This window comes from Vicia villosa, unplaced genomic scaffold, assembly GCF_029867415.1.
Source record: "Vicia villosa cultivar HV-30 ecotype Madison, WI unplaced genomic scaffold, Vvil1.0 ctg.004458F_1_1, whole genome shotgun sequence".
Taxonomy (NCBI): Eukaryota; Viridiplantae; Streptophyta; class Magnoliopsida; order Fabales; family Fabaceae; genus Vicia; species Vicia villosa.
Genome location: NW_026706442.1, coordinates 2319 through 74407, shown reverse-complemented (window position 1 = coordinate 74407; position 72089 = coordinate 2319). Strand labels below are relative to the sequence as shown.

General features: G+C 35.3%; 2 protein-coding genes and 1 pseudogene across 3 annotated transcripts; 1 reads left to right on the top strand and 2 right to left on the bottom strand.

Annotated features, from left to right (window-relative positions):
• Positions 1–17240: 17240 nt before the first annotated feature.
• LOC131642079 (SKP1-like protein 1A) lies at positions 17241–17688 on the top strand (annotated as a pseudogene).
• Positions 17689–33545: 15857 nt separating this feature from the next.
• LOC131642080 (uncharacterized) lies at positions 33546–34512 on the bottom strand. Its single transcript, XM_058912364.1, has 2 exons — positions 34295–34512; positions 33546–34041 (listed from the first exon to the last, which is right to left on the bottom strand). Exons 1-2 carry the CDS (start codon positions 34510–34512, stop codon positions 33546–33548), a joined length of 714 nt encoding a protein of 237 aa, XP_058768347.1.
• Positions 34513–38333: 3821 nt separating this feature from the next.
• LOC131642081 (cyprosin-like) lies at positions 38334–42546 on the bottom strand. Of its 2 annotated transcripts, none has more exons than XM_058912365.1 (14): positions 42422–42546; positions 42018–42338; positions 41739–41799; positions 41561–41655; positions 41374–41486; positions 40941–41109; positions 40821–40860; positions 40528–40592; positions 39749–39862; positions 39606–39670; positions 39352–39508; positions 39121–39240; positions 38954–39048; positions 38334–38706 (listed from the first exon to the last, which is right to left on the bottom strand). In XM_058912365.1, the coding sequence occupies exons 1-14, from the start codon at positions 42503–42505 to the stop codon at positions 38622–38624; spliced, it is 1584 nt and encodes a 527-aa protein (XP_058768348.1). In that variant the 5' UTR covers positions 42506–42546; the 3' UTR covers positions 38334–38621. The 2 variants fall into 2 exon arrangements, with proteins under 2 accessions (XP_058768348.1, XP_058768349.1); XM_058912366.1 differs by having other exon boundaries at positions 39373–39508.
• Positions 42547–72089: the final 29543 nt, after the last annotated feature.

Here is a 72089-nt window from a genome sequence, read left to right as displayed (position 1 = left end):
CTCAACATGGAAACCTATGATGATGAAGATGACAAAGGTGTCTTTCTAATTTATTATTTTTTAAATTATTATCAGTGTCGCCGTGTCAGTGTCAGGACCGTGTTTCATAGCTTTTTATCTATCTATGTTTTCAAATAATTCACATGCCTAATTATTTATGCTTGATTTTTCTTATGATGTTAGGTTTTGAGTTGTTCAGTTCAGGGACTGGCGATTTTTATTATCAGAGTAATGAATTGGATCCATATATCAAAGATAAGAAAGTGAGATGAATTCAAATACTTTAATGTTTTTTTAGGCTAATTTGATCTGTTTACTAATTTTGTATCATTTATATGTTGTTTAGGAAGAGTATGATTCTGAAGATCTTGAAGACATGATTATTAATCCAACTGATTCTGTTGTTGTTTGCGCACGTACTGAAGATGATGTCAATTTCCTTGAAGTAAGTTAGTTGTACATTATATACATTATGTGACTAGAGCTATATGTTTAGTCCATCCTACATGTACATTCTCAACCTTTACGATTGGTCTACATGAAGAAGAATATGTGTTGATGCCTTAATTTGTTACCAACATTTTCAAAGGATATAAGTGTCTTGATGAATGTAGACATAGTTTTAGAACATGTAGAAAGATTACGGGACTTAATCAGTGGACATCTTGTTTGTACATTGTGATGAACTAACAAGTTAATTCCCATCACGTAGAGTAAATAATGAACATTTCGTTTATTTTTTGTAACGAATCTGTTTAAAAGGTTAACAATGTAAACATACGTACTAAGAGAATTAACTTGTTAAAAAACACTTGTAGGACTAATTTGTTTTCACACGCTTTTAGGTCTTATTTTTACTTTTACTTTTTAGATTTATCACACGCTTGTTGGCTCTGGCAGGTTTGGATACTTGAAGATGCCAATACCCGTGATATGAACTTGTATATTCACCATGATATCATTATTCCGGAATTTCCACTCTGCACGGCTTGGCTGGATTGTCCCCTTAAAGGAGGAGAAAAAGGTGCAAACCCTATGAGTTTTTTTGCTTCATATGTGTAGATAGATGGTTTGTAATGTTTTTGGCTATTCGGTCTTTCTATTTTCTGTTTCTTTGCTAGTAAATGTATGGGTTAATGGAAATATGAATAGCACAAGGAGATTAACAAACTTCAGTTATGAATTACGATTAGTTAGAAAATAAGGAGATTAATGCTTTATCTTTTAGGTTATTGCAATTTATGTTTAAGATTCAACCTTTGCATCATCTTATTATCTTAAAGTTGTTTCGTTATGATAACAGGAAACTTCTTGGCTGTTGGTTCAATGGGACCCTCCATAGAAATTTGGGATCTTGATGTTGTAAGTGTATAAACGTTGTTGCACTATCCAAAACCTCCTAAGCTTAAATGGAGTTTTTTTTGGGTGCAGAATATGTTGTAATTTTCTTTTGTTCTCAGATTGACGAGGTAGAACCATGTGTGGCATTGGGTGGCATAGAGTCAAGCAAAACAGGGAAAAATGGGAAAAAGGTTTGTTAAACATTGTGTTAATCAATCAGCATAAAATTATTTGGTTACCTCTTTTGTTTTGGATTTGCTGGTTACTAAATTGTGACAAAATTATTAAGTCACATGTGATATTCTGTTTGTATGGTCTGCTGTGTGAAGATTTAAATTCTGTTGCCCGTCTATCTATCTATATTTTAGTGATTTATGGACTTTATAACAACTTTTAGATTGTGAATAGCATTATATGGAACTTTTAGGTTTGGATGATATTGGTAGTTATAGATTTTTATACGCTATTACAGATTATTATGAACCATTGACTGAGTTTGTAAAATCAGTGCCACAAGATGAGAGGGTAATCCTTGTAGGTCATAGCTCTGGTGGAATTGGTATATCTATGGCTATGGAACTTTTTCCAAAGAAAATAGCAGTTGCTGTATTTGTTGCATCTAGAGTGCCTTCTCCTGATTTAGGCTTCGTCACTATCAACAAGGAGGTACTAAAGTATTATGTTGTTTTGTGTTTTCTCATATTTCTTACTTTAGTTTATTTATTATATACTTAAAGTAATAAATTTAAAATGATAAATTTAAACTACTTCCGTTGGATATATTTATCTAAGATATATTTATTTTGAAAACTGCAGTATCCTCAAAGATCGGATTTCAATTTGGAAAGAAAGATTATATTTGATGATAGCTCAAATAATCAATCAAATGGATCCATACATGACCCACAATTCTTAGCATCCAATATGTATTAACTATCTCCACCCAAGGTATCTTGGCTAATCAATATGCTTATGTTGATCCCAAAAAAAACTCTTAAATTTTTTTTTTAAAATGAATAGATAGATTATTTTGAAAATAAGATTTTTATAATAATTGTTTTGATAATGTTTGATGCAGGGTGTATGGACTCAAATGTCGGTGCTTGGAATGGCAACTGCTTGTATGACTTGTAGGTTGTAAGCTGAAAGTTTCCATTAGGACCTCGGTAGCTCGAATCTGATGCAGTTGTGGAAGAGACAGTTTCAGGTTGGTTTTGGTGGGTACTTGGTTTTCATTTGGTTCAGGTACAATTTGGTTTGAATAGCCAGTAATTTTTTGATGTGAGTTTTCTTTGGGTTCTAATTACTGAACTAGGTTAGGAATTATTAGAGGGTCTGTTAGTTAAAAAAATAAGGCTGAATTGTTAGTTGGAAATTGATGAAAATCTGGTTTTTCTTCTCTTCTGAACTGTCAGCCACGAGCTTTTGCTTTTCATATTGTCCTGTTTCCGAACTGAAAGTTTCTCACTTGTTTATTTGCGTATAGTGCTTGATGTATGTATGGTATGATTGGATATTTGACAATGGACATTTATATTGAAGCTTGGTGTTGAATGAATGAATGACCTATTCTGATTGTGTTGCGCTGTAGGCAGTCTAATTGGAACCGTGCCCACGATTTTATAGGCTTTTGAGATGTCCTTTAGGGGCTAAAGAGGTTTGAACAGGTATGAATATGTTAGACTATTTTGTATGTGTTTTGAATGTGATTTGAAATAATCAGATGTTGAGTTGTATGGTGAATCATGGCTAGATGATAATGGAACTATTTTTTCTGTTTTCGGATCTGACCTGTTGCATATACACACATTATGTAGTTGCGATTGAAGATTGAACGGTTGGTTTTCTGGTGACTGTTGTGTACAAGTACGAAACAAGTGCAATGTGGATGAATTTGTTGGACAGTTTCTGAAAAAAGTTAGTCAGATATGCCAAGAATGTATGTGTATATTTTGGAAGCCTTCAATTTGCATGAAAGAGTTGTATCTGTAGGTGACCAATATATGAGTTGGATGCTTGAAATCTGTTCTAAATTGTGATATTAGTGTGTTGTGTTGTGTTTGATGATAATTATATTATAAGAATCTTATATCTTTTTCTAGACACTGATTTCTTTTGCTCTAGTTCTAGGTAAAGTCTTGATCAATATGGCTAACAATATGCATTTGAATGTCATGTTTGTAACTTTGCATAATTGTTATCAGTTTGTTAACTTTTAATTATTATGCAGATCATAGAGGATTGTACAATCCGTTTTCCAGATGGACAGATAGCTGAAATAATAGAGCTAGTAGAAAAAACATTGCCAGCACCGTGTAACAAAGAGAAATCAAAAGAAATCTCCGAGGACGAAGAAGCAGAAGAACAAAAAAGAAAAATGGTTGAAAATCAAAAGGTTGAGGAGCAAAATCTACAAGATCAAATGCAAATGGTTGAAGAGGATAAGGACATAAAAGTGTTGCCAAAACAAAAGCCAAAGGAGAAGAAAACTGATATATGAAGAAAGTGTTATGACTTAGTTAAAATATAATTTTTATGTGTATGATTTTATAGTACTTGAAATATTATGAATGCACGTGATTTTGTATACTTTTTGGTTAATATTAAAAATATTGACTTAGTTAAAATATGATTTTTATGTGTATGATTTTATAGTATTTGCAATATTATGACTGAAAATGAAATATAACTAAACGGTGTATATGAAATAGGGTGTAAATAGATTTAAATATAATAGTTCATTCATAAATGGCGTATTTACACCCGATTTTTATTAAAATAGGGTGTAATTAAGAACGTATCTACACCCGATTTTAATTAAAACAGGGTGTAATTAAAACGTAATTATGTCCAATTACACCCGATTTTTATTAAAACAGGGTGTAATTAAAACGTAATTACGCCTAATTACACCCGATTTTTATTAAAACAGGGTGTAATTAAAAACGTAATTACGTCCAATTACACCCGATTTTTATTAAAACAGGGTGTAATTAAAAATGTAATTACGTCCAATTACACCCGATTTTTATTAAAACAGGGTGTAATTAAAAACGTAATTACGCTCAATTACACCCGATTTTTAACGGGTGTAAATGCGTTAGACATTTCTCACCCTGTGGATATACACCCGATTTTTATTAAAAATAATGGGTGTAAATTTAATAAAAAACGGGTGTAAATTAACATTTTTGTACTAGTGTTAAAAGAAAGTCATCAAGATTCAAATCAAAAATCGGTAATTATAAACAAGGAAATGATACCGATTGAATCTTGGCAAAACGGCTCAAAGTGGTTAGCAAATACTCACACACTCATCGGGTAGGTTATATTTGGTAGAGAAGTTATACTCGTAATGCTAAACAAAACGCTTTGATCACTTTCATGCTTTACACAATTAAATATAAACGCAAGATTAAACATAATAAACGCGAGTTAAACGCACATTGTTGGTAACCACAAAATAATATATATATATATATATATATATATATATATATATATATATATATATATATATATATATATATATATATATATATATATATATATATATATATATATATATATATATATATATATATACAATGGAAAGGCTCCTCACACTAATTTTAGCACTACAATGATTCATTATTGAACTATTTTTGTTAAAGAAAATGTGACATCTAATGTGTACATTTAAAAGCATCTAATTCATGGTATATTAAAGAAACGGTAAAAATGTACCTTGCACGTACTAATTTCACATTATATCATCACCGCCTCAATTGGTTGTAAAAAACTTGCTTCATCAAGGAAGCACTTTCACAAGGACAACAAAAATTTAAAACACAATTGCCTATGTATATAGAAATATAAAGCAATTAAACTAAAAACTTAATAAATTAAAAACAAACACCAAAAGGTGTCAAAATATCCAAAAGGCATAGTAATGCCTAAGATCCAAAATACCTCATCCTTTAAAAGGATGGAACAAAACATAACAAAGCTAAGTCAAAATAAAAAAAAACTAGCACTAAACATGCTAATAATAATACTAAGCATACTAATAATAATACTAAGCATCAACCATAAGACTACTCATCATCATCCTGGAGATTTTCTTTCACATTCTAATTCTCATCCTCGCCAACTTCCTCCTCCTCAGGAAATGGCCTGACCTCAGTCCAATTAGCATAATCTACCAAGTCTTGGCGAGAACTCCACGGATGAGCCACATTGGGCTCCATCATCTGCAACCTCAACTGAGACATAGAGTCATGCAAAAACATGAATGCTCTCTGATGCGCCATATGAAATGCCAAGTTCTCCTCTCTATCATGATCACTACGGCGGCGAGCAGGGCGAGCAGCAGCAACAGGAACAGCAGTCAACCTGGATAAACAGTAACGCTCAATAAAAATATCGTCAATAAAAGTATCAATTGACATAAGACCCTCAGAAGGAATCTGCACTCTAGCCTTCTTGCATAGATTCATGATCAGACCAGGAAAGATCAACTTGCAGGGAGCACGATCACCATGCCGAGTTCCACTCAAAGCAACCCTCTTCAGCTCATTCGCAATAATGCGAGTAATATCAATCGGCTCATGCTCAATCATACGAGCAACCAGAGCAGCAGACTCAGCAGGCAAAGAGGAAGTGTGACTCCTAGGCCTCAAATTATGAAGGACCACCGACATGAGAATCTGAGCATTAGTAGTCAACACTTTTCTAGAGAACTTCTGGGGCTGCCCTGAAGGATTAAGATCATAAGAATGCCCACTCATGCACAAAACCTCCCTAAGCTGCTCAAAGTCAAAATTACCGCGTGCCAACTGCACATGATAACCACACAGCTCACCATCCTCAAAAGGCAATGGAGTTCCTAGAAATTCACGGATAGCCTGACAAGAAAAATCGATCTCCTTTCCACGCACCCAAGTTTTGAACTCATAAGCCACACCTTCAACAGGAAATTCCTCACTTGGCACGGCATTAGCATAAAACTCTCTAACAATCTCCAAGTGAAACTTAGGTGCAGGCTCACAAAGTTTAAGCCAACCATACTCCTCAAGAGTTGCATAACACCACCCATAGGTTCCCTCAGGATTAATTTTCACAATTCGCTCAGGCCACCATGTCCTAACCTCTAATTTCTTGTATCTTTCCTCTTGGACATGACCCCTAAAACGGTTCTGATCAAACAGAATAGCCCTAGGTGCTTGAGAAGAACTGCCACCTTCGGTTCCGGTCTTTCGCTTCTTAGAGCCTAGGAACTTTGGTCCCATCTGAAACAATTAAGAAAATGGCACCACAAAACCAACATGTTAACAAAAAATAAACTGCTAAATTAAATGACAACTGCAAAAGACCACTCCCCCTGCATCAAACAAAAACAGACAGAAGAGGGAATTTTTCTGAAACTCCCGCGCTAAGCGGGCTCTGTGATTTGCAGAAAAAATCCCCTACGAACCAGGGTTTCTTCCCCACACTTCCAGCACCCAAAATTAGTTTCAAACACATAGCAAGGCACGGGAAACAGATTCTAATACTAAGTTTTCAACACACAAAATCCTAACCACATCATTTATATTCCTAATCTAAATCTAAACCTTATTATATATAAAGCAAGCATAAGAGAAAAGAAATAACAAGAAGATGATGAAGATATTACCTTGGTGATGATGAAGATGAAGAAAGAGCAAAGACCTTAAATAATTAGCAAAGATAAAAAGAAAGCAAAGAAAGAAACAAATTTAGGAGAAGAAAATGGGAGAAATGAGGCAACAAGACCTCAAAACCCTACTTCCCTCACCCAGAATTCGTGCTGGGCCGGGTCAAGGACAAAGGGCCCAAAAATCCAAAAAAAAAATTCTGAAAACCAAACCGCGCTAAACGGGGTGTGAAGCGCGCTAAGCGCGCAACTCTCCGAAACTAAGGCTTCAAAAATCCTCAAAGCGCGCTAAGCGGACTAGGAGCTCGCTTAGCGCCTGTGACAGAACACAGAAAATTTTTTTCTTCTACCAGCAAGTGTAACTTTACCGGTAGGTTGATTTTGGCTCGACAAGAATACAAAAAACATAAACGATAAAAAGCACATAAAACAAGCTGAATATTTACAAATTGGGGTGCCTCCCAATAAGCGCTTTTTTAACGTCGGTCAGCTCGACGGTCAAAGGCAATCAAGGATCACCAAATGATAAAACACAAGTTTCACGATTAAAATCGCTTCCTCGATAAACCTTCAACCTCTGACCGTTAACTACCCATTCTTGCTTTGATTTTTGGTCCTCTATCACAATAGCCCCGTGGCTTCTCACATCCTTAACCAGAAACGGTCCCAACCATTTCGACTTCAACTTTCCCGGAAAGAGTCTTAACCGGGAATTGAAGAGTAAAACTAATTGCCCTACCTTAAAGTCCTTAATTCTAATCTTACTATCATGATAGAATTTGGTCTTTTCTTTGTAGATTGAATTAGACTTGTAAGCATGCAATCTCATCTCTTCCAACTCATGAAGTTGGATTTTTCTTCTCTCACCGCAAAACTTGTGATCGAAATTTAAAAGCTTCAAGGCCTAATAAGCCTTATGTTATAGTTCTACGGGAAGGTGACAACTTTTACCATACACCATTTGGAATGGTGTAAGACCGATCGGTGCTTTGAAAGCGGTCTGATACGCCCATAAGGTTTCATCTAGTTTCATCGACCAATCCTTCCTAGAGCTAGACACGGTTTTTTCAAGAATTCTCTTTATCTCTCTATTGGCCTTCTCAACTTGCCCATTAGTTTGTGGATGATATGGAGTAGCTACCTTGTGCCTTACTCTATATTCCTCCAACACTTTCTCAAGCGGGGCATTGCAGAAATGAGATCCGCCATCACTAATCAACACTCTTGGTGTGCCAAACCGAGAAAATATATTTCTCTTCAAAAATTTGATCACGGTCTTACCATCCGCTTTTGGTGAAGCAATTGCTTCAACCCACTTAGACACGTAATCTACAGCTACCAGAATGTATTCATTGGACATAGAGGAAGGGAATGGTCCAACAAAGTCAATGCCCCAACAATCAAATACTTCTACCTCTAAAACACTTTGGAGGGGCATTTCCTCTCTTTTACCTATTCCACCAGTTCTTTGACAATTGTCGCATGAGGCAACATGGTGGTAAGCATCTTTGAACAAAGTAGGCCACCAAAATCCCGATTGAAGGACTTTTGTGGCCGTACGCAAACCATTAAAATGACCACCATACGGCGAATTGTGACAATGCCACAAAATGCTTTTTGTTTCCTCATCCGCGACACATCTTTGCAAAAGATTGGCACTACTCAACTTAAACAAGTGAGGCTCATCCCAGACATAAAAATTAGCATCGTTCAAAAACGTTTTTCTTTGATTCCAAGTTAGATCATCCTGTATCCAGCCGGATGCTTTGTGGTTAGCCATATCCGCGAACCAGGGTCTAACTTCTTGTACCATGTACAGTTTCTCATCCGGGAATTCTTCCCTCACTTCTTTTTCATGTTTAGTCACCTCGGTATTAACTAACCGAGACAAATGATCCGCAATCAAATTTTCTGTACCTTTCTTATCTCTCACTTCAAGATCAAATTCTTGAAGTAGAAGAATCCACTGAATAAGCCTCTGTTTTGAATCGGGCTTGGTGAGAAGATATTTGATTGCGGCATGATCAGTATAACACACCACTTTAGAACCAATAAGGTAAGAACGAAACTTTTCCAATGCAAATACAATTGCGAGCAACTCTTTTTCAGTGGTGGCATAGTTAACCTGTGCCTCATTTAAAACTTTGCTCGCATAATGTATAGCATGGAAATTTTTGTTCTTCCTTTGGCCTAAGACCGCACCAACCGCATAGTCACTAGCATCGCACATGAGTTCAAACTCAAGCGGCCAATTAGGAGCGACAATTATGGGTGTGGTGGTCAATTTTTCTTTGAGTTCTAGGAAAGCTGTTAAACATGATTCATCAAAAATAAATTCTATACCTTTGTTGAGCAAATTACTCAAAGGCTTTGTTACTTTGGAGAAATCCTTGATGAATCTTCTATAGAACCCAGCATGTCCCAAGAAGCTCCTTGTGCCTTTCACATTCACCGGAGGGGGAAGCTTTTCAATAACTTCGATTTTTGCCGGATCGACCTCAAGCCCTTTTGAAGAAACCTTGTGGCTAAGAACTATCCCATCCGTTACCATGAAAGTGAACTTCTCCCAGTTGAGAACCAAATTTGTTTCAATACACCGCTCCATCACTACATCAAGGTTTTTCAAGCACAAGTCAAAAGACGACCCGTACACAGAAAAATCATCCATGAATACCTCGATGCTTTTCTCGATCAAATCTGAGAAGATAGCTTGCATGCACCTTTGAAATGTTGCAGGAGCATTACATAGTCCAAATGGCATTCTTCGGTAAGCAAAAACGCCAAAGGGACATGTAAAAGCAGTTTTCTCGTGGTCCGCCGGATTCACTGATATTTGATTGTATCCTGAATAACCATCCATGAAACAATAAAAATTTCTTCCGGCTAACCTCTCTAACATTTGATCCATAAACGGTAATGGAAAGTGGTCTTTTCTTGTTGCTTGGTTCAACCTCCGATAATCAATACACATACGCCACCCGGTCACCGTTCTCGAAGGAATCAACTCATTCTTTTCATTTCTCACAACCGTCAATCCTCCCTTCTTAGGAACTACATGCACCGGACTCACCCATTTGCTATGGGAGATGGGATAAATCATCCCCGCCTCTAATAACTTCACAACCTCTTTTCTAACAACTTCTTTCATGGTTGGATTCAATCGCCTTTGAGGTTGTGTCACGGGCCGAAAATCATCTTCTAACATAATCTTATGCATACAATAGGCCGGACTAATACCCTTCAAGTCGGATAAAACCCATCCTATTGCTTCTTGATTCTTTATCAATACTTCCTTCAATCGATGCTCTTCCTTGCTAGACAAACCACTATTAATGATAACCGGCATAGTAGAATTGTCACCGAGAAACACGTATTTCAAGTGAGACGGTAACACATTCAACTCCACCTTTTGCTCTTCAACTTTAGGCTCATCTATCAATTCTTCAATTTGAGTTTCAAATGGATTCATCTCATCACAAGCCTCTAGATTTCTCAAGCAATCTTCAATTTCTTTCTCTTGATCTTTGGTGAGCACTTCGAGAGCTTCCATTAAAGTTTTCTCAAGAGGATTCGACAAGTGAATTTGATTCTCCACTTTCATTATAGCTTTTTCTGTAGCATCGATTCTAAAGCAATCGTCATCATCACTCAGATGCTTGATGGCTTCAAAGAGGTCAAGACATAATTCTTCATCTTGGTACCTTAATTTCATTAAGCCATCATCAATATCTATCATCATTCGGGCCGTCTTCATAAAAGGCCTTCCTAAGATCAAAGGTATATCAGGATCTTCTTCCATGTCTATGACGACAAAATCAACAGGAAACCAAAATTTGTCAAACTTGACAAGCAAGTCTTCCGCAACTCTATGAGGATGAGCTGTGGACTTATCTGCTAATGATAGCATCATTCTAGTCGGCTTCAAGTCATTAATTCCTAACCTTCTCACCATAGACAATGGGATCAATTTAATGCTAGAACCGGTATCCACCAAACCTTTGCCTAAGTGAACATTTCCAATAGACACCGGCAAGGTTACCCGTCCAGGATCATTTGATTTAATCGGTGTAGTGCGTTAAATTAACGCATTACAACAAGAGCTCACCGTTACTACCTCCGGATCCAAGAATCTTCTCTTCTTAGTGATGATGTCTTTGATAAATTTAGAGTACATCGGCATTTGCTCTAATGCCTCGGAAAAAGGAACATTGATTTGCAACTTGCTAAAGATGTCCAAGAACCAAGCATAGTGCTTCGCATCCTCTTTCTTTGACGGACCGGGAGGATAAGGTAGTTTCTTCACATGAATTGAGTTTTCTTTCATCTTCCCCTTTTCACTCACACTCAATTTTTTTCTCTCTTTTTCTACTACTTTATCAAGAGTTTCTTTTTCCACTAGTTCTTTCTCTTTCTCATTTTCAACTAAATCACCCTCAACATTTTTTCTACTTCAATTTCCCTATCTTTTTCAACTTCTACAATTTCTTCCTCTACTATTTCTCCTACACCCATATCAATATTTCTACCACTACGAGTTAGAATTGACTTACAATGCTCACGAGGATTTTCTTGTGTAGTAGCCGGAAAAGGACCTTTATTTTGATCGGCAAGTTTCTTTGACAATTGCCCGACTTGAGTTTCAAGGTTCTTTAGGGCGGCATCCGTACTCTTTTGGCTTGCAATTTGCAATTGCATGAATTGGCTAAGAGTATTCTCTATTGAAAGCTTTGTTTGTTGAGGTTGTTGAAGTTGTTGGTTGTAACCACCTTGATAAGGACTTGGACGATTCGATGGACCCGCATCCGGCCTCCATCCTTGTTGATAACCTTGATTACCTCTTTGTTGGTAACCTTGGTTATTGTTGTAAAGTTGTTGTTGTCTCCCACCATAACCTTGATTAGGATTTGACACATAATTCACCTCTTCACCCGGTGGAGGACAAAAACCAGTTTGATGGTCACCCCTACACAATTCACAACACATCACCTGTTGATTTTTAGAAGGGATCCCATTTATATCTTTGATTTGTTGAGGTAGTTTTGACATTTGTTAAGTGAGCAATTCTACTTGTTGTGTCAATAACTTGTTTTGAGCAAGTATTGCATCACTAGTATTCAATTCAAGAACTCCCGGCTTTCTTTGCAATGCACTACGGTTGTGTTGCCCTTGATGTTCATTCAAAGCCATTCTATCAATGATAGCAATCGCTTCTGCAACAGTTTTTGACATCAACGAACCACCCGCGGTAGCATCTAAAAGAGTTTTTGGTTGAGGTTGGAGTCCATTTCTAAAGATATGGATTTGAGACAATTCATCAAACCCATGACCTTTGCATTTTCTAACCATGGACTTGAACCTCTCCCATGCTTCATTGAGAGATTCATTCGGACCTTGAGAGAACACCGCAGTAGAAGTTTTCGCTTCCATGAACCTATTGTGAGGAAAGAACCGATCCATAAATTTCTCTTCTAAATCGTTCCAATTTGTCATGACATTATTTGGTTGATCAAGGTACCATTCCTTAGCTTTTACAATTAAGGAATGAGGAAAAAGTCTCCTGAACACCTGTTCTTCTTCGGCTTCCGGAGCACCAATTGTTCCGGCGATCTCGTAGAACTTTGTTAGATGAGTAAACGGATCCTCGTGATCTGCCCTTGTGAACGGATTTTGGTATAATAATTGAAGTAACCCCGTTTTCATTTCGGAGTTTCTTCCATTGGCTTGATCACGAGCAAATTGTGCATTCAGACGAGGGCTATTAGCACAAGGCCCTCGAGCTGGAACATTAGGATCCGCATCCATTTCTTCCTCAACTAAGTGTTCAACTGGAGTTGAAGAAGAAGATGCTTCTTGTTGTTGTCTTCTTTCCCTAGCTAGTTGTCTCCTCCTACGAGTTTTGCTATTCTCTCTATGAGCAGTCCTCTCAATCTCAGGATCAAAAAGGAGTTGATCTGCAGGTACACGTCCTCGCATAAACTGTAATCTGAAAAACTAACCAAGCAAATTAAAAAACACAAGGAATATAAATTTAGAATTAAGAGATTAATTATAAGACTCAATACAAAACAAACTATTGCAATGCTTGCAATATCTAAACAACAATCCCCGACAACGGCGCCATTTTGTTGAAAGAGTATTGTGATGTACTTTTCGTTTATATCGTATCCACAGGGATTATTGTGATATCACCGCCGTTCTATAGCCTATTTTGTCTTGAGTTAATGTTTCTTTAGTTCTGGGTTTGCAAAAGATCATTCAACAACTTTAGTAGCAAAGAGTAAATTAATGAAAGTTCTAAGTTAAAGAAAATGTATCAAGATTCGATTTCATCGACCTAAACTTGTATGTCTTCCTATAAATATATGTATATGAACTTGTTAACGATCAATATAATTACGTATCGACGTCTATATCGTCCGTGTCCGCAACGATATAGCTGGATCTACCGTATTGTTTAACCGACGATTTCTCCACCGTTTAAACAATATAAATAACGTTTTAAAACCGATACTAAGTAAACATCAAACGCTAAATCCATGTCTGCAACTTATAGTTTGATAGATGATAAAGTTAAGTCTAGATACAAACATTGATGTCTCAAACACTTATACCATAGAAAAGCTTTAATAAACAAACTAAACCATCTTAATTGATCATAACTTGTTCATACATAATATATTCACAAGAAAACATACAAAAGGCTAGGAAGATTACATCTTATCTTGATACAAAAGAGATTTAGCTATCCATGAAAATGGTAGCTTGCTCAAGAAGGTAAGGATGAAGATAAACAAGCATCTACGGCGATTAATCGACGATCAGGGCTTCGATTATCCAATTCTTCACTTGCTACAGTAGAATATGCTCTTTTAGGTCTTAAGATTATGTCACTCTCTCCAAATATCACTTCTGGCCCTTAAACAAGAAAACAGAATTGCGCAGACCGCGCTTAGCACGGTGAAGCCGGCTAAGCGCGCTATCCCAAAATAGCTAAACCGCCCAACCGCGCTAATCGGGCTCCAGACCGGGCTTAGCGCGGAAGTTTCTTCCAGACTTCCCTCTTTTCTTCAAAACCGCGCTTAGCACGCCTGTACCGTGCTTAGCGCGGTACCTTTTTCCATCAATCCTTAGCTTTTGGTCTTGGAACATCTTCAATACATTTTTCCATGGTCCAAGCTTCCATTTATCTAGCAAAAACAATAAAATCCAACACAAATTGCAAAGATAAGAACTATTCGACACTAATATAAATATAAGAATATATATACCAAATGATAATAAAATACTACTATTAACCACAAAAAGACTTGAAAGTTACCAAAAATTACTCAAGATATTAACACAATTTGGTAACTAACAACAGCTTCATAAGTAAATAGACCAATCAAAGTGTATTCCACTGTCCCACTTTCAAATGAAGCCAAACACAGTCCTTCTAGAGTGCAATCTACTTATGTATTTTTTTGAAGGATGTACACCCTATCATGTGGAACTAACTCATGTGCTTCATAACAAAGCAGTAAAAACTCATTTGAGAAGCTTGCTCTTTTTGCAACTAACATGTGCATATCCCTCAGGGCCAATACCATCACCATCCTCAATGATCAAAAACTGAAACTTGCCTTAGACAACTTGCACAAACAAAGTATTGCCCATTGATTATAGAACAAGCAACAAGAAATTGACACAACATAAAAACAATCGCAGCGATAGACCATAATGATACGCCCCAATAGAGGCACAATAATAATGATTAACACAACAAGAAAACAAGAAATTAGTGATTACAAACACGACTCAAAGAATCCTAGAAAATTTATCAACATCACCTCTGTATAAACCAACAAGAAAAAAACCAATTGTATCTACACAAAAGCCGCATACAGAAAGTTTGATAACATATAACAGTAAAAATTATGCGCATACTCTTAATACAAAAAAAAACCTAATCTTTCAACCAAAAATTTACACGAAAAAAACAAATATCCAAATCCAATAAATAGTTCAAAGTGCATCAACCTAAACTGATTGAAGAAACAAAAAAACTCACGTTACAACCCCAAAATTTCAGAGAACTTCAAGGATATCATCAACACCACTGAAAGTAAAAGCACCGCCTTCCTCCAAATTGAAAGCTTAGCAACCCTATCTTCCGCCAACAAAGCGTAACGTCTTGACCTAACCCCCAATCCAACAGACTTATCACTCAACTTAAGCTCTACCCCAATCGCCTTCGTGAAATCGCCATTCCCGTCGGACAAAAGAAGCACTTCATTGTTCACCTTCAAATGCTTCTTCCATGCTTTCATCACGAAAGCATTGTTCACATACACGCGATGGTTTCGACGCCTTTCACTTTTAGCTCGACTGATTTCTCCACGAATCCGGGAACGTGTTTCTGGGAGCAGGTGGGAATGAAGGCGCCCGGGACGGCGAAGAGGACGGCCTTTTTTCCTTTTGTGAGGTCGGAAACAGTTATGGTTTTGACGTTGCCTGCGGGGTCGAGGAAAGAGAAGGTGGATTCGGGGAGCTTGTCGCTGACGGAGATTGTGGCAGAGATTTTTGGGGATGAAGAGAATCTGAGGGGTTTTGGGTGGAGGTGGTTTTGGTTTTAGGAGATAATTAGGTTAGAATGAGGTACCTATTGTATTAACATTTTTGTTGTTTTTTTTTAATTTAAAATAAATTAGAACAAAATAATTAAGGAGAGGGAAACTTAAAAAAAAAAGAGGGAAGTTTTGGCGGGGTGTAATTTTTTGAGTTTGGGCCACAGTTTGAAGTGAAAATTATAATGCCACGGTTTTCATTTGCGGTTTAAAATATCTACAGTTTGTTAGACGTGGCAAATGAAGAAAAGGCCACACTTTCACACTCCGGATTCAATTTTTTAAAACATATGTCTACTATTTGAAAACCCTAGCTAAAGCTTGTATATGGCCACAATTTTTGAGTTGTGGAAAAATTTAGCGTGGCCGTAGGCCAAAAATGTTGTAGTGCTCTTTCCAGGGTCGTGGGTCTTCTCAACGTATATGCACTCACTGCGGCCGCAATAATCACATAGTGAATACTTATTTTATGAGGCATGGATATCCTCCCGGCTACAATTACAAAAGCTCTAAAGTCACCATCAATAATGCTGCTGCTTCTACTCCCATTGACACGCCTGATACATCTTCAGAGGCTTCCACAAGCTCTCTCGCTACCATCCAGGATCAATATAATCAAATCATTCAACTTCTCCAACATGTGTCCTCTACTTCCCCAACCACATCTAAAGTCGCTCTTCCGCACATCAATTCCGTATCAAGAACCTCGTTTAAGATTCGATTGGCCACCTATTATGGTTTCCACTATCGGGCCACCCACCATTTATTCTCACTCTCCAATTGTCTAGTCCTGGGCATGAGAGGGTATGTTAAGAGTCTCACATCGGACAATATATGGCTTAAACATGTGCTTATAAGTGGGGGCAATCCTCACACTACTAGTCGAGTTTGTAGGGTTGAATTATACTTATTAAAAAAAGAATAATATCATAATTAATTTAATGTATGTATTATTGAGTTTTACTTATAATAAATTTCTTGACAAAATCCAAAACAATATAATTTTTTTTTTGCTTTATTCGCTCTGGTTGTTAGGGGAATGGGGCCCTAATAATCCAGAGTTCATGCCGAGAGGTCATGACACTGACCAAGTATTGTTTCAATAAGAAATCAAATTCAGTATTTCCCGAACCTTCGTCCTTAGCAGGAGCTCGTTTAGCACTCGAGCCCAATTGTTTAGTTAAAAACAATATAATTAGTTATGAAACAAATGAGAGATAATAAATGAAATCTAATTTGTATTTAATTTTACTTGAGAAAGATGTATTTTTTAAAACAATAATCGAATAAAATAAAAACTAGTTTTTTCTACTTATAGTTTATAAAAAAAATCAAATTTATTTATATATTTTTACATAAGGAGTACTATGTAACAGAAAAAAAGTTAAAAACCAATATCCATTCTATACGCTTTTATATGGATAACAAATCTTTTATATATTTTTAATTAAAAGGTAACAAATCTGTTTGATTCAAATTCAAATCAAATCTCTAAACAAAGAAAAAAAAACAATAAATTAAACTTGTTGGATACGCTGGAGTCCAACCCTAGTTGCAATATAAATACTGTCAAGCTGTTAGGGTTTCTGAATACTATTCAACAATCAAAGTTCAATCATGGCATCAACAACAAAGAGATCAATCTCAAGAGTCGAGATGGTGATATTTTTGAAGTCGACGAACCAGTAGCGTTGGAATCACAAACGATCAAGCATATGATTGAAGATAATTGCGCCGATGACACTGGAATTCCTCTTCTAAATGTAACCAGCCAGATTTTGGCAAAAGTAATTGAGTACTGCAAGAAGCATATCGAGGCTGCGAATTCTGAAGAAAAACCTGCTGGTGATGATGGTCTCAAGGCTTGGGATGCCGAGTTCGTAAAGGTTGATCAAGTCACACTCTTTGAACTCATATTGGCGGCAAACTATTTGGACATCAAGAGATCTTACAACCCAAGCTACCGCGGACATGATGGTTGGTAAGACTGTTGAGGAGGTTCGCAAAATGTTTAATATTGTGAATGACTTCACAAAAGAGGAAGAGGAAGAAGTTCGCCGCGAAAATCAATGGGCTTTTGAATGATTACACATATTTTTTTCAGATTTTATAAGACAGAGTGATAAGTTTAATGACTAAATTCATGTTTTATTCATAATTTCATTTTAAGGATCTGTCTTATGTTATGTTAGTTTTATTCATCAAAGAGCTGCAATATTATGTATTTATATATGTTTGAGTCTGATTTAATGTTTCTCTGATATTTATATTGATGCTGTGTTATTGTTTTGTGCATTGGTTCTGTTTGGAATAAATATTCAGTAGTTTGTGTATATTTTCAGATTGTATCATTTTTCTCTTTCACACATGTAGATGTGGTTTGTGTATAATTTAATATGGTTGTATTGTTTTATTCTTTTCACATATTGTGTAGTTTGTGTACATTACTACATTGTTATGATTGAATCATAGTAGCTTTACATTTATCCCACTAAAAAAAAACTAGTTTTTTATGTGCTACAGATGGGATACAAATTTGATGTAAAAACAACACTTTGACTGTAGTTAAAAAAAATCAATTGAATTTAGTGAGAAAGTGATTTGTATCAAAGATGAGAAAACTTAGAATTTTTCTTGTTTTATTCGATTCAAGCCAAAGCATGATTCGAGTCACAAATCTATTAGGAAAAACAAAATTGGAAGTTTTGTTCATGATTTGAGTCAAACCATATCATGACTCAAGTTAAGTTGCCTCATGATTCGATTCAAACGAGGGCATAATTCAATTCACGTATCCAATATCTAATTTTTAGTTTTCAAGATTGCTCATGATTCAAGTCAGGAATTTTCATGATTCAAATCATACCTTCATGAGTTTTTTAATTTAAATCACAAGCTTCTTGATTCCAATCATCTTGTGTTAACTTTCATCAAATGTTCATTTTAAGGAATGAAAAGCAATTTCAACCTATGAGAGAATGAGGGACAATTGTGAAGGATTGAGAATATGCTAAAATCAAATGCGTCAAAACATTAAAACATATTATTAGGATCTTGATATTGACATACCAATTTAAAATAATTGACCCCTTATGCTTGCAATCTGCAATTTCTGACTTCAATTGTTGGACCCACAAGTTGTTCACCATAAAAACTCTTTCATTGATGTTGATCTACAAATTCGATTCCACCTCCATGTGTGACATGGTGGAAAAGGATGATTCGATCCCAAAGACCCAACAACCATTTTTTGGTTTATGGATTGTTCAATCTACAAATCCAAATTTCCTATAGCTTTAAACAAAGTTTTGAGTGAAACACACTCATTCATTGTAGTTTTCATCTTTCAATTGTGTCACACACTTCCAAGGTTCTCATTTGAAGGTATGTTGTCGGTAGGGGTATTTTTTTCTTATCCTCCCTCCATTGAAAATCTCCCATTCTTGTGCATGCCGCCATCATCGAAATTTTCCTTATTGATTTTTGCATTCTTAATGCATTCTTCAACCATAAAATCTTAGACTAAGAATTGATTTGCTAACATAAAGAGATTAATTGGACAAAATAAATTGCCTTATATTGTATTTATTTATTTTTTTTTACAGAAACAAACTCAACACATTTCATTTATCAAACATCGTTCAATACAAGAAGGTATCATACTAAAGACCCTACGCCTAACCAAGAATTGGCCGCCTTAGCTAACGTATGGGCAACCGAATTCGCTTGGCGCTTAATGAACTTTACCTCAAAGTTCGGAAAAGAACATAACAAATTTCGAATAAACTTAATGATAAAACTAAATTCCGAGGAACCGACATGCTTAGTATGGATAGCATTAACAATAACTTGGAAATCACTTTCAAAGTTCACATGAGAAATTTGGGAAGAGATAGCATGTTGGATAGCTTCCTTTAACGCAATGGCTTCGGCTTCAAAAACGGACAAGAAACCCACATCCCACGAAGCACCTGCACTGATGAATCTTCCCAAATGATCCCTAAAGCACCATCCTCTATTAGTAGTGTCATACCCCAAAATTTGCCTATGCTTTTTTTTTTCCATTCCAATTCAAATCAAGATGCAAAGCTCCAAGACTCCTATACAAGGCTCTAAAACTAGGGTTTGGCTCATTCAAAGGAAAATCAGTGAATCAATGGCTCCAAGACATCTCGTATGTCTCAATATATCCCACATTACCTCTATGACAAGTATCAAGGCCTACCTCAAAGTTCTGGTCACTCAAAAGTTCAGAAAGTCAACAGTCGACTATCTTGACCCAAAAGTCAACTGTGGTCAAAGTAAAGTCAAAACTCCTGATTTTTTGTCAAGATCCTCATATTGAAGTATCATTCACCATTTTATCAAGAATTGATCATGGTTCATCAAGGAAAGATCAAAAATATATAATTCAAAAAGTTTCTAAATTAGGGTTTTGTATAGGAAAAGTCAACTGAACTTTGACCAGACATAACTCTCACATGGAACATCAGAAATTTTCCATCCAAAGCTCATTTTAAAGGAAATTTTATTCTCTACAAAATTGTGTCTCACATGCCAAGTCTAAAAATTCTTCATTTGAGAGATATGGACCAAAACATTATAGGTCCTTTTCAAAAGTCAACAAAAAGTCATTTTTTTCAAAAGGACATAAAATGAGCATGGAAAATAATTTTGACATGAGACCAAAGACACTGGTTAGAGGACTCTCTAAGGTTTCTAAAAAGTCCTAGAACACTTCCATACCTTAAAAATTGAGAGAGATAGGTCTTGTTAAAGTTGGACTATTTTGGAGGGAAAAATGTGAAAGAATTGGAAGATTTTTACAAATGGGCCCAAGTTATTTTGGTTCAAGCTTGATCCACAAGTTATCCAAGATCTGAAAACCCAATACCACGAATTATTGACAATTATTTGATTTTTTATTGAATTTTTATTTCATTAAAAATACAATTAAATCAAATATTCAAAGAAAAATCAAAAATATGATTGGAGATTCATTCATAACTAATTTCAATCATCATTTAAACCCCATATCCAATATAATTTCGTGCATTTGAAGATTGTGAGAAAATTGAATCAATTAAGCCATATTTAGAAACATATTTCTCCATATTTTCCCAAAAATTCAAACAAAGATTTGATTGTATTTTCTTCAAGATTATTCAACCCTAATCAACCTCTATAAGTAGACAAACCATCTAGAGGCAAGGATTCACGAAAATTTTGCAAGAAGAACCCTAGAGCCGAGTCTAAAATTCCAAGAAAATTTCAAAGTTGAAATCCGAGTTTGAGGCAAATTCAAAGTGTCTCGTTGATCCCAATACATCCCTGAAGGTATTTGGAAGCTATCCAGGTCTTCACCTCCGATCAACAAGCCCAGAACACGCCTCTAATAGCCACAGTTTGTCATCACTAACTTTTGCTCGATTTGCATAATTCATACATCTTTAATCAATTTTGATTGCATATTTATGATTGTGGTACTGTGTGGATGGTTTCTGGATGATTAATTGGCTTATTGTGTACATGTTTGAGAATTCGCCATGTTAGGGTTTATGGACCTTGAATTAGGGCTTTCTAATTAACAAAAAATTAGGACAAATTGTATAGACCATGGAACTCGTGACCTCTGGACGATAACAATGGCACCATCGCGCCAAATTTTTGTAGCCGTTTGCACCTATTCGTTATTTGCAGGTGTAAAAAGTGCAACTTTTTACAGCTAACCTGTAGCAAGCGGTGTAAAAAGCTGGATACAGGTTTTAGGTGAAGAAGACGACGAGGTGTCGTCGTCTAATTGGTCCGTTTGAATCCTTTTTTTGGCGCGCGTTTATTCTTTGTTTAGGTGGATCCTGTGTATACGTGCCCACACGCATGGAACATGTGCCTCTCATCGCTGCCGTCAGATCCAGCCGTCTCTCTGCCCAACGATCCAGATCTGCAGGTGCACCATAGACGCGCGCACGCAATCACACCTGATCGCAAGCTAAGAATTTTCCAATTTTTTTTATTTTTAATTATATAACATAATTTCATTATATATATATATATATATATATATATATATATATATATATATATATATATATATATATATATATATATATATATATATATATATATATATATATGTATATATATATATATATGTATATATATATATATATATATATATATATATATATCAATTTAAATATTTTCCTTTTCTTAGTAATAATAAATTATTTATTTGTTTATTTATAAAAACTTTTTTTTATATAAATAAATTATTTATTTATTTATTTATTTATTTACTTATTAATTTCATATATATCTTTTTTTCTTTTATTATAGTCATATTATTTATAATAATTTTATTTTCTTAATTATATATTAAATATTTATATATTTATTTTAATTATATATTTATGTAATTATATTTATTTCCTTTTCTTATTTTAATTATATGTTTAATTATGTATTTATTTCAATAATTCATAGTTATCTTGTTTTATTCCAAAAATTCCTAAAAGATACCTGTTATGCCCGACTTTATTTTCTCGTCCCGATTTAATTAATTAGGTCGCGAGACTAATAATTAATTAAATTATTTCCTTTTTCTTATTCAATTTATGCCCTAATTAGGTTTTTTTTCATGGATCATTCCCTACACTAAAAGTATTTTATTTTCTGTGCCTTTTCAGGGTTGCTTTTCAAATACGTTCCGAGTGCGCGCCACGCCCTTCACAAAGCTAAGTATTTAATTTAGTTTAAAGTCTATTTTGTTTCCTTTTAATTAGGGTTTATCCCTTTAACCCTTCTTGAACTGTGCCTACATTCACTTTTCTGCCTTGCTTTGTGCCTCTTTCAGGGTTACCCCGAGACTTCCTCCGAGTGTCAACCATGTCAGATCAAATTCGAAGCTAAGTATCTATTGTTTATGTATTTATTTTTTAATTTCTTTATCTTTTATTTTTCAGGGTTAATTTCGTTTGCCTCCGAACCGATAATGCAGTCACCCCTTCTTTTGTTTATTCTTTCTTTTCCAATCTTCAGGGTTTATCAATTGCCAGAGCTACGAGTATCGGTTACCCTAAACCCTAAACTATTATATTTTCTGCTTTTAATTATATCCCGTTGGTTTCAATTCCCCTCTCCTCCGCTGGTTTCAATTTCCCTTCCCCATAATTGTTTATGCTATTGCGTGGTTAGTAATCCTAGGGAGTGCAAGCCTTAAATCAATTTAGATAATTAATTATAAGATAATTTTCTGAATTTAATCACATGATTGTTGCACCCACGCACACTTTTGGAGTAACCTCTCTGTTGTCTGTTGCTTGTTGCCTTGTGTTTTTTGCAGAATAGCCATGTCCCTCGAATACGAGGATACCTTAGCCATGTTGCCTCGATACAAATAAAGGTCATAAGTCCCTAATGATGATGCCTTCGATACACTGATATGACCTCGACCCTCAGAAGCTGCCTACGAAAAAGGCTGAGGTATCCTCTGGTTGCCTACGAAAAAGGCTATTCTAGTCCATCCCTTAGACTACCTGCCTCTCTATGGCATGGGTCAGTCTTGTGGCGAACGACAATGTGATGACCCTTCAACCTCCAAATGAAAGGCTTCCTGCCCTCTTATGGCAAGGATAGACCCTTTCACCCTGAAAGGCTAAAAGAACCTCTTTTTCAAAACTATAAGGTAATTGCCCCTAATTGCTTTGCCTTGCTCTAAAACATTTTTTATATTCTTTCTCATAATTCTTCAAAAATGCCCCTAATTGCTTTGCCTTGCTCTAAAACATTTTTTATATTCTTTCTCATAATTCTTCAAAAATGGCTACGCTCATTTACGAGCTAAAGTCCATATTCTTTTTCTTCTACTTTTTTGAAAACAAAGAGCAAAGCAATTAAGAGCCCATGGAAAACCATGGATGCAAAGGGTTCCTTACACCTTCCCTTTGCATAATTACCCCCCGAACCCGTTTTCTTTAAAAAGGTTTTTTTCTATTCTTTTAGCCTTTCTAACATTTGGATAAAATAAAAGTCGGTGGCGACTCATGCTTAACCGTACATTTTTTGATATAAAAGTCAGTTCACCGTATTACAAGTAGATCCACGAGCGTGATTAAAACCTGCATCAACATTGCATTTCACCCGATTAACCATAGGTGGAATCCAAACAACCGAATTATTATTATTATCGCACACCACAGACTCCTCTTTGGCTTGAAACCAATCATACCAATTATGATAGGATTGTAACCCAATTCTTATTGCATCTTCACGACTATCTTGCCACACCACATTATTCCGACTTCTCCAAAGAACCTCCAGTAAGACCGCAAATCTACCCGCATCCCTACGGTCCTCACGACAACAGACGTCAAAAATAATTGACTTAGCATCATGAAAAGAATGTAAACGGGTGTCAATTAAAGAAGACAAACCTGTTGCCCGCCAACTTTGAACCGTAGAAATACAACCAAAAAAGATATGCCACTCATCCTCTTCCTCTAATTCACACCAAAGACAAAGTACATGGTGTTGTTGCAATTTTGTACGAGTAGGAAGGCAACCTCTACAAATTCGCCATAAAAGGTGTTTCGCTCTAGAAGGAGAAGATATGCTCCACAAGTTCTTCCAATTACCCTCCACCCCAAGATACCGAGTAATACTTTGTATCTCCCTCCAAATTCTATAACCCGATTTCACACTATATTCACCATTTTGCTCCTCTTTCCAAACCAACCTATCCTCCGTGACCTCCTCCACCAAAGATACTTTAAGAATAGATTCAGCCCCCACATGATCAAAAAGATTATTCACCATCCCCACATCCCATTGCTTTACGTTAGGGAGAAAGAGATCCTTAACATAGAGTTCATGCACTTCTTGATTTTGTGGCCCTCTAACCCACCGACTCCCTTTCTCACGAAGCCATGGATCGTGCATAACCTTTATACTATTACCATCCCCTATACTCCACCTACTCTTCACCTTTAACACCTCCCTAGCTTTCCACAAATTACGCCAAACAAAGCTCGGATTGTTGCCAACTTTTGAATCCAGATAAGATGAGTGAGGAAAGTACCTTGCTTTGAAGAGTATAGATACAAGAGAATTGGGTTTCGTCAAAAAATTCCAGCCTTGTTTTGCCACCATAGCCATATTGAAAGCTTTGAAATCCCTAAATCCCAGACTGAAGGATAGAAAAACACTTAGAAAGGGGGGGTTTGAATAAGTGTATTTTCAAAACTTGTAAGATAAAAACAATTTTGCACAATTATTTTTATCCTGGTTCGTTGTTAACTAAACTACTCCAGTCCACCCTTATCAGGTGATTTACCTCAACTGAGGATTTAATCCATTAATCACTCAAGATTACAATGGTTTTCCACTTAGACACTGCTAAGTCTTCTAGAGTCTTCTGATCACAACTTGATCACTCTAGGAACAACCTGCTTAGAAATCCTCTAAGAATTTTTTCTAGAGTCTTCTGATCAACTGATCACTCTAGTCCTTTAAAACTTAATGTAAACAAATTCTAAGAGTATTACAATGCTTCTTAAAAGCTATAATCACAACTGTGATATTTCTCTTACAGTTTAAAGCTTAATCTCACTATAATATTACAACAACAATAAGTGAGGTTGAAGATGAAGTTTGAGAGCTTTTGAATTTGACAGAGTTTCTGTAAGTTTGCGCAAGTGTATTCAGAATTCGTAACATTGCTTCTCATCAGAACTTCATTTTATAGGCGTATGAGAAGATGACCGTTGGGAGCATTTAATGCTTTGCGTATTCCGTACAGCATTGCATTTAATGTTTCACTCTTTTGTCAACTACCTCGAGCCTTGCTTTTGCTGCGACTACTGACGTTGCCGTTGATAGCTTCTAACGTTCCTTTTGTCAGTCAGCGTAGCCTGCCATCTTGCACTTGATTCTGATTGATCTTTTGTAGATACGACGTTTGAAAATCATCAGAGTACAAACAGCTTGGTGCATAAGCATCTTCTGATCTTCTGATCTTGAAATGCTTCTGAGCGTGATACCATGACTTTAGTGCTTCTGCTTCTGAACTATAGTCCTTCTGATGCTTCAATAGACCATGTTCTGATTCTGCTTGACCATCTTCTGATGTCTTGCCAGACCATGTTCTAATGTTGCATGTTGAACCTTCGGAGTCAAAGCTTCTGAGCGCTGATTTGTGCATACTCTTTATATATTTCCTGAAAAGGAAATTGCATAGGATTAGAGTACCACATTATCTTAAGCAAAATTCATATACATTGTTATCATCAAAACTAAGATAATTGATCAGAACAATTCTTGTTCTAACAATCTCCCCCTTTTTGATGATGACAAAAACATATATAAATGATATGAATTTGCAATCAGAATATCAGACAGCAAAAGACAATTACACATTTATAGCAACAACATATAAATATAATGTGTGAATGTGTCTCCCCCTGAGATTAACAATCTCCCCCTGAGATAAGTAATCTCCCCCTGAAATAAATACTGGAAGAAATTTTGCATAAAGAACTTCCCTGAGTATCTTCTATTTCAGTTGAGACGATCACACATGCTTAGATTTTCAGAATATCCACAACTTCTGCTTCTTGCTTCCAGAGGACAGCTTCAGAGCTTGAATTTCTTCTTCAATCATTCCATGCTAGATTGTATCAGAACATTGTTGAATGTACCAGAGCATCATCAGAGCATCTTCTACATTCTGAAATGTTACAGAACAAGCTATACGACAAAAGTCAGAGCATGAATGAATTAGAGCATAAACACATATATATTCAACAGAGCATAAAATATGTATCAGAACATATAGAATGCATCAGATTATATATATAGCAAAGTTTAAACACATATATCAGAGCATATAAGGACAGAGAAAAGGTTAGTGCATATTCCATCATTAGAATATCATAACATTCTTCCTTCTTGCTTCTGATTCTGAAGCTTCATAGCACTCAGCTTGCTTCAGTTTCCATGAGCTAATTCTTTTTACAGAACTGCTTTTCCCATGGTTTTGCTTCTTGTGTTGAGCTTTGAAGATTTCCTTCAATTCTTCAATCCTGCAAAACACTTTAAACAACACAGAACTTACAAGTTCTTGTTAGAAATGTGGGGACTTTCACCCAGCAACTGATAGATTTAATCAGATCATTTATCACATTTTCTCCCCCTTTTTGTCATAACATCAAAAAGAATATAAAAGATTCAGATGCAGAAAAAGACAAAATAGAAAGAAAACAGAATAAACTTTTCATTTATCAAAAAGAAAAGTACAAGGAGGATGCAGGAAGGAGGAAAACAGATGCAGAAAACAAGAGACTACTAAGACACAAGGACTACCCTAGCTTAGACATAATCTTGGCCAGCATAGCTCGAATCGTTGCATTACTCTCATTCTGATTTTGGATGAAGGTACGAAACTCAACATTGGTTTCATCTTGCGTATCCATCCGAGAAACTATCTCAGCCTGAGTCTTCTGAGCTACCTCTAGAGTTCTTGCCAGAACAGAGGGTTCACCAGAAGAAGCCTCACAGCTTCTGTTCAGAGGATCAACATTAATCACCATCGCTTCCATGGCAGTCTTCCGAGAGAGATCATTTGAAGGGTTTTCCTCAACAGGAATTTCTCCAACCGAGTGATCTTCAGCTTTAGCATCTTCCATCTCAACATCATCTCCGTACACTGGAGTAGGAAGATCAGAATCTGCATTCTCAAGAGCTTGCAGAATGGAAGCAAGATTCCTTGGGGCAGAAGGAGCTTCAACTTCTGGAGGAGCAGCAACTTCTGGAATCACCAAATCAGGATCTTCTGCAAAAGGATTAGCTCTCAGAAGATCAAACAGCCACCTGAAATCTCCAAGCAGCACTGGATACTGAGGTCTCCAGACCACAATATCTCTGCAAGGATTAGCTTCCATTGCAGCAGCAAGTCTTGCTTCTTCCAGTTCATCCACAAAAGGCTTTTCTTCAAGACAGACACTGTTCCTTATAGGATGAAAGTATCTTCCATCATCCCTTTCCAGAAGATATCCAGCATAAGCAGGTGCAGCAGCTACCAGTCTCTTCTGAACAGCCATGGCTCTGACTTGAAAATCTTGGCGAAAGCTTCTCCAAAGATTTCTAGTAGAGAAATCATCCAGCTCATTGAGGAAGGCATCCTTCAAGAGATCCAGCCTACTGGTAACTTCACTTCTGAATTCCTCCAGGAAAACAAATGGTTCAGGTTCAGGAGGGTTAAAGGTGAATTTGTAGTCTGGGTAGAGAAGGCAGTAAGGTTTGGATTTTCTGGTGGGAAAGGGGTGAGATGGAACAGGTGGGACAGAGGTGGTTGAGGAAGATGGAATATCTGTGGAGGGGATGAATGAGGAGGCTATATTTTTGGGTGAGGAAAGAATGGTAGTTAAGGGGGTAGGATTGAGAACTTGAGTGGATGAAGGTGTGTGCAGATTATTTGGTGTGGATGTAATGGGAGGGAGTGTTTGGGTAATGGATGGAGATTGAATAATATTCTGAGAGATGGTGGAGGATTGAGGTTCAGAAGGAGAAGGTGGAATGTATACCTGCCTGGAGTAATTTCCAGATCGCCTTGCTGCAAAAGAATCTACTTTAAGAGGGTCATAAGTGACCTTCTGCCTGAGTTCTCTTTCAGCAGCTTCTTGAGCAGCCTTTCTCTTAAGCTTCTTTTCACGCTTCTTCTTATCCTCCTTCTTGAGGTCAGCTTGAGAAGGAAGTACTCTTCCACGCATCCATGCAGGATCAATAGGAGAGGAGTTTCTCACAGAAGCTTCCAAATACTACTTAACAGCTTTGACCAGTTCAGCTTGAAACAAAGTTGAGAAGCCTTTAACAGGGATTCTTTTAAGAGTATCACCAGAGAAATCAGAAGGAACATAAACTATCTGTGGGACCAGTCCCATTCTTACCAAGTCAAGACCATTGAAGGTAACACCTTTGGTGACTCTGAAGAATTCAGGCGACCCACAGGACTTCAGAGAGTCCATCAGTTCATTTTCAATCAGAATATCTGAAATCATTCTGCTGAAAGGAATGGCAGTCCTTTGAATTTTAGGATACTTCACACGCTCTTCATCCCTTGATTCTTCAACAGCCAACTTCATATTTTCAAAGAGGATGTTGGAAATGTTGAGTTCATGCCTTTTCCCAATGCAGAAGAGAGTGTACTTCTGATCAGGAGTGATTACAGTGGAGGAGAATGCCTTTCTTCTATGATGAAGAGATCCCATGATGATCGCAACCCAAACCTGATAGAAAGGTTTCAAGGTACCAGTATAGTTAGATTCAAGCCCGGTGACACATGAGATTTGTCTCGCAACCTGGTCCGAATCAACTCTTCCAGCAATAGGACCAGTAACACCTTCTTGATTCAAGGTTGTACAGATTTCTTATCAAGTCTTCAGTTATTACAACTTCATGCCCTAGCACGAAGGAGAGAATAGCGGTTGAAGTGACGGTTGCATGAGCCCAGAACTCTTTGACCAGGGCTGAATAGATTGGTCCAACCAATCTTTTCAAGTAGTTTGACCATCCTTGTTCCATGACCTTAGCATCAAATTTAAAACTATATGCACCCAAGTCATCAATGTCTACCGGAGACTCACACAGAACTTCCATTTCAGATAGAGGAATGGAGCAAGTTTTCAGAGGAGTGTCTTGTTGGTTGTTGAATGCTTGTTGAGAGGAACTAGAGGACGGATTCATGGTGAATGCTGGTTTGAAGATGAAGAAACTAGGGTTTATGCAAAAGAAATGCAGAAAATAGAGAGACAGAGAGAGAGCAAACAAGGATGTCAAGGAATGCAGAGAGAGAGAAATAAAAGAGGGAAATGAAACGTTTGAAGGGATATAAAAAAAATAATGAAATGATGAATGGCATTTAATGTTACGTGACAAGAGGAGAGAGACTTATGACAAAAGACGTGATTAGCACAGTTACCTAGGTCGGCGTCACCTCAACTGCACGCATGCTTTTCCAGGAATAGTGAACACGTGTTTACCATCTGGAAAGCCAGTTACAGCTGTTTTACTTTTAAAGAGCTTCTGAATCAACTTAGACAATGAAGCGTTAGTAATAACAGAATCACTATTTCTAATTGATTAAAAACAGAACTTCTTATAAAAGACTAATCCAAGCACATTTAAGAAGGTAACCATACATAAGATCTTCTCATCTTCTAATTCTGGGCATAAATCCATACTGATATTTTTCAGAATGAATTTAAATCTATCTTCAGCCAGGGGTTTTGTAAAGATATCAGCCCATTGATGGTCTGTATCCACAAAGTTTAAAGATAGAACACCCTTCTGAACATAGTCCCTTATGAAATGATGTTTAATCTCAATATGTTTAGCCTTTGAATGTAGAATAGGATTTTTAGATAAACATATAGCAGAAGTATTATCACAGAAGGTAGGAATGTTACTCTCATATATCTGATAATCTTCTAGTTGACTTTTCATCCAGAGCATTTGTGTGCTACAACCAGCAGCAGCAACATATTCTGCTTCTGTTGTTGATAGAGCAATGATTGCTTGCTTCTTGCTGTACCAAGAGATCAGATGACTTCCAAGAAATTGACAACTTCCAGAAGTACTCTTTCTTTCAATTCTATCTCCAGCATAGTCAGCATCACAGAATCCTGCTAAGTTGTATTCTTTAGATTTTCTGTAGACTAAACCAACATTAGTAGTACCTTTCAGATACCTCAGAATTCTCTTAACAGCAGTTAAGTGAGATTCTCTAGGATCTGATTGGAATCTAGCACATAAACAAACACTGAACAGTATGTCAGGTCTAGAAGCAGTCAAATATAGAAGAGATCCAATCATACCTCTGTACAACTTCTGATCTACCTTCTTACTTACCTCATCCTTACCTAGGATGCACGTTGGATGCATAGGAGTTTTGGCTTCTTTGCAGTCAGAAAGATTAAACTTCTTCAGAAGTTCTTTCACATACTTTGTTTGATGAACATATGTTCCTTCTGATGTTTGATTGATTTGTATCCCAAGGAAATACTTGAGTTCTCCCATCATGCTCATCTCAAACTCAGCCTGCATAGACTCAGCAAACTCCTTTCCAAGTGTAGCATTAGATGTTCCAAAGATAATATCATCTACATATATTTGACAAATTAAAATATCCTTTTTAAAGGTTTTACAAAAGAGAGTAGTGTCCACTTTTCCTCTAGCGAAACCATTTTCCAGAAGGAAAGAACTTAAGCGTTCATACCAAGCTCTGGGAGCTTGTTTCAATCTGTATAATTATTTCTTTAATTTGAAAACATGATCTAGAGACATGGAGTCTTCAAAACCAGGAGGTTGGTGGACATAGACTTCTTCATCTATATAACCATTTAAGAAGGCACTCTTAACATCCATCTGATAGAGAGTGATGTTGTGTTGAGTGGCAAAAGAAATTAATAGACGAATAGATTCTAACCTGGCCACTGGTGCAAAGGTTTCAGTATAGTCAATCCCTTCTTGCTGACTATATCCCTGAGCCACCAGTCTGGCTTTGTTTCTTACCACTTCTCCTTTCTCACTTAGCTTGTTTCTGAAGACCCATTTTGTACCAATGATATTGAATCCTTTAGGTCTAGGAACAAGATCCCATACATCATTCCTTGTAAACTGATTAAGTTCTTCTTGCATAGCAATTATCCAGTCTGGATTTTCTAGAGCTTGATCAACAGAAGTTGGTTCGATCAAAGACACGAGACCTAATTGACATTCTGCATTGTTCTTAAGGGATGCTCTTGTTCTGATAGGATCATCCTTCTTTCCAAGAATGACATCTTCTGAATGAGCAGAAGTGAGTCTGGAAGATCTTCTGACAGTTGGTTCTTCAGAGATGCTTAAATTCTCCAAAGAGGCTGCAACTTGATCTTCAGATTCTTTGCTTCTGAGAAGCTCTGCTTCTGATGCTTTGCTTCTTGGTTCAACTACTTCTGATATATCAATATCAAAATCTGCAAAATTCTCAAACTGCTTTGGCTTTTCAAGACCAAGCTTATCATCAAACCTGATATTGATTGATTCTTCAACAATCAATGTTTCAGTATTGTATACTCTGTAGCCTTTTGAGCGCTCAGAATATCCAAGAAGGAAACACTTTTGTGCGTTAGAATCAAACTTACCAAGATGATCTTTAGTGTTCAGAATAAAGCATACACATCCAAAAGGATGGAAATATGAAATGTTGGGCTTTCTGTTCTTCCACAATTCATAAGGAGTCTTATTTAGAATAGGTCTTATAGAGATTCTATTCTGAATATAACATGCAGTGTTTATTGCTTCTGCCCAGAAATGCTTAGCCATATTGGTTTCATTAATCATGGTTCTGGCCATTTCTTGAAGAGTCCTATTCTTTCGCTCTACAACTCCATTTTGCTGTGGAGTTCTAGGACAAGAGAAATCATGGGCAATACCATTTTCTTTGAAGAACTCCTCAAAGAATCTGTTCTCAAATTCACCACCATGATCACTTCTGACCTTTATGATTTTGCACTCTTTCTCAGATTGAATCTGAGTGCAGAATTCAAAGAACACTGAATGAGACTCATCCTTGTGTTTCAAGAACTTTACCCATGTCCAGCGGCTATAATCATCTACGATGACCAATCCATATTTCTTTCCTCTGACAGATGCTGTTTTGACTGGGCCAAACAGATCAATGTGCAAGAGTTCTAACGGCCTTGAGGTAGAAACAACATTCTTAGACTTGAATGCAGGTTTGGAGAACTTGCCCTTCTGACATGCTTCACAAAGAGCATCTGATTTATATTTCAGATTAGGGAGTCCTCTGACAAGATTTAGTTTGTTAATCTGAGAGATCTTTCTCAAACTAGCATGTCCTAATCTTCTATGCCAGACCCACTGCTCTTCAGAAACAGACATAAGACAAGTCACCTTCTGACTCATAAGATCTTAAAGATCTGTCTTATAAATGTTGTTTTTCCTCTTGCCTGTAAATAGGATTGAGCCATCCTTCTGACTTACAGCCTTGCAAGACTTTTGATTGAAGATTATATCATAACCATTGTCACTTAATTGACTTATGGACAATAAGTTATGTGTTAATCCTTCTACAAGAAGTACATTAGTTATGGAAGGAGAGTTACCAGACTTTATAGTTCCAGAGCCAATTATCTTGCCCTTCTGATCTCCTCCAAACTTGACTTCTCCACCAGGTTTAAGCACCAGGTCTTGGAACATAGACCTTCATCCTGTCATGTGTCGCGAGCATCCAGAGTCCAGGTACCATGACATGGTTTGCTTTGTCTTCTTTGCAGCCAAGGATATCTGCAATAGGAATAATATTTTCCTTAGGTACCCACATTTTCTTGGGTCCTTTCTTGTTAGTTTTCCTCAAGTTCTGATTGAACTTGGGTTTAGCATTATAAGCAATAGGAGGAACATCATGATAATTCTTATTTTGAGTTTCATGATATTTCTTAGGTTGTGTCACATGCCTCTTGGTGTGTGTTATGTGAAAGCTTTGAGCATGTGATGTGTGCCTAATATCATGTGAGTGGCCATACTTGAACTGATCATACAATGGCTTGTATGTTATTTTCATATCATCCACGGGTTCAAGTATGTATGGGGTTTCACCCTCATAGCCAATGCCCACTCTTTTGTTTCCAGAAACAACATATATCATAGAAGCAAGATGAGCATCTTCTGATTCTTCTTGACCATCTTCTGATGTCTTGCCAGACCATGTTCTGATGTTGCATGTTGAACCTTCCGAGTCAAAGCTTCTGAGCGCTGATTTGTGCATACTCTTTATATATTTCCTGAAAAGGAAATTGCATAGGATTAGAGTACCACATTATCTTAAGCAAAATTCATATACATTGTTATCATCAAAACTAAGATAATTGATCAGAACAATTCTTGTTCTAACACAGACCTCCTTCCTTCTTCATCATAGTCATTCTCTCCCAAGCCAACCACCTTATACCTTTGTTATTACGACCTCCCCCCCACCAAAATGAATTGAGCATTTTTTCAATATCATTCACCACACCATCCGGAATCAAGTAGATACTCATAATATAAGCTGGAATCGACTGAAGCACTGATTTAATCATAACCTCCTTTCCCGCTTTAGATAAAGACCTACCACTCCAAGAATTGATTCTTCTCCATATCCGGTCCTTAATAAAAGAGAACACCGCCTTCTTACTTCTACCAATCATTGACGGTAGACCCAAATATGTCCCTGTTCCTATAACACTTCTCACCCCCATCACTTTGGCTAAATCCTCTTGAGCCGGCCTGCTCAGGTTACGGCTGGAAAAAACTTCGGATTTAGAGAGATTAATCACTTGACCCGTCGCCTCAGCATAAATTTTTAGGACCTCCATAAGGTGAGACACCTCCATAAGACTTGCCCTGCAAAATAGAAAACAATTGTCAGCAAAAAGCAAGTGAGACACACTAGGTGCCCCCTTCATATATGGGCTCCGTGAAGATCTCCGCGCGAAACGGCTCTTTTCATGAGAGCAAAAGGCCTTCGGAGACAAGAATAAACAGATAAGGTGATAAAGGGTCGCCTTGTCTCAATCCCCTTCCAAGAAAAATGGGTCCGACTCTATCCGAATTAACAAGCACCGAATAATGCACTGACGTTACACACATCAACAACCAGTGAATCCATCTCTCATCAAACCCCATGCGTACCATAATCTCTCGCAGAAAACCCCAGTCGACTCTATCGTAAGCTTTACTAATATCAATCTTTAGCGCTAGGTTAGCCATTCTACCACTCGTCTTTCTTTTCAACGCATGAATAATTTCTGTAGCAACCATAGCGTTGTCAAGAATGGACCTCCCTTCAATGAAAGCAGATTCTGTCGCAACCATAATTTCTGTATTTATTCATATATATATATATAACTAAATATGGATATGTACAATTAATTTCAATTAATATGAGATATGTACAACTAACCAAATATCTAAAATTAGGTTGAGATCGAACACTATGAAAATACACCGCCTAATATTCTAATAACATAAATTGGTTGTTCCGTTTAGAAACCATAAATAGATTATATAACTCCATTTAAGAACTAGAAATGAAGGTAGTTAAATAAAAGGTGTTGGTGATCTTGAACGGTGGGTTCAATCTCTTTAACAGTGGTGGACAGTGTGTCTATATTGTTGGCATTCCAAAACTCAAGTTAGTTCAAGATTCAAATTCAAGACGAGTATAGTGAAAATTGAGAACAGAGATTGTACCTTGCTCTTAACGTGTGAACTATTTTACACTTTGGGTCGAGTAGAGCATAATTGAGATGGATTGGGCCATTGTCTGATCTATAACAGTTACCCTCAAAGCTTTATCGGGAATTGAAAGATCTCAGGAAAGTCTTAAGTATCATTGATCAGCCTTCATCACATGATCCGATGTGAAATATAATCCCCAAATGATATGACTCCAATAAAGTAGCAAAGAAAAGGAGAAACAAAAACAAGAAAATATGGAGCAAGAAAGAAATGGAAAAAATTTGCCACCCTCCACAAAGGAACGATAAGATAAATGTAGAATCACCACAAGAGTAAAAGGCTCTTGATAAAACTCAAATTTGGTTCAAAGAAGAACCCTGGAGAGAATTTCTCCAAATTCTCACAAATGTGTCTTTTTCTATCTCCAAAATTTACCAAATGTTATAAAAGGAAAAGAAATAATAGTATAAGATAAAAAGACAATGTGCCTAATATGTTTTGGACATGTGACTCCACACAAAAGAGGGGGTGTGAATTGTGTGTTTCAGAAAGACAGTAGCTTGAAAAACTTTTACGATCAAATTTAGAGTTTGAAATTATTTTAGAAAAGTTTTTAAAATAAGTAGTAGAAAGTAAAATGTAGAAATTAAAAAGTTAAGGGATAGAGAGATAACACTAGAAGTTATAAAGTTAGAAAAAACCTAATCCTCTCCCCAATATTTGTTCTTGATAGTATCCAATAAACTTAATATCTTTTAATAGGTTGAACTCTCGAACATCCTTATACATGGAAAATGAAGTTTCTGGCTAACTTCCTACCAAACAAATAACAAGGAGAGAAATTGTGAGTCTTCCTTACAAACGACGAATCGGCAGACACCCCCTTTTATTATTATTTTTTATACCTCTGTAATTGCGCCCCTGACAATTAGCCTATGGAATTTTTATGTTATGTTGAACATCTCCCTAAGGGCTTCCTCATATTATGACCTTTGTTATTTTTCTTCGATTCCTCATTTTTGTTTGATAACCCTTAAGAGATAGCAAGGACTCTCACGTAAGGATCTAGCATGTTTATTAGCCTTAAGAGGCGACAAGAACTCACATGTAGGGATCCAAAATATTTAATAGCCTTAAAAGGTGGCAAGGACTGTCACATAGAAATCTAACAAGTTTAATAACCTTAAGAAGATGTAAGGACTCCCACATGGGGATCCAACATGTTTAATAGCCTTAAGAGGCGAAAAATGACTCCCACATAAGGATTCAACATGTTTAATAACATCAATATGCGGCCAAGACTCCCACCTAAGGATCCAACATGTTTAATAGCCTTAAGAGGAGACAAGGGCTCTCACGTAGGGATCCAACATGATTAATAGCCTTAAGAGACAATCCAACGTAGGATCCAACATGTTTAATAGTCTTAAGAGGCGATCTTGACCTTACTCCTTTGCTTTTTAAGATCTTGGAAGTAAACTAGCAACAACCCAACAATGATATAAATAAAGGAACCCAACAATGATATAAATAAAGGAAGGGCATAATAAAAACAGTGCATTGATATAATAGTGTCAGAAAAGAGTGCCCCATGGAAACATTAATATTGTTACAAACATGGCCGAGATTGTAAATCGCCTAAAACATGTAAACATTAAATAGACTAAAGTAAACGAGACCCTTTCGCCCCATCATTCAGCTCGCCTTTCCTACATACTTGGGAATATCTTAACATGATCTATCTAGCGTTTTCTCTTACTTCAAAGGTAGTATTTAGTGTTATGTAACTCTTTACCTTTATTGGTTCGTCCGAAAAACTACCAACAATGAGGATCAGGTCCGATGACTTTAGTCTTGGGAGCCACTGGTTGGGGGATATTGTGCACGTGTAGGACTTCACGCCATATCTACTCTGGGCGGGAATTTACAGGAGTGAAACTTTTGATGGACTTTCAAGTTCGCTAGAATGTCGCTTTGTGTCTCATGGGCGATGTGTATTGGCTCCTTTGTAATATCCCTGCACCGAGAGTGAAATCATTTGTGTCACTTCCCTACTTCTCAATATTACTCTCCTCATCCTTTATGTAACACTCTTCTCGTGTCATTATATTGGCCAACATCGTCGCTGATCTTTCGGTGACGGATTGGTTGAAGCGTCTCTCCCTGAGCCCGTTCTAAAATGCTCCTATAAACATTTCCTAATTGGAATGGATCACCTTTATGGTCGCTCTATTGAAGCTGGCGAGATACTCCCTTAATAACTCTGATGGACCCGGACACATATATGAACAAACTGTGGCGGTCAGCTTTCACTGCCTATTTGCGGAAAATTGATGGACTAGTTTATTCACCAGGTCTTGATATTTATTTAGCTATAAAGAGCCTCCGGAGACCCATATACCATCTCAGGGTTATTCCCTAAAGATGTTGGACAAAAACTTTCACTTTAAAGATTCAAGTGCTTAGATGATGGTCATCTGAGTGTTGATGGAGGTCACATGTTTATATGGGTCGATGCGTCCATCTAACCTAGCCAATGATGGCCGCTTAAAGTACTCTGGAACGAGCTCCTCCCTTTTTTTTACAGAGGTTGAGGATCCAATGATTCTATTTCATCCACAATATTCATCCCTTGTTAGAGTTGTTGGATATGATGAATGTTATCTTCCAAAGTTTGTTCTAGCAACGAAGGTCATCCATAACAATACACATTTTCGCTATGACACTTTCCTCGATGTCAGAGTCTTCGTTGGTCAAATTAGTTGTCTTCTTGTTCACTATGATGTGGGGTGAGTATAAAGACAATACTCTGGTTGAATGTAGTGATCGTAGTCCAGGACAATTTTACCAGTGCCCCACGGTGGACGTCAATTATACTGGATAAAAGTATAATATGCATGACAACCCCTAGAAGATAAGGGTTGCCAGAGGCATTAAGATAGTTGAAGTATCGAGAGCTAACTCGCGTGAGGTAAGAAGTTATTGTATGGGTGAGTTTCTTAGTACTCCCCCCCTTTCAGTATCGTGATTTTGATGTATTTATAGCCTCTAAGAGCCTTGAATCGAATGAGTTAAGTCTCCCAATAATTTAGTAACCACTCGTAAGCATGGATGGTTGATTCCCTGAAGTCCATATGATGTGGGTCAATCTCATGACTTCCTATATGTAACATATGTTGATCCAATATACACGATCTACGGATGATCACGCATTATGACCATCAAAAATAGTCTCAAGCGACGCATCTAAACAAGAGGCGCTCGAACCAAAAAAGAAACACTCGAACTAGCACAAAGGCAATTCGAAAAGGTCAAAAGACCAAGAGTGTGCCCCTCGCTAACCCCAATGTCTCTCTAGATTAGATTACTACATAATTAATCAAAACATCAAAATATTTCAACCTTTCCATACTTAATTTTACACCAATTATAAAAATGACAAAGCACCAAAAAAATGTGAAGAGATTCTAATAGAATCAATCTTACTCTACTAACACCATCACATTTTTGCATCCAAAAGCAATGATGTCATACGGTACAATACTACACAAGTTTGTATAGAATTTGGTATCTAGGTGAAGACCACAACAACAACAACTAAGTAACATAAATATTAACAAAAAAAAACACATTCCCTTGAAGACTCCTCCTTTTGCTACCTTGTTTACATTACTATACAATATTACAAAAGTCAAAACTCATATATACCTCACAACTGCTGTGAATCATGTGAACAACAATGACTATACAGATTCTGCAAATCCTATCCGGAGATTACCATAATCAAACACTGTGTGATATGCCTTCAAGAAAATGTCTCCAAGAACCCTGCACATATATACAAAACTTTCTATTGTCATACAATATGTAATCTCTTTGTAGCACCGATACCTTTGAAAAAAATGTATCCAATCATATATTTGTGATTACGTTTAACTATTAAAATTTTCAAATTATTACTGGTGTCCACGTAACAGTGTTGGTGTCTTGTTTCTGGTGTCCGTGCTTGAGAGAAAGAATAGCATGCAACATGAAGCATTAAGAAAGACATTGTGAATATCATGATAAGTATTACCAGAGGGGACCCTGTGGAGAAAGCACATCTAGAGCAACAAATCCACTATAGCACACAGGAGAACTATCTTTATCATCATCAACTTTAAGAATATACTGAAAATCGCACTAAGTGTCGTTAGCATTTCTCCTTAGAAGTTATAATCAAATATGGATTGAAACTCAAACCTGTTGTGGAGAGAGATGAAACAATTTGCTTCCAATTGAGAATGTAATGTTTGGCATATCTGAGACACTGCTGCAGTTTATAAATGACTGTCCGACCGGATTCGGGAGCCTCTCGCATAGCTTTCACAGAAACAAACAACTCTTAGTTTTCAACATCATATTTTCCAGTTTTATCTTACACTGACAGTGCATATCCAATAATGTATATCCTTTAATTTTGCTAACACTTACCTCGTCCACGTGTTTTAATACCTTTTCCTTTGCGTCGCTTTGCTGAATCTGAACTTGAATCCAAAGGACAATCATATTGCAAAAACTACAAAAGGGACTCTTTGCTGTTTGCGATCCATCGCGAGTTTCATTGTGCACTACTGTTTCAATAACATCGCTGGAGGTAAAATTAGACTTGTGTTAAGATAAACCGGAGCAAAAGAATGTCTTAAAAACAATCAAGATCAGGATAATGCAAAATGAAAAATCTGTACTTGGATGTAAGAAATCCATTATTCGAACAGAGTCCAATGTTCGCGCATAATATTTCAGGATTTAACTGCAGACATGTGACATACCGAGATAAGTAAAAGCTTAGTGTTGAGAATATAAGTGCATGGAGAGAAAGAGAACAAACTCTTGAAATCAAGGATTCCCATATCAAATCTCCGTAGTTATGGACAATGCTTTTACACTCAAAACTGACATATCCTTCTGTTCCAATGGCATGGTTGATTTGAGTCACAACACCCTGCAAAGAAAGGAACTAAAACTGAAGGGGCGTTCAATGTTTGACAGCGGCACGACTCGAACAAATGTGGTTACGTTCAATTATTCCACTATTTCAAAAAATTATTTCTATTATCAACATGTCAGTGTTGTCTCCGTGTCTCTGACGGTAGGGGTGTGCAAAATATCCGGTTTTGATGTCTAAATCCATAACCAAACCTAAACCACTTTTAAATATCCGGATATAATTGAATGGTTATTAACCGGTTTAGTTATTATTGGTTTGGTTATCCATTCATATAATCCGGATATAATTAAATGGTTATTAACCGGTTAAATTATTTTGGATTCGGTTATAATCCGGTTATTATCCAAATCCAAATATTGTAATTCTCAAAATATTAATTTTTTTTTTGAAAGAAAATATTTTCGGAAAAAATAGTTTTCAAAACTGGATTTTTTAAAAAAACCGGTTATATAATCATAACCAAATTTATAACCGGTTTTATAACCAGTTTTGATTAAAATGTGGTTATGGTTATAAATCCAAACCATTTAAATGGTTTTAAAATGGTTATGGTTTGGTTTTTGAAAATAACCAACCATGCACACCTCTATCTGACGGTGGTTTGTAGAAAAGGTAACAAAACAATATATCAATATAGAAGTAAATTTTTGGGATAATACAGTTGGACCAGCAATTAAAGATGTTCCTGAGTCCACTATTGCAGCACATCCACCATCACAAAAACCTGTAAATATTTACACGATTTTTAATCAGTCTATGGTCGTGAAAATTTGAATCTAATATGAAGCTAGTATTAACACGTGATATTCAGCACTAACACATATGCAGACACTGATATGACATCAGTAATAACTTTAGATAACAAAAGTGATTAAATGCAATCAAATGTTTCGGTTGGTGTCACGCTAGTGTCTAGAACCAATACGTGTTGGGCATCAGACATGTCTTTAACCTGTTGTATCATTTGCAAGTAGAATATCTCCGACTTCAATCTGCAGTGCAGACACTAAAAATTAAGAGTGGCATGGTTGATAATAAAACCTATTGATGAATTTCTATATCATAATAATACCTGCCAATAACCCTTTTGAGAAATTGGAAAGTAAGTGTGGTCACCTTTAAAATGCCTTTTGTCAATACCACCAAACACAATCTCACCCCCAATTTCTCCCAATGGATCTTTATTTAGCCAAAAGGAGAAAACTTTATCCAGTACTTGTCCTTGTTCTATCATATTATACCTGTATCACCAAAAAAACTAATAAGTTATACTTTTGGGGAATCAAAAGCATATACTGATACACAGACATCAGACACGACATTGACACTGATATGTTGACACTAACAATATTTAAGGAAGTGATATAATTGAATGTAATCATATGTGTCAGTGTCTCACACTCCCACGTGTTGGGCATCTGACACACCTTCAATATGAAGTGTCGGTTTGAAACATCAATAAGCAATGAAACAGACTAAAATAATTATTATGTGCACAAAATTACCACACTGGGGTGACTCTTCCTACTGAAATATCCTGGAATCCAAGTCCAAGTATACCATCAAACGGAAGAGTTAAAAGTGCGAAATTTCCTTCCCGTGTAATCTCAGAAAATTCCTGTAGGACGAAACCAACGGATCATCAATGAAACCGAAGAAGCATCTACAATACAACTCAATCAGAATACTTACTTGACCTTTGATTATGATATCACCAACTTTTACATTGTCTTGGCTGAAGAATCCATAAATGTATCCTTGATCATAAGGAATTTTACAACGTATTCCTGCATATTATCAAACAAAAGAGACACTTTAAAAAGAAAGCCTATATTTTTTTAGGTTAAATGCAATCTTAAACCAAAGTTACCAATTTCTTTATAAGTGGTAGATATCTTTGAACTATATTTGGAATGAAAATAGCAAGCAATCTGCATTAGTCAAATAAACACATAACTTATAGGGTATATCTGACAGACACATAACTAAAAAAATGTGTCAGTTTCAGTGTTGATGTCAGAAACCAACACCGGACACTTGTAATTACTAGTATCGACGTGTCAGTGTCGGTATTGTGTTTCCAGTGTCCGTGGTTCATAGGTAGTCAGTTCAATTGTATAATAATCAAATCAGTGAGTGAGTAACTTACTGAGAATATGCATTTGGAAGATGGAACCCAAAGATTGGAGCTACCAGTGTCAAAAACAACATTGAAGTACTGTGGAGGTGAACCAATACCAATTTCCCCAAAATATTGTACATCAAAGTAATTCTTAAGATACACAACAACATCTTTTTGGGAACGGTTTTCATCAACACTCTTTAAAACTGTGGCAGAATTAAGAGTGTCAAAATCCAAATTTCTCCTTTTTAGAGAAACTCTCATCAACCCATCATCAGAAATTGTAAGAGACAAAGATATAGACCAAATCCAGAGACATATAACAACCAGCAGATACTTGATATTCATCTGGTTACAACAAAAGAGTGGTTGACTTATTACAATTACAAACAAGAACCAAAACATAAACAAGTTTAGGACTTTGTTCATACCTTGGGATGGTATTGACTTTTATGGCCACAGTTTGACCGAGATGGTACACTAAGCTGGGGAGTAACATACTTTTCGTATTGCATAGTATTATCTTTTCATTTTTCTGTCCTAACAAGTACTACCATCCAATTAATGATTCTCATGTCATTTTTTTTGACTGTGTTTCGTGACACTTTATGAAGTATTTTAATTATATTTTCAACATAATAAAAAAAATTATGTTGAAAAAAAAATAAAGCATAAAAAGAAACACAATAACAACATAAGAAATTAACGTGAATATTCTAAAATTAAAAAAAAAAAAACACACCTGTTGTCAAATGACAACTAGAGGATAATACTATATGAAAATTGTTTCAATGCATAGACATTAAATTCTTATTTTGCAGGTAATAGACTTTTAATCAAAACATCAACTTTTGATGATGACAACTAATGATAAGTCAAGCTTAGCGCTTAAATAGTTAAAGATGCAAACCTAACTGTTATAGTTTGATAAACTTGATTATTCGAAGAAGACAAACAAAATGGAAATTATCTAAAGTCTTAAGTGATCTCAATTTAGTAAATAAATGAATTATGTAAACAGAGGGACTTTTTCTTAAAAGTATAGGGCTATAAGCACACACACTAAAATCTTTTTCAAATGTTTTTATCAAGAAAAAACATCTTCAAAAATGTCTTGGAGTTGTGGAAAATGACATAGGACTTGAGGAAATAGTTAGAGGGAAAAATTTAACTTATCTAATCGATTGGATCTTTGGTCTAATCGATTAGATTGGTTCAAACGTACGCCCCCAATTTAGACAGCACCTTAATGATGTTAACGGCTAGATATATTTTCTTTCCTTTTAAAGAACTTACAAACAATTATTTTTCAAATTCTGATTGATTAAAAGACATACTAATCGATTTGATAATAGTAAATTTCATTTTGGGTACACCTCTTGCCTATAAATAGAGGCTCCTTTTCTCATTTCAAACCATCCAGAATCTTATTTTGACACTTTCATATATCTCTCTCTCATGTTTTATTTTAACTTTCTCTAACTAGATTTACAGTCACATGCTTTTGCGAGAAAAGTTCCTTTGTGAATGAAGTTGCTTCTGTAAGTTTGGAAAGGGTAGAATTGTAAAATTCACTAAGCGAATCTTTTGTATACATCTTGGTTGAATATTTTCCAATTAGAGATTGTTTGTGGTTCGAAGTTAAACCCGATAAAAGCTTAGGTTGGAGATTGTGTGATCAGTCCTAGGTTGAAGATTAGTCGTTGTTAAAATCTTCATTGGTTCTTGGTTAGCTTGGTATTAAAGTCTTCATATATTAGAGATTAGCCCGATCAAAATTTTGTAGGTTGTTTGGTTTGTCCTATTAAAACTAGAGGAATCGAGCTCAGATATTTTAGAACTTGAAGACTAACTGCTTCAAGGTCCGTGTTCTTGAAAAGGAGACTAACCACTTCAGTTTACAGTTGGAAAGGAAGATTGGTCACTTCAGTCTTAGCATTATATTGGGGAAAAGACGCAAAATGCCCATATTTATCGTTTTGTAATATTTGGTTGAAGGTCAACCATCATTTCCTTGTATAAGGGAGTTTGTGAGTCTTTCCTACTAAAAGCTCTAAAGTATTATTGAAAACTTTCAAGACAAAGTCTTATGGAGAGGAGTAGGTCCTTTTGATTTGACTGAACCTCTATAATTCTTTGTGTTCTTCTTCCCTTAACTATTTACTTTCCTCTATTTAATTTTTGTTGCTTAGTCTTTTTAAAAATGTTTCTTAAAATCTGATTAACTTGTCAAAAGCTTTCAAAACTAAGTTCTTCCAAACCACACAGTTCATCCCTCTTATATGTAACGTCTCAAGTCTAACAAGTGGCATTAGAGCATAAATCATGTTTAAAGACTAACGTCTCAGGAGAAAGATGACTCCTTACGTAAGATCTTTTTAAATACACCACCGCCTTTTGAAAATAACAACTTTTTATTTGACAAACTAGATTCAAACTTTTATTTTTTTGAAAGCTTAGATCATAAATTTGTGGGAAGCAACTGTAAATGGTCCAATTTACTCCTCTTAACAAATAAATGATGAAGTAGTGGATAAACTCTATTCTCTTTAGACTCAAGAAGAAAAGAGAAAAGATAGATATAAATCTCAAAATCAATAATTTCATAATAATGTCTTTAGATGGCAGTACTTTTTCTCTGGTCGTCATTGTAAAACCGCCAAGAAAATGTGGGATACTATAGAAAAGATATATGGAGTTTCTCCGAGTACCAAACTAGAGAAGTTGAACACACAAAGAAAAGAAGACGTAGATACTAGTCTTGGATGCTCTTCTATTTTTAGAAATATAGGAATCTTTGTTGGAAACTATTGTACTAATAAATATCTAAGAATTAAGAATTGAAAAGTTGATCCAACTCTTACATCTATAGATGAGAACCTTCGTGAGTTTCATGAAAAATCAAGAAAGAAAAAAATCATAGAGAAGATGAACGGGCTGACTCAATTAATTAAAGATGGAAAAATTCAAACTGAAGAATCAACATCCTCATCTTTCTCATATCATAAAACTCTGGTTCAATCCTTCGAAAGCACATACTTATTCATTGAACAACCAACATCAGACGAAAGATCCTTTTGTTCAAAGAATGAAAAAGGAGATGAAGAAGTTTCTTCAACATCTGAACAATGAAAAGGATGAGAAACATCAACCTCAGGGATAATCATGAAAGAATCGTCTTCTAACAAAGAAGATAGAATATGCTCAAGAGCACCCAACAAGGAAGATACAATTTTGAAATTAGAAAATGAAGATCTCATAAAAGAGAAGTATCTGGTATATAAATGTACACAATGTAAGAAAACTGGACACTTGAAATATTTTTGCTTTAAATTGAAAAGATCTAAAGGTAATCAATCACCTTAAATCTTCTGTGACTAATACACCTGGGCTTAAGAAGATGATATGGGCATCAAAGGTGAAACCTTAAGTGTTTTGCAGGAATGCATTGCAACTTGTAGTCTAAATGATTATTTGCAGAAGATGAACAAAACATCAGTATACTCTAGGAGTATACATGATAGAAATCTTTGATTCCGAAGATGAACGATGATGGATAATGTCAACCGTTGTGATCAAAGCAATATATTTAAGAATATCTCAAAATTGGTGATATGAAATGATCAGTTGAATGAATAAGTCTGTAATGGACTTATCTATTTTATGGGTTTACCAACTCTCACATCCAATGATGTATGGAGAAGGATACACCATATGGTGTATTCCTTTTAGGGAAATATTTATCAAGAATTCATGATAAAGGAGGTCAAATCATTTTAAGGTTGAAATGATCAGGAAAATATGATTAACCCCTTAAAATAATTATTTTATTTATTTTCTCTTTTAAATTAAAATATTTTTAACCCCCCATAAAAATTAGCATTTTTAGTGTTCCATAACAAAAGGTGCAAATAAAGACAAATGGGGTACATAAAGATCTAGAACAAGGCCCAACAAGCACCAAGAAGGTTGAAATATGAGGTCCTAATCGATTAGCACATATTGTTAACCGACTAAAAAAGCTTAACATATGTATTTTCAGATCAAATCTAAGAACACCTTGTGCGCTAAGTAAATCAAATCTCAGCATTTATGAAGATCTCGTCAAAATCAAAAAGATTGAAAAATCTAATGGATTAAAGGAAAATTTTAATCCATTAGAAGACTTAAAAAAGCCGAATTTGGATCCGACTTTTGGACAACACAATATGCACTTAAAGATTTCTTATTCAATGCGCTCAAATCCTCCAGAAGGCACACTATAAATAGGTACCTCATTCTCACCCTTCTTGCATCTCATTCCTACTTCTCTCTTGCATCACATATTCTCTATGAATTTATTCTTGTGAGTCATTTCTTTTCCATAAGTGTCACCATGATATCCCCTACTCAAAAACACAAAATACCACCATAAAAAGATATGACATCATAGTTGCAATGATAAATAGACATGAAGAAGAAAAGAAGATAATCCTAGATAAAAAGAACATAGAGCCATAGTTTTTGGATGAAACCTTCATGAGAGAATGCAAAACATACTCTCACATCTGTCAAGTCTCATTAAGAGTATTCTTCACAAAAGAACCTAATATAATCTTTTCAAACCTATTATCCATAGTCCCACTTAGACATTCTAGTAAAACCCCTAATATCCTTAGAAAAGAAGGTGAAGATAACAATTCATAGAGAATAATTTGGAAGAATGTTTGAAATACCCTTCCTTGGAACATCCTACACACCTGAAAAACCATTAGAACTCAAAAACTTCAAACGAATCGTAGCTCTAAACTCTCTTGTAACCAATCCCATAGATAAAAGAAGTGTTCCTTCAAAACAACATTACTAAAACCAAAAGTCTAAATACTCCACTATCTTCTAACAAGAATCTTACTTCCAAGAAATATAAATTTCAACTTTGTTATCAAGAAAAATATTGTACCTCTTTGGCTCCTTACTCAAAACATATCAACCAATTGGGTAGATAGAATATTTTAGCACATGTCTCTCTGTAGACTAAAACCCTCAATAGATCTCCCATTTAGGGAAATGATTACAATAATTCTAAGATACTTCATCAGTTATATTCAAATGGAAAGATCAATCTCATCCAACAACAAAATCGATTACACCAGCCTCAGAAATATGAAGATGACAATCAAATATGAAGAAGTGAGAGATGATTGGGATAATGATGAAGAAGAAGATGAAGCAGATGACATTGACATAAAACAAGTTTGATAAATATGTCATAGAAAAAGAAGTTAAAGAGATGAAGAAGATAATCTCAAAAGAATAAAAGGCACCTAAGAAAATTTTATGAACTCACTTATTTGTTTAAATTCCTGCATAATTCCCCTTTATGTACTTTAGTTTACTTTTTTCACCTTGAATTTCAGTAATAATACTAGTGCGATGTTTTTTATGTTTTAAATGTCTAAAACGTCCTTGTTTTGCACATTTACTTATCGTAATGCATCTTTACCCGCCTTTTACATTTTGACAAAGGGGGAGAAGTATACTTTCTGGGGGTGGGTATATTTCTTTAACCACCTCCCCTGAGAGATGCGTTATCATCATCAAAAAGGGGGAGGATATGGAACATTGTTTTGCAGGTAATAGACATTTAATCAATACATAAGCTTTTGAAGATGAAAACTAAGGACAATAAATGATTAGTCAAGTTCAATGCTTAAACGGATAAAGATGCAAACCTAAGTGTTATTGTTTGATAAACTAGACTATCCGAAAAAGGAAAACAAAATGAAAATTATCTAAAGCCTCAAGTGACCAAAAGTAGTGTCAACACAAGAGGTAGTGTCTAACAAAGGTCTTGTAGAAAATGAGTAAATATCCTAATTTAGTAAGTGAGTGAGCTAATGTAAACATAATGGATTTTTCATAAAAGTATATGGCTATAAGCACACACACACACACACACACACACACACACACTAAAACCTTTTTCAAATTATTTTATCAAGAGAAAACATCTTCAAAAATATCTTAGAGTTGTGCTAGATGACTTAAGAGTTGTGGAAATAGCTAGAAGGAAAAACTTGGCTAATCTAATTGATTGGGTCTTTGGTCTAATAGATTATGTTAGTTCCATGGTTTTGTGTTTGGCATTAATTTTGCTAAAATATGGTTCTTAACTGATGTTGAGCAAGATGTTGAAACATCTTCACCAGCTATTATGTGTTTTCATAGATATTCTGCCAGATGTTGTGACATCCAACACCAGAACATCCTGACAGTTCAGACTGGATTTTTAATCCTTGAATATCTGATTGAAAAATATGAGAATCTGGAATATTCAGATACTCATTACAGGCGCAGCCAATCAAGGAGTTTTTAGGACAAATGCATATTTGTTTTGGATTTTAGAAAAAGGATCTTTGAGATTTTTTTTAAGATAACTAAGATTTTATTTTATTTGATTTGTTCCTATTTTGTTTGAAGATCTTGCAGTTGTTTTAGAAAGGAAAAGATTGGATTTATTTCAGAGTCTAAGCCTATACTGCAAGAGTCTATAAATAAGGACTTGGTAAACCTAGTTTTGCAAGTATTCACAAATAGAAACCGTGTGTGAAAAACAAGGATTGATGTTTTTGGGAGTCCTTTAAGGTTTTTCGTATGTTCTACTTGTGTGTCACTCATGTATCTTATGATACATTGAGGTGGACCGTGTGTTCTTACTCTTGAAGCTTTTAAGAAAAAGAGTTGAGTATTGTTCTTGATCAAATCTTTTAAGCAAGATCAAGTAGTGTTTAATTGAAAATGTAATCTTTCTAATTTGGTTCCTCTGGTCTCGGGGTGTGTGACTATTTTTATTACTGCGGTGATTGTGACTGAGATGTTAATTTCTCATATCTTGATGTTGATTTCTAGATAGAAGTTGCACTGAGTAGTGATTAGGAGAAACATTGTAAACTGGAACTGGTTAGACTTTGAAGTATACTTCTAATAGTGGATTTCCTTTCTGGCTTGGTAGCCCTCAGATTAGGTGTTGTTGCACCGAACTGGGTTAACAATTTCTTGTGTTATTTCTCATTATGCATTTAGTTTTTCAGTTTTGATAATTGTGCTATCAGTCAGCAAATGTTATAACATCTGTCTTGACATTGTGTGTTGTTAAGACATCTATCTTGACATCTATTTTGTAAGTTTCATAATTTCAATTGGCTAGAGAAGGCTCCATGTTCTGTTTATTGGATGTGCTTCAGGGAGAATATTTTCAAGTACTATGGATAAAGAAGGAGGATACAACAACAGACCACCTTTGTTGGATGGTTCTAATTATGACTGGTGGAAATTCATAATTGTTTCTTTTCTAAAATCCATGGACAACATGGCTTGGAAGACTGTTTTAAAAGGATGGGAGCATCTTGCTGATAAAAAAAGAAGGGAATGTATCCTTAAAATCTGAAGAAGATTGTTCTGATGAGGATGATAAATCAGCTCTTAGAAACTCCAAGGCTCTGAATGCTATATGCAATGGAGTAGACAAGAATGTTTTTAGGTTGATCAATACTTGTACTGTAACCAAGGATGCTTGGGAAATCCTCAAAACAACTTATGAAGGCACATCTAAATTAAATATGTCTAGACTTCAGCTGCTCACTTCCAAATTTAAAAATCTGAAGATGAATGATGATGAGACTATCCTGCAATATCATATGAATATTCTTGAAATTGCAAATGGTTCTAGTGACTTGGGAGATAAGATGTCAGAAGAAAGCTTTTGACATCAGCACCATGAGGGTTGATGAACTTATTGGCTCACTTCAAACTTTTTAATTGGCTATATGTGAAAAGTCTGAGAATAAGAACAAAAGCTTAACTTTTGTGTCTAATACTGAAGATGAAACAATTCAAATTGATCTGGATACTGAGGAAGGACTGTCCAATACCAATGTGTTACGTTACTTAGGAAGCAATTCAATAGAATTCTGAAAAGAATGGATAGAAGAGGAAGACTAGATGTTAAGAACATCCCATCTGACATCAAGAATTATAATGATTCTCAAAATAAATTCACACCTGAAGAGAAGTCTAGTCAAAGCAAAGGCTTTTGTTATACCCCAAAATTTGCCCGCATCTTTTTTCAAGAAAACTCCAATCTAAAAATTAAGAGTTTCATATAATCTTGGATTTTCATATCCTGATTTATGAATACTTGGTTTTTAGAATTTTTCTTATACGGTATTTTGGCTCGCTGTTGAATTTATTCTTACGCAAACGCCAATTACTGTTTATTACTTCACACACGCTATTTATTTGATATTTATTTACAACTAAATAGTACTGACGCAATTGGTACAGAGTTAAATCTTTTGCAGGCGCATAGTCCGGGGATTCAGACTGTACTGGTAACAAGTAAATTATTTGTTTCCCACTAATTTTTGTACTATATTCCATTATTTTCAAAATCTTTTCCTTTCTTTTCAAATCTCTTCTTTCAAAATCAAATCCTAACTTTATTCTATACATCTCTCTTTTTTCCAACACTATCATACACTTTCTTTCAAATCTCACTTCCACTCAAATTTTCCTTTTGTACGGAATCACTTCATTCCCCAACGTCTCTATCCTTCTTTTCATTCTATAAATACCTCTCATTTTTTCCATAAAATCTCACATCAAATTCTAACTCATCTCTCAAATTTCTACTTCATATTCATTCTCTCTTCTTCCCCCGGCAAAAATGGCAAAGCGGATAGAGACGTGTTTTCTTATGATCATCACCGTCGTGGTGGTAATCATGTCTTTCTTCTGTCTGCATAGCCCTGAAAAATGTGGACCTGGGATGTTGACACTCCCAATCATCTACATGTTACTGTTTGTAGCATGGGTTATTAATCGTCATTCTTAAAGTTTGCCGTATCTCTTATTTCTTAATGTACCGTTTACTCGTCGTACTGTTCATTATAGTATGTAATATTTGTACTGTCAGTATTAAATGTCGTACTATTTGTCATATTGTTGCTTAATTATCCAGATAATATTTTGTGTGTTTTCTGCCAGTTAAATATTTATTTTTCTGTGCATTAAATGATTTTCAGGGTCATTATCGGTAATTTTGCTCGCATACAGTATTTATTATTTATTTACTACGTCTGTGTTTTACTAACCACTCATGTAAATAAATTTTCACCATTAACACAAAAACAAAAAAAAAAAAACAAAACAAAAACAAAACAAAAACAAAAAAATAATATTAACTTTGACTGTTGAATTTTCACTCTAAATAGTCAGTTGACAGTCAAACCACTGACAGTGCAATTCTCCGTGTTTTGTACCATCAATCAAATCAAACTTTTGCATTTCAAAATTCCAAGATTTTTGTTCTAGAAGTCTTCTGAATATCACATGATTAGCAGAGACTCAACACTGCACAAAAATCAGGTACGCTTAACTGTCTCCTACACAAACAGTCCCTAACTAGGGTTTCTTGTTTTTTTTCAGGAGAACAAGTTTTTGAGACCTCAAATGGATTTCATGGACCTCCATATATCTCAAAGTACCATCATACAAATTTTCAAACTTCAATTTCCTCAGACGCACAGTCAGCAGCTCAAACAGTCAACAGACGACCCGTTTGACCAAAAAAGTCAACAGACAGTCAAAAATGAAATTTTTTGTCAAAGTCCATATTTTGTCAAAGGATTCATCATTTGAGCATTGGATGATCATAATTCATCAAGGAAAGATCAAAAATCAGCAAAACCCTAAGTTTCAAAATTAGGGTTTTCTCCTAAAAAGTCAACTAAACTTTGACTGGTCATAACTCTCTCATCCTTCATCCAAAAAATTCAAACCAAAGCTTATTTTGAAGGAAATTCAATTATATTTCAAATGCAATTGGTCCCATGATCATTAGATTCACCATTTGAAAAATATGGACAAAGACATTACAGGTCAATTTCAAAGTCAACAAAAAGACACTTTTTTCAAAAGGACACACAAGGAGCATGGAAAATCATTTTGACATGAGACCAAAGATATTGGTTAGAGCACTCTTTGAGGTTTCCAAAAAGTGCAAGAACTACTTCATATGACAAAAATTGAGGGATTTACACCTTGTTGAAGTTGGCTAAATTTTGGGAAAATGCATGAAACCAACATTGATCAAAAATGTATTTTTTCCAAATGGGGCCAAGTTTTCATAATACAAACATGTTTACCATGATGTAAAGGGCCTCCCACGACCAAGACAAAGCCCACATCATTTTTGTTCCATTTTTTGGTTTAATTTTATCACATTTAAGATTAAATTGAAAAAGGAAAATGGAAGGATAATGCATAGCTTTGTTTCTAAGCATGACTCATCAAAGAATCTTCAATTTTCTGCAGCAAAAGGAAGTACAAGGCAAGAGAAGTGTAAAAGAGCAAGACTTAGTCAAAGTTTCACAGATTTTTAATATTTAAAAATCAAAGTTTCAACAAAGCTCATCAATGCTTCTAGCTTAGATTTTAAGCACCTCTTAGCTTGTAAATTAGGCAGCATACTTCACCAAAGAAGGACACACGAAAATATAGCCAAGGCATAGCAAGAAACTTCACAAAATTTCTCAAAAATTCCATAAACTTTGTAATTTTCAATTTCTATATTCCAACCATTATCAATACAAACCAATTGTTCTAATCATCTACTGGAACTTAATATAGTAAGTTAGGATCAATAATCATGGCTACATGCTCATAGAACTCTTGTTACAAAAGTAACATATTCATGCATATTATCAACTTTTAATATCTCTACTATAAGCACGTTTAAACAAAATCTAATGCCTTTGCTATCTTTTTGAGATCATATGGGGTAGATTTAACGTCTAACATGTGAGCTTAAAGCCCTGAGTCATGGGATGCCATGGTTGAAGCTCAAAGCTTCAACCTTTTCGTTTTCATACTTAACGTGGTCAAATGAGAAAACTAACTTCACCATTGGATTCAGGAGGTCGTATTTAGTAGATCTGGGCCATTGTGGTTTTTATTTTCATGCGTTTTTGTAGGTTTCAAAAATCCAGAAATTCGAAGGTGGAATCCGCAGGTAAATTTGCAGGTAAGTGCGTGGCAAAATCCGCAGGTATCGTTGAGGAAGATGATCAATAGTGATGCTGACTCCCTTGACCACGCGTGGACGCTTTTGATTCGCTGGTCTCATCTTCATCCTCTCTCTGCTCACGTGGCTGCTTACCATTAGCCAGTCAAAGAGTCCTCCCATCCACGCGTGCACTTGTGGGTCCCAGTCAGAAGTTTGAATCCTCCTTCGATTCAGCACATGTCCCCCACTATCATATTATGTTCCCTCACAATCTAAGCCATTGGATCATGATCTCAGCACATCCTACGCATCAGAATGAGCCCTCATATCATGGACCTCATTTAAATACCACACCTGATTATTTTATTTTCTATTTTCTATTTTCATTTTAATTTCTTTGCAAAATTAATTTAAATAATTCTAAAAATCCAAAAAATACACAAAAAATATTTTTAAGTTTATAAAATAATATTTTATTTTCTGATATAAAAATATTTTATTTTTTTTCATAATTTAAATATTTTGCATAATTAATTAGTATATATTTATATATTTGCTTTTTAATTATTTTAACCAATCAAAAAATCATAAAAAAATTGCTCTTTATATTAAATATAGTTTATATATTATAGGCTAATTTTGTACATATTTAGAATAATTTTCTCTTTAAGTTTTAATTATTTGTAAAATTATTTGTATAATTATATGATTATTTAACTTAATAATTTCAAATAAACTTCAAATAATTCCAAAAAAATTAGTTTTGCTTTAAAATTAATTAACAAGCATTTTGAACATATTTTAAACTTAATTTTTAGGTTTAAATTTTATTTCCATATTTTTCTCATTTTAATTAAATTAATCACGCATTAATTCTAATTAAAATCAACCATCAAAAAATCCAAAAATATTTCTTTTATTTTCTTGCAATTTAAATTCCTAGATAAATGTATAGGTTGTCAAATTCATGTAAATAGCGTAGTTTACATTTCCCGCAAAACCGATGTAATAGCGTAGATTTACTTTCCGCATTTTACATTTCTGCATTTAAATTCCAGCACATATAAAACTGCGTGTATGCCAAAGATAAAATTGAATCGTTAGATCACTAACTTCAAAGATAAAATATCTGAATCAAAACACAATCACACTTGCACCTCTTAGGGTAATCCCTCTTTTACTCTCTTCAAAAATCAAGATCAAATTCAAATGCAAAATCGAACTTTTGTTTACATCCGGTAAAAGGATAGTTTTTTAAAGGAAATAGGATAAGACCTTATAACTTAGGGTAGACCTCCTAATTTGCTTGCTCAAATCAAAACAAACAAATCTCTTATATATCATTGTTTTTCAAAATAAAACTTTCAAAAAGACAATACTTTGTATATATCCAAACGAGGATCATTACGAAGTTAACGTTCTTTTTTCAAAAACATATTTTGAAAGATAAAACACTTTGTATACATCCGCACAAGGATCATTACAAAGTCAATTTACAAAGGTATTTAAAACCACATACAAGCATTTCAAGGCAATAGAAAAGTGATTGAAAACAAGTGAGCTAAGCAAATTAAAGAGCCCATGGATAACCATGGATACAAAGGGTGCTAACACCTTCCCTTTGTATAACCTACCCCCTTACCCAGAATTTCTTAAAGGTCTTTTTTCTGTTTCTTTTATAAACCTTTCCTTAGTTGGATAAAAGCAGAAATAAAAAAGCAGAAATAAAAAAAGAGTCAGTTCGCGTATCTCTCTGCGAGAGGTATGGTAAAAAACCGAGTCAGTTTAGTACTTAATCTTAGTGAAATATCACAGTATGATTACAGATTTTTAGAAGAAACACTATACATTGTCATCAGAAGTTACATGGTAACTGAGTCCTTGAGAGACCGGTGGGTCAGAAGTCTCAAGAAGTCTAGGACTAGTTGAGTCTTAGAAGTTGTTTAGTCACAAACAGTTGGTTTGTGCTGTATTTTTAGTCACCAACAGTTTGGCTTGTGCACTGTATTGTGAGTCACGTCAGTTGATCGTGCAAGTGTAATCAGGTTCTGATTATAGTCCTGGTTGAGAGAGGCAGATCACCTTGTTGAGGGTGGACTGGAGGTAGCCTTATTGAGAAGGTGAACCAGGATAAAATTAACCGCGTTCTGTCTATTTTTCCTTCATCAAGTTTTTTAAAGAATCACTTATTCAACCCCCCCTTCTAAGTGTTTTCTCAACCTTCAATTGGCATCAGAGCGCTTAGTTCTGGGTGCAAACACTTAACCGTGTCAGAAAAAGATCCAGAAGGAAAACACTATGGGGAATGATTTAAAAAACAATGGCTACACAAAACCTCATGTGTTCGATGGAGAAAATTTTGAATATTGGAAAGATAGGACATAAAGTTTCTTTCTAGGACAAGATCCTGACCTATGGGATATTGTGGTAGATGGTTACAATCATCCTGAAGACGCAGGTGCAAAAATAGCAAGGAAGAACATGAAGGATAAACAAAAGAAAGAATTCAAAAGTCATCACAAAGCCAGAACTATCTTGCTAAGTGCTATCTCACAGGCAGAATATGAGAAAATCACCAACAGAGATACAACACATGATATATTTGAGTCACTCAAGATGATTCATGGAGGCAATGCTCAAGTCAAAGAAACGAAAGTTCTAGCCTTAATCCAGAAGTATGGAGCCTCCAAGATGGAAGAAGACGAGACTATTGAAGCCATGTTCTCAAGATTCCAGACCTTGACTGCTGGTCTAAGAGTTCTAAACAAAGGATACACGAAAGCTGATCATGTAAAGAAAATAACCAGAAGTCTACCAAGAAGATGGGGGCTAATGGTTATAGCGTTCAAAGTCGCAAAGAATCTTGACGAAGTATCCCTTGAAGAACTTATCAGTGCGTTAAGAAGTCATGAGATTGAGCTCGACGCAAATGAGCTTCAAAAGAAAGGTAAGACTATAGCCCTTAAATTTGTTAAAATTTTTGAAACTAATGCTCTACAGGCTAAGGAAGAATGCTCAAGTTAGTCCGGATCAGAGGAAGAAGATGAGCTGTCTCTTCTCTCCAGAAGAGTAAATCAACTTTGGAGGAGCAAGCAAAGGAAGTTCAAAAACTTCAGTAGACCAGAATCCAAAAGAGAATCCTCATAATACAGAAGGTAAAGCAGAAGAAGTAATGTATTCTATGAATGCAATGAACCAGGACACTTCAAAAGTGAATGTCCTAAACTGCAAAAAGAAAGGCCTAAGAAAAGGTTTGAAAGGAAGAAAAGTATGATGGCTACTTGGGTTGACTCTGAATCATCTGAAGACGAATATAACTCAGAAGATGAACATGCCAACATAGCATTCATGGCCACCACAGAAAATGACTCAGACTCATAAGCTGAAACAAATGAGGTATTTTCTGAACTCACTAGAAAAAAGCTTGAAGAAAGCTTATCAGAACTTTTAGAAAGACACAATATATTAAGAGCGAGATTTAAAAGGCTAAAGATCGAACTACTAGCTGAAACAAAGAAACTTAAACAAGAAAATACTGAACTTAAAGATAACAATATACAACTCATAGAGGAAATGGAAACAAAAACCCTTAAGTCAGACAGTACTTTAAAATCTGACATTCTGAAAGAATATGATGATAGTTTTCAAAAATTTCTTGTTAAAAGTATAAATAGAGGCAAAATAGCCTCTATGATTTATGGTGTAAGTAGAAATAATCGAACTGGAATTGGTTATAAAACACCTAAGGGTAAGAAACCATATCTACCTAAACCAATTGATGATATGGAAATAAAATATAAACATCTGCACACACATTGTATCTATGGTCACACTCATGATATCAAATATACATCCTACTCTGAAAATTATTGTGCTAGACCTAAGCTAAAACAAAGCTTTAGGCACACTAACATCAAAGGACCCAAAAAGATATGGGTACCTAAGAAGAAAATAATCTATGTTGCATATTCCCTCAGCAGTGAAGTTAAAACACCAGTCATGGTACCTGGAATCTGGATGCTCGCGTCACAAGACAGGAAGAAGGTCTATGTTCCAAAGCTTGGAACTTAAATCTGGCGGAGACGTTAGATTTGGAGGGAACCAAAAGGGAAAGATCATTGGATCATGAACTATTTGTAATGGTAACTCTCCCTATATAACTAATGTTTTACTAGTTTGAAGGATTAGCTCATAGTTTGTTATCTATTAGTCAATTAAGTGATAATGGTTATGAAATAGTCTTTAATCAAAAGTCTTGCAAGGCTGTAAGTCAGAAAGACATATCAATTCTTTTTACTGGTAAGAGAAAGAATAACATTTATAAGATTGATCTTTCTGATCTAAAATCTCAAAAAGTAACTTATCTTCTGCCTGTAAATGATGAGCAATGGGTTTGGCACAGAAGATTGGGACATGTTAGCTTGAAGAGATTATCTCAACTCAACAAACTCAATTTGGTAAGAGGACTCCCCAATCTAAAGTTTAACTCAGATGCTCTTTGTGAAGCATGTCAGAAGGGAAAGTTCTCAAAATCCTCTTTCAAATCTAAAAATGTTATTTCTTCCTCCAGACTTTTAGAACTTCTACATATTGATTTATTTGGTCCAGTGAAAACTGCGTCAATAAGAGGTAAAAAATATGGATTGGTCATTGTAGATGACTACAGCAGGTGGACATGGGTAAAGTTCTTAAAACATAAAGATGAAACACATACTGTATTCTTTAATTTTTGTAATCAAATACAAAATGAAAAAGAATCTAAAATCATTAAGGTTAGAAGTGATCATGGAGGAGAATTTGAGAATCATCTCTTTGAGAAGTTCTTCAAAGAAAATGGAATCTCTCACAATTTCTCCTGCCCTAAGACACCTCAACAGAATGGGGTTGTAGAATGTAAAAACAGAACTTTACAAGAAATGGCTAGAACTATGATTAATGAAGCTAATATGGCCAAGCATTTTTGGGCAGAAGCAGTGAACATTGCATGCTATACTCAAAATAGAGTGTCCATAACACCTATTCTTGAAAAGACTCCTTGTGAACTATGGAAGAATAAGAAACCTAATATTTCATATTTTCATCCATGTGGTTGTACTTGCTTTATTCTCAATACTAAAGAACATCTGAACAAGTTTGATTTTAAGGTTCAAAAGTGTTTTCTGCTAGGATACTCTGAACGCTCTAAAGGCTACAGAGTATATAATACAGAAACATTAATTGTTGAAGAATTAATCAATATCAGATTTGATGATAAGCTTGGTCATCAAAAGCCAAAGCAGACTGAATACTTTGCAGATACAGAAAAACAACTCTCAAATTCTGATGATTCAGAAGACAAAGATGCATCAGAAATCACATCAACCATGGAGAACACGAGAATATCCAAAGAGAATCCTCATAAAAGATTTCCAAGACTAACTACACATCATTTAGAAGATGTCATCCTTGGCAAGAAAGATGATCCCATCTGAACTAGAGCATTCCTAAGAAATAATGAAAATTAATTATTTGGATTAGTGTTTATGATTGAACCAACTTCAGTAGATGAAGCTCTTCAAGACACAGATTGTATTATTGCTATGCAAGAAGAACTAAATCTATTCACCAAAAATGATGTATGGGATGTAGTTCCAAGACCTGAAGGATTCAACATTATTGGAACAAAGTGGGTATTCAGAAACAAAATGAATGAACAAGGAGAAGTCATCAGAAACAAGGCACGACTGGTTGCTCAAGGGTATAGTCAGCAAGAAAGTATTGACTATAATGAAACCTTTGCCCCAATCGCCAGGTTAGAGTCAATTAGATTATTAATTGCCTATGCTGCTCAATTTAACATTACACTATATCAAATGGATGTTAAAAGTGCATTTCTAAATGGTTATATTGAAGAAGAGGTGTATGTTCATCAACCCCCTGGTTTTGAAGATTCTATATATTCTGAACATGTTTTTAAATTAAAGAAATCTTTATATGGTCTAAAACAAGCTCCCAGAGCTTGGTATGAACAACTTAGTTCATTTCTCCTTGATAAAGGTTTCACAAGAGGGAAAGTTGATACAACACTCTTTCGTAAATAATTCAAAAACGATATCTTAATTTGTCAAATATATGTGGATGATATTATCTTTGGAACTTCTAATATCTCTCTTGGAAGAGAATTTGCAAAGTCTATGCAGGAAGAATTTGAAATGAGCATGATGGGTGAGCTAAAATTCTTTCTGGGAATTCAAATAAACCAAACTTCTGAAGGCACTTACATACATCAAGCAAAATATGTCAAAGAACTTCTGAAGAAATTCAAATTATCAGAAAGTAAAGAAGCAAAAACCCCAATGCATCCTACTTGCATCTTAGGCAAATAAGAGGTAAGTAAGAAGGTAGATCAGAAGCTCTACAGAGGTATGATTGGATCACTACTCTACCTAACTGCATCTAGGCCTGATATTCTATTTAGTGTTTGTTTGTGTGCAAGGTTCCAATCAGATCCTAGAGAATCACACTTGACTGCTGTCAAGAGAATTCTGAGGTATCTGAAAGGTACTACTAATGTTGGACTATGTTACAGAAAATCCAAAGAGTTTAACTTAGTAGGTTATTGTGATGCTGATTTTGCTGGAGATAGAATAGATCGTAAAAGTACATCTGGAAGCTGTTAGTTTCTAGGAAATAATCTGATCTCCTGGTATAGCAAAAAGCAAACCACCATTGCACTATCAACTATAGAAGCAGAATATGTTGCTGCTGCAGGCTGTAGCACTCTAATGCTTTGGATGAAAAGTCAATTAGAGGATTATCACATCTATGAGCGTAAGATTCCTATATTCTGTGATAATACTTCTGATATATGTCTTTCTAAAAATCCTATCCTCCACTCTAAAGCTAAGCACATAGAAATCAAGCATCATTTCATCAAGGACTATATTCAGAGAGGGATATTAGTTTAAACTTTACTGATACTGACCATCAATAGGCTGATATTTTCAAAAAACCACTTTCTGATGATAGATTCAAGTTCATTATAAAGAATATTAGTATGGAATTGTGTCCTGAATGAAATCATCTATTGTGCTTATAGTTGAACTATCTGAAGTACAACTTGTTACAAGTTATCATCTAGAAATATCTGACCCACTCGGTTCAGAAGTTTGTTTTCTTTGATGAGTCAGAAGCTCAGCAGATAAAACTGCCGATCCACGTGAACCTGAAAACTTGAGCACATGTTCAAATATATGAAAGGTTACGCGTGTAAAGAAAAATGAGTAATAAGTCATTGGTAAATGTTGCATTAATTTCTCTATGTTATCCCTAAAATGTCTTTAATCATAACACTACTATTTTTTGGTCATTGAAACATTTCTCTCTTTTTCTCTTCATCCCATAATGCACGCGAGTCTATACATTGATTACCTAGACCAAACGTTTTCTCTCCTCATCAATCCCCTATAAAAGTCTTCCTGTGTCAAAGATTTTCTAACATCCATCTATTCAATTCGTGTCAGTTTGTTCTCTCTCTCAAAAATAAAAGTCTTTCCATCATGACATCACAAACATCTCTCACTATCATAAAAGAACAGAACTTATGGCTAGCCAAAAGAGATAACTATTACATCAACCTCTGCCATAAGAAAGGATGGAAATCCTACATTTCTCTCCTAAATGGTTCTGTCCTTCCAAATCTTGTCAAATATTTCTGGGTAAATGCTTCAGTTAGTGAAGATAACCTGAGTATTACCTCCTATATTCATGGAATTCAACTTACAATTTTTGAAGCATCTATTGCTGAAGTAATTGGATGTCCAGCCAGGAATAATGCTGCATGTCTCACTGTTTTTGACCATGCTAATGCTTTTGTCATTCCAAACGACTTGAGTAAACTAGCTCGTCAATTAAAAAACAACCCCTACTACCTCTCCTCATCCAAACAAGTATGGTTTAGGATGATTCTTTCAAATCTCATTCCTTGAGGAAAATTCCATAAAATCCTGTATGCTAGAGATAAGTTCTTGATCAATCGCCTGGAATCAAATAAACCAGTAAACCTTGCTGCGATTATCTTTGGACACTTGAGAAAGTCTCTAATTGCTTTCAAGTGTGGTCAAGAATTCTTCATACCCTATTGAAGAGTCCTGTCAGCTTGTTTTGAATAGGCAGGAATAGTGAATACACTTTGCATCTCAGATCTTCCGAACAAGAGAGAAGCGCTGTATGCTGAGCGCTGTGACCGCTTTTTCTTTCATGGAGGGTATTACGAATTTAACTACTAGGTATCTGTGTTCCTTGAGTCTGTATCTATCTTTCTCTGATTAATGAATATTTCTCTTTAATGTTTATGTCTGGGATAATATGATTTTTTAATGCTTATAACAGTCCAACCTGATTAAAATAACTCATACATCATACGCTTTTTGATTATGACAAAAAGGGGGAGAATTATAGAAATAAATATGTTAATTAACCTCTTAGAATCGCTCAATTCGTTGGGGGAATTTTCCTCTAGGCTGTCGGGAGAATAATGAAGCAAACTCCTAGAATCGCTCGATTTGTTGGGAGAACTCTAGGCGGCCTGGAAGCAAGCAGAACGCCCCTAGGGTAACATGCGAGCTTGAGGCGACCAGTTTGTACCATTTTCTTAAAATGTCGTAACTTGAGTTTTCGGACTCTGTTTGATACGTCGTTCGAAGCATTAGAGAGATAATGCGATGAACTATACTTTTGTGAAACAAAATGAACCATATGATATGTTTTTCCAGTGATTGCACTATGATGAAGTAATGTGATTATGCATTGATATAATATGATGTATGTTCCTATGATGAAACTATGTTGTGTGATAATAATGCCATGTCTAATGTGAAGTGTGTGATGAATATTTGCATGGTTATATGAATGGTGGTACGTTTGACTAGAAATGGTCACATTTATTTTGTTATGCATCATCATTCATGGCATACCTAAGGACATTTGGTCCATTGATGTTTGCAGGATGATTGGTCCAGTGATGGCTTCAATCCCATAGTGCAGAATAAATGAAATATGGTGAAGTGCACCGGTTCCAAGCGGGAATCAATCCTAATGGTGGGGATCTTTGGAGAACGATGACTGAGTCATTAGTGAATTTTTGGTACCATATATGTTAATTCTCTATTTTTATGGCTAGCATTATGTTTTGTAAAACTAACTTATGGAAACATGTTGAACAAGATGTTCTATCACCTTTAACTGAAGAGACATGTCGAGTAAGATGTCCTATGCAGGATCATCCGACAACGTGACTGATTGTACAACTGGTTCTTTGAAATCTTTTATTTTGTTATAGATGCAAAATATTTTGGAATATTGTGCAATCCTATGTGGCGCTTGATTTAGGGATAAAAGATTTTCTTTGTTTTCAAGATGTATGATTAGTTTCTAAATATGGAGGATATTTAGGAACCTAATGGTTGAAGCCATATCTTTATGGAGAATATTTTGGAGAATTTTCAGCAGTTCCCTGCTGCGATTTGAAAGCCCAATCCATTCCAGAAGATTGTTTTAAGTAGTAAGCAACAAACCTAATTATGGTGTGAAACTTAGAGTGTGTTTTAAATTAGGTTTTGTGCAGTCTTGTTAATTGTGAGCCTATCCAATATCCGTTAGAACATAGTTTGGTTCTAATCATATTCTAGTGTTTTGATGATAACAAACAAATAAATTTTGTATAAGCAAACATGGTACTCTAATTATATATTTCTGATTTCAGAAGATGTACCAATACCAGCACAATCAGAACTTGGAATACATGTAAAGCTGGATAAATGCAAGAGATACACAAGTCTTCAGTCAACTTCTGATAATGCACCAAACCGCTACGAATACATCTACAATAGAAGGTGAAATACAAAGCTGAACAGAAGATCATGAAGACTGATTCAAGATATACATCTACAAGAAAAGTTGAAATACAAAGGTGTTCAGAAGATCACGAAGACAGATTCAAAATAATGCCGTTAAAGACATAATCAATAGTAAAACGACTGCAACACTCCTAAAGTACAATTCCAAAGGTTGATTGAAGAAGCTATCCACATGCAAATCCTTGGAAGAAAACAAAAGCTAAGACAACACGCAAACCATTTAATGCTGTGAAAAGGAGATGAAGCTAACAGGCAAAAATCTTGAGGCTATGTAAACTCATGATCTCTTGAATCAAATACAACAATCACACACGAGAATATCATTACTCTGAAAATTTATCAGTGTGAAGAAAAACTTGCTGAAGCAAATTTTCATATTAATTCTCTGAGTTCATTACTTTGTACTTAATCTTAGTGAAATATCACAGTATGATTACAACTTTTTAGAAGCAACACTATACACTGTCATCAAAAGTTACATGGTAACTAAGTCCTTGAGAGACCGGTGGGTCAGAAGTCTCAAGAAGTCTATGACTAATTGAGTCTTAGAAGTTGTTTAGTCACAAATAGTTGGTTTGTGCGGGATTGTTAGTCACCAGTAATTTGGCTTGTGCACTGTATTGTGAGTCACGGCAGTTGGTCGTGCAAGTGTTATCAGGTTCTGGTTATAGCACTCGTTGAGAGAGGCAAATCACCTTGTTGAGGGTTGACTAGAGGTAGCCTTATTGAGAAGGTGAACCAGGATAAAAATAATTGTGTTCTGTCTATCTTTCCTTCATCAAGTTTTTTAATGAATCACTTATTCAACCCCCCCTTCTAAGTGTTTTCTCAACCTTCAATATCATCTTGATAGAAGAGTAGGAATGTCTCTTTTGAGTTGTAGTTATTGTTGATCATTTATAAGCTTTTAAGCATTGGGTGATTGTGTGTCTTTGAAGATTGTGTCTTCTAAAGTTTGTAATCTAATTATCACGGTTGTGATTGAGGGGGATTGAGAAGGGTCTCATACCTAGGTGAGTCTTAGGTAGAAGTATAGCACGTGTTGTGATTAAGTGAGAAGGCAGTAAACCGGAGGTTGTTTACATATGACTTTGAATTGATACTATCATAGTGAACTTATCCCTAGCTTGGTAGCCCCCAGAGTAGGTGTTGTTATACACCAAACTAGGTGAACAATTCTGTGTGTTCATTTATCTTTCAGTATTGGTTTTAATTGTTCATACTCTACCACTGTGTGTTGTTCAGAGATCAGTGTCTCGAAATCTGTTAAGACATATGAGATCTGGATACTATAATTTCAACATGCGTGAGTCAATAATGATGCATTGCATTTTTTGTGACATTGCATACTGATTGATTAATCGATGATTGGATGACATATGAAAAAATAGTGTTGATGGTGATTGTGAATTGTCTACATGATTTATACTGGATATAATTTAGTGATTTAGAAGTGCGAGTACATTGAGTAGTAAGATGGTTTATATGTATAGAACCTTTGATGACTGTTGTGTATCTACTATTTTATACCTTGTGTCACTTATTATTTGATATTTGTACGAAGATGTGACACCCGTGTTAGTGGTTTTATTTGATTTTAGTTTTGTGAAATACATGCGAACTATATGTGGGTTTAGATGGGTGTTACACTAGACACATGACAGGTATTAAGAAATTACTGGTAGATATTAGGCATCACCCCACAAGTGCTGTCAGGTTTTGTGATGGAAAAATCAAGGGAGTAGGAAAGTTGATGTGTGATGGATCTCCAAAGTAAGTAGATGTTCTTCTTGTAAAAGAACAATCAAATAATCTTATTAGCATTAGTCAATTATGTGATCAAGGTTTGTTGGTAAATTTCTCCAAATCAGAAGGCTTAGTCAAAGATGAGAAAGATTTTGTTCTTATGAAAGGTGTAATGTCTAAAGGCAACTGTTACTTGTGGAAATTCAAATAACATCCACATGTTCAACCACAAATAAGGATGAAGTGAAGCTATGACACCAGAAACTTGGACACCTTCAGTTCAAAAGAATGAAAGAAATCTGACTTAAAGGAGTCATTAGAGGAATGTCAGGGCTCAAAATTGAAGAAAAGCAAGTTTGTGATGAGTTTGAATTAAAGAAGCAAACCATAATGTCACACCCAATGTTACGACATTAGACTACTTCCAAAGTGTTGGAACTTCTTCACATGGACTTAATAGGACCAATACTGACAGAAGGATTGGATAGAGTAAGGTATGTCTTTGTGGTTATAGATGATTTTTCTTGTTTTACATGGATGAAATTTCTCAAAGAAAAGTCATACCTTCATGAAGTCTTTGAAGACTTATGCCAAAAGATTCAAGAGGATGAAAATGGTGAGATTATCAAATTCAAAAGTTATCATGACAAGGAGTTTGAGAATGCAAAATTCTATGAATTTTGTGTTTCATAAGGTATGAGTCGTGATTTCTCTTCTCAGCAAGATGGAATTGTTGAGCAAAAGACTAGAGCAATACAAGAATCAGTTGGGATCATGCTTCATGCTAAACAACTGCCACATGAATTTTGGACTGAAGCTATGAATACTGCATGCTATATTTATAACAGGGTGACCTTGAGAGGAGGAACTTCAATCACTCCTTATGATTCATGGAAAGGATATAAGCATACAGTCAAACATTTTCATGTCTTTGGAGATAAGTGTTATATCTTGACTGACAAAGAGTCCATAAGAGATGAAGGAATATTTATGGGGTATGCTACACATAGCAGAGCTTATAGAGTGTTTTACTCTAAACATAAAATTTTAATGGAACTCCTAAGTCTATTCCTTAATGACTCAGTCACTAAAGAAAAGATGGATGTTACAAACAATGTTGGAACATCTCATGTGCAGACTGATGAAGTAGTAAGAGATGAAATCTATGAATTTACAAGCACTGAATCAGTAGGAACTGACTTTAAAACACCCTAATAAAAGGGATATCACTGAATTCAATAAACAAGTATCTAATGTTGATGGATGTTTTGCCTTTAGAAATTGACAGTTTTTCTAGATCAATGAGAAGCCAACATGTGCTTCTTGGTTAAATGATGAAGCTGAATTTAGGGAAACAAGAGGAAGTTTCTCTGTACTGATAAAACAAGTTTTGAAGGATCTTAATGTCAAACATAATGTCTTGATATTACACTGTGTTGATCTCAATATTATCATATATCTTATTCAACATGGATGGAACAAGAATCTTGATATCAAATCAATCAAAGGTTTTGTTGAAAGGAAGGTTGTTAGTCTGGAGCATATGGACAACAAGGAACATATTACTGTTATGTTTAAAATAAATCAAATTAAAAACATTAGCAGTGGAGTTAGAACTTGCACTATTGAGGACTTATAACAATTACAAACATAGAGGAATGCAATTGTTACTACATCTTTCCTCTATTTTTGGAGACTTGAGAAGCCTAATTAAATTTCTATTGATAAGGGATGGAACATAAAGTCTCTGCAAGACAACAACAAGGAGTGCAGAAGGATCTTTGACATGGGGAATGAGGTGGAAGACCACCTAAAAGTGATTCTAGTTTGTGTGTTTCCATTAGATATGTGTGTTTCCATCTATGTGTGTTGCTTGATTGCAATATTTGTGTGCTCACATTTGTTTACATTTACTTTATTTTTTGTCAATTTTTGGATAAAAAGGGGGAGTAAAGTGTTAGGTTGTTTTTATTTGTCTTGATGTTAAGACACATATTCTGACTTGTTGATTAGCATACTGATAGGATTGTGCTACTGGTGGAACTGAATAGTGTAGACTGAAGAGTGGAGACTGAAGAGTGTGTGCAAGATGTTCTGACATCCTACCTGATGTGAGGCCTTTTTATCTTCTATTGCATATGCCTCTGATGTGTGAACTTGGGTAGTTCATGTTTGGGTCTCCCTTTCAGGGGGAGTACTGGTTCTATATGATAGAGGGAGTAATGGACCTGTCTGTTTGTACAAGTCCCAAAGAGCTTTAAAGAAGAAGACTTTTGTGTAACTGTTATGCATCTCTAATATATATTTTTAGTTTGATGTAAATTTACATGCTTTCATGTAGATTGGATTTATCTCTAGGACTTAACTATGATTTCGTTATTTTAGCCAAAATTTATCAAAGGGGGAAATTGTTAGTTCCATGGTTTTGTGATTGACATTAGTTTTCCTAAAACATGGTTCTTAACTAATGTTGAGCAAGATGTTAAAACATATTGACCAACTGTCATAACGGATTCAGCTGTTATGTGTTTTGACATCTTACACTAGAACATCCTGATAGTTTAGACTAGATTTTTAATCCTTGAAGATTTGATTGAAAAATGAGAATCTGGAATATTCAGATACTCATTACAGGCACAACCAATCATGGAATTTTCAGGACAAATGCATATTTGCTTTGGTTTTTAAGAAAGGATCTTTGAGATTTTTTTTAGAAAAATAGTATTTGATTTGATTTGTTCCTATTTTGTGTGAAGATCTTGCAGCTGTTTCAGAAAGGAGAAGATTGGATTTATTTCAGAGTCCAAGCCCATATTGCAAGAGTCTATAAATAAGGACTTGGTATACCTAGTTTTGAAAGCATTCACAAATAGAAACCGTGTGTGCAAAATAAGGGCTGGTGTTTTGGGAGTCTTTTAAGCTTTTCGTGTGTTTTACTTGTGTGTCACTCATGCATCTTCTAATACATTGAGGTGGACTGTGTGTTCTTATTGTTAAAGGTTTTAAGTAAAAGAGTTGAGTATTGTTCTTGATCAAATCTTTTAAGCAAGATCAAATATTGTTTATTTGAAAGTGTAATCTTTCTAATTTGGTTCCTCAGGCCACGGGGTGTGTGAGTGTTTTTATTGTTGCGGTGATTGGGAGTGAGATGTCGATTTCTCATATCTAGATTTTGATTTATAGGTAGAATTTGCACTGATTAGTGATTAGGAGAAAATTTGTAAACTGAGACTATTTAGGTTTTGAATTAGTACTGCTAATAGTGGATTTCCTTTCTGGCTTGGTAGCCCCCAGATTAGGTGTTGTTGCACTGAACTAGGTTAACAATTTATTGTGTTATTTATCATTCTAAATTTAGTTTTCAATTTGGATAATTATGTTGTCATTCAGTAGATGTTATAACATTTGTCTTGACATTATGTGTTGTTAGGACATTTGTTTTGACATCTGTTTTGTAAGTCCCTGAATTTCTAATTAGATTAGTTCAAACTTAGCCCTAAGACATTTAGACAACACCTTAATGATGTGCAACTGTTAGATATATTTTCTTTCCTTTTAAAGAACTTATAAACGATTAATTTTTCAAATTCTAATCAATTAGAATGAATGCTAATCGATTAGATAATGGGAAATTTTGTTGATTGCAAATTGCATTTTGGCCACAACTCTTTCTTATAAATAGAGACTTGTTTTCTCATTTTAAACCATCCATAATCGTGTTTTGATACTTCCATCTCTAACACTCCTCCCTCACTCTCTCTCTCTCTCTCTCTCTCTCTCTCTCTCTCTAAGTTCTATTTTAACTTTGTCTCACTATATATGATACCCAAATGCTTTTGTGAGAAAAGTTCTTTTGTGAGTGAGGTTACTTATGTAATTTTAGAAAGGGTAGAATTCTAAAATTCACCAAGAAAATATTTTGTATATACCTTGGTTGAATAATTTCCATTTATGAATTATTTGTGGTTCAAAGCTAAACCTGACAAAAGGGTAGTTTGGGAATTGTGTGATCAGTCCTAGGTTGAATATTAGTCGTTGTTAAAATCTTCATTGGTTCTTAGTTAGTCTGGTTAAAACAAAGATAGATTAAACATTAGCCCAATATTAAAATTTTCATTGGTTAAAGATTAGCCCGATATTAAAATTTTCATAGGTTAAAGATTAGCCTAGTCAAAATCGCAAAGGTTGTATGGTTTATCTTGTTAAAACCAGAGGAATTAAGCTCAAATATTTTAGAACTTAAAGATTAACCGCTCCAAGGTCTGTGTTTGTGGAAAGGAGACTAATCGCTACAGTCCACTATTGGGAAGGAAGTTGGCCATTTCACTCTCATTATTATATTGGAGAAAAGATGCAAACGCCGATACCTCCTGTCTTGTAATATTTTGTTGATGGTTAACTAGAATTTTCTTGTATAAGGGGGGTTCGTGAGCCTTTACTACTAATAGCTCTCAAGTATTATTGGAAACTCTGAAGACCAAGTCTTGGGAAGAGGAGTATGTTCTTTTGATTTGACTGAACCTCTATAATTCTTTGTGTTCTTCTTCTTCTTCTTCCCTTAACTATTTACTTTCTACTCTTTACTTTCCATTGCTTAGTTTTTTTAAAAATGTTTTTAAACACTGATTTAATTTGCCAAAAGTTATCAAAACCAAGTTTTTCCAAATCACACAATTCTCCACCCCTATTGTGTGTGAAGTCTCAAGTCCAACATAAACTACCCTAACCACCCTAAGGCCATAATACACCCTCACTCTCCAACCCAAATATTTAACTACTCCTCATAATACTCTAACACAAGAGCATAAAAGAAAATATAAAAAGTCAAATACAAGCTTAAAGCATTTTTTACTAGTACATCTTCTAACGAATAACTTGAATCATATATATAGCCTTGGACCCCCTCTTCCTTCACAAAACTAAGTTATGTAGGACTTCGAAGAACTTAAATCCTATATATAGCCTTGGACTCCCTCTTCCTTCACAAAACTAAGCAATTTGAGACTTCTCCAACTTGTATATTTTAACCAACCCCAAAAATCTCCACCTTGATTGAAAATAGTACATTAACTTTCATTGCATTCACCGACTATCATACTCCATTATAAATAATATAGTCATTTGAAGCTACACCACTCAAAGAATTTTCACATTGTTTTCACTAACAATCATAGTTGCAAAACTATCATACTCCACCTAGAGAGAGTACACTTCACTAGAAGCTAAACCACTTCAAAAAATTTCACATGTCGAAAACTAGGTTGAAACTTTATGGTGCAACTTCCATATTGGTAGGAAGCTCTTTAACCATCGACATAATATCACAACACACTTTGCATCAAATCCCATGTGTTAATCTTCTAGCAAAAGCTCATCCTTTTCAATGACAACGGAAATGTCATGAAGACACAGTTCTCAATTTTTAGAGAAGGTCATCACCTTCCTCACGCTTCAATCATCTTTCTTTAGAAATAATCTTACTAGCAACTTCTTCAAAGTTCAAATTTTCCTTCCCATATATCAAAACATGTTTAATATGCTAATATGAAGATGGAAGAGCCCATACGAGTCTGAAAGTTTTATCTTCATTATAAATCTTGACTATAATAGTTTCTAATTCAGAAACAATACCATTTAGAACACTTAGATGATCAGATACTTTTGTATGTTCATCCACATGCAAGCTATGAAAATGCTCCTTCAACAATAAATGATTTGATATACCATTTCCTTGATGTATCCCTTCAAGTTTCTCCCAAAAGCTCTTTGACTAACGACATACCAAGAACATTCACAAGAAAATTATTTGCCAAAGACATGCAGATTGTACTCGAAGTTCTCAAATCTAGTTCCTCCCAATTCTCGTTACCCATGATTGAAATGTTTCCTTTTAACGCCTTATGTAATCTTAATTGTATTAAAACATCATTTACTTAAGTTTTCCACAAGCCAAAATCAATTCTTCCATCAAATTTCTCTAAGTCAATTTTCACAGCACTTGAATAACTTGATATTGCAACCAAAACCTTTTCCTGTAACAAAATTTTTTTCCAACCAACACAGAGTATACAATATCTTTTATGATGTGGAAGATCTGACAAAACTACAACCCCAAAGCATACTAAAAAATTTATACCCCAAAAAATCAAGGGTCTTGATACCACTAGTTGGGAAAAAACAAAGAATAGAGAAAAAAGAGGAACACAATAACAAAAAAAGAGATAAATGTAGAAATTCCAAAATCGGAGAAAAAACCACGACCATTATCAAATGACAAAGAGAGAATAACAATATGTGAAAATTGTTTCAGCACATAGACTACCCTTAACCACCCCAAGGCCTTAATACACTCGCACTCTCCAAGGAAAATACAAGATTAATGTTTTTGACTGGTACATCTTGTAATGAAGAACTTGAATCCTATATACAGCCTTGTACTTGCCATTACTTTATTATGTTCCTTATATAATAAAATGATTGAAGATATGTCTACTTGATTTAAATATGTGGCGCAAAGACAATGAATTTTTTGGTTATGAGATTAAAAGTTTAACTTAAATAAAAACAAAAAGGAGTAGTAAACAAAAACCTTGGTTTTGAAAATGAAGGGTGCATTTTCAAATTAAACCAAAATTACATTTCTGATTTATATCGGAAGTGCATTTTCTGTTTACAATTAGACGTTAACTCTCAAATACGAAAGAATTTTATGTTTATGGGTGCGAATCGAAAATTGTTTTTAAGGGCTTCTTTGAAATTTTGCGTAGTGCGCTAGAAAAGTATGGGGTGAAATAATAAATCCCCTAATATTATCTTTATCAAACATAAAGGGTTCGTTTGATTTGTTAAAAAATGAGGGACTAGACAGGAGAAAAACGTTTGTCCAGCGTTTGATTTGAAGTATTACCGATGGACAGTATAAAAAAGCTACGGAGGACTGGACAAATATTCAATTTTTTGTTCTCCACCACGTAGGCTACACCACTAGGCTCCTAACCGGATGGGCTTGTACAGTCAATTAGGCGTATTCGCACTTGTGGGAACCATATTGCGTATGGATGATGACAGGGCCGTGATGTCGTGTAGGCAATGTCACCGCTGTAACTCGTCATGCATAGAATTCCATGTAGGATTTGTCCGTTTCATCTAGCGATGGTCTCGTGCGAGTCATCTTGACGACACATACTTGGTGACTCACCGAGGGTGTGTGTGCAGCCTAGTAGTTTGGTTGTTACCACTTTTGGATTCCCCGTACATGGGTATGGGTTTGCATACGTGTTTGTGGTACTAATTATGTACTTTTGATATGATGACTCCTATGGGGGACGATGCACGTGTTTGCTCTGTACTTGTACTGGATGTGAGGATAAACCCCGAGTCGATGGTGGATTCGGTTTAGCTATGTATGTACCC

Coding starts and splice junctions, on each gene's coding strand:
- LOC131642080 (XM_058912364.1), bottom strand. CDS start 34,512: ATGGTTGCGACAGAATCTGCTTTCATTGAAGGGAGGTCCATTCTTGAC. Junction 34,042..34,294: donor GATGAGAGATGGATTCACTG/GTTGTTGATGTG, acceptor TCTATTTTGCAG/GGCAAGTCTTATGGAGGTGT.
- LOC131642081 (XM_058912365.1), bottom strand. CDS start 42,505: ATGCAATACGAAAAGTATGTTACTCCCCAGCTTAGTGTACCATCTCGG. Junction 41,656..41,738: donor TACCACTTATAAAGAAATTG/GTAACTTTGGTT, acceptor GATAATATGCAG/GAATACGTTGTAAAATTCCT. Junction 41,487..41,560: donor ATATCATAATCAAAGGTCAA/GTAAGTATTCTG, acceptor TTCGTCCTACAG/GAATTTTCTGAGATTACACG.